At 47.2% G+C, this 71,751-nt stretch overlaps 1 protein-coding gene across 1 annotated transcript; it reads left to right on the forward strand.

Annotated features, from left to right (window-relative positions):
* The first annotated feature begins 12,830 nt into the window (after positions 1-12,830).
* On the forward strand, positions 12,831-37,700 carry TBX22 (T-box transcription factor 22). Its single transcript, XM_056859645.1, has 8 exons — positions 12,831-12,971; positions 14,411-14,558; positions 20,063-20,164; positions 25,548-25,722; positions 26,959-27,123; positions 30,165-30,229; positions 30,725-30,810; positions 37,084-37,700. The coding sequence occupies exons 1-8, from the start codon at positions 12,833-12,835 to the stop codon at positions 37,695-37,697; spliced, it is 1,494 nt and encodes a 497-aa protein (XP_056715623.1). The 5' UTR covers positions 12,831-12,832; the 3' UTR covers positions 37,698-37,700.
* Positions 37,701-71,751: the final 34,051 nt, after the last annotated feature.

Below are 71,751 nucleotides of genomic sequence, written 5' to 3' on the forward strand. Positions count from 1 at the left end.
TCCCAGTGCGAAAAACACAGCCGGGATGACTTACCCGGAGGGGGAAGCGCAGCTGCCTTGGAGGAACCCACGTTGCCCCCAGAATATAGTGATTTCGCAGATGTATTTGAGGGGACGGACTGTGACTTATTGCCTCCTCATCGCACTACGGATTGTGCCATCGAACTGATTAAGGACGTTAAACCGTCCAAGGCCCGAGTTTATTCCATGAGTCCCCAAGAGAAAGCAGTGCTGCGAGAATTTCTGGACAAGAACTTGAAGCGGGGTTTCATACGGCCGTCCAAGGCTGCATTTTCTTCTCCCTGCTTCTTTGTGAAGAAGAAAGGTACATCTGATCTCAGACTGTGTGTAGACTATAGGGGGCTTAACGCGATTACTGAAACTAATGCCTACCCCCTTCCCTTAATCCCGGACCTCCTGAGCGCGTTACAGGAGGGTTGTGTTTTCTCGAAAATTGACCTGGCGGAAGCCTACTACAGGGTCCGGATCAAGGAGGGGGATGAAGCTAAGACAGCCTTTTCTTGTTGTTATGGTTTGTTTGAATTTTTAGTCATGCCATTCGGTCTGTCGGGGGGGCCCTCGTGCTTCATGCAATTAATTAATGAGATTCTACACGATCTCCTATTTCAAGGTGTAATAGTCTTTCTCGACGATTTGCTGATTTACTCCAAGGATCCCGCAGAGCACAGAGAATTGGTGCGGGAGGTGTTGTGTCGTCTAAGAGACAATCATTTGTATGCTAAGTTATCAAAATGTGCATTCAACCAGGACCAATTGTCATTTTTGGGTTATGTGATATCTCCCCAAGGGTTAAGCATGGATCCGGAGAAGGTGCAGGCAGTGTTAGAATGGGAACCTCCCAGAACTTGCAAACAGGTTCAGCAGTTTTTGGGGTTTGCGAACTTTTATAGAAGTTTTATTCAGGATTTCGCTCAAATAGCTTTGCCTATTACTGATTTGCTTAAAACCAAGGGGAAGGGGCAAGAGGCCACCTTTGCACAATACCAGGTACCTTGGACCGCCAGGTGTCAGGCGGCTTTTGAAACTCTTAAGGAGCGCTTTACCTCTGAACCCATTCTGGCGCACCCAGATTGCTCCAGGCCATTCACCTTACAGGTAGATGCCTCGGACAAGGCGATGGGAGGCGCACTCCTTCAGAGGGATGATCAAGGGAGACTTAGACCCTGCGCATATTTTTCTAAGAAGTTCTCTGGCCCTGAACTCAACTGGCCGATTGGGGAAAAGGAGGCCATGGCAATTAAACATGCACTCACGGTTTGGCGACAGTTCCTGGAGGGAGCGGCCGAGCCCTTTGTGGTCTGTACAGATCACCGTAACCTCGAATCGATTTTGGATCAGCGGAAGCTGTCCGCCAAACAAGTGCGTTGGTCAACCTTTTTCTCTAAGTTTCATTTTACCATCAAACACATGCCTGGGAAAGAAAACTGCTTAGCAGACGGACTGTCTCGCATGCCGCAATATGAGTGTCAGGTTGAGCGGCCGGTGGGTTCTCTTTTCACACGGGAACACCTGGGTTTGACTCCAGAGGGGAATAGTGCAGGAGTTCTGACCAGAGCACAAAGCCGCGCGGCGGCACAAGACTCGAGTTCGAGTCCTCCTCGAGAAGTGGTCGCTCCCACCTCCTCATCCCCAGCAGTCCCCGGGGAACCTTCGACCACAACCGCTGGGGAGGGGGGGGGAATTTCCCAAATAGAGCGAAGGGACCAGGCTGAAGGGCCAGTACCCACCTCCTTGCCGGGGTCGGATGCTGCCATTCCCCGCCTCTGGGCAGTTCCAGAAAGCCTCCCGGAGGTAGTCAAGACAAGGTGGGGGGAGGCTCTTCAGCGGGAGCGGGAGGAAGAATCTATCCCATCCCAGGTGACGGACAAAAACGGTCTCTGTAAGAACAAACATTACGTGCCCAGGGAACTGAGGCGAGAAGTATTGGAACTGAGCCACAGTTCAACTATAGGGGGACATTTTGGGTTTGTTAAATCCTTGCACCTAATAAGAAGACAGTTTTGGTGGCCTGGGATGCACCAAGACATCGAGGTATTTATCAAATCCTGCCCTGTGTGCGCAACTAGTAAACGTTTGATGGGAAAACCCCCGGGATTACTAAAGCCCCTAGAAACTCCCGAGGCACCCTGGCAAGTGATTGGGATGGACTTCATAACAGACCTCCCGTCCAGTCAGGGGAAGACTGTCCTGTGGGTAATCACGGATCTTTTCTCTAAGCAAGTTCATCTCGTGCCGTGCGAAGGGATGCCATCTGCACACAAATTGGCTCGTTTATTCATACATACCATATTTAAACTACACGGATTTCCGAAGAAGATAATTTCGGACAGAGCCTCGATGTTTGTGTCTAAGTTCTGGAAAGCGTTCTTAGGAATTGTAGGTGTGCAGTTGGGTGTGTCATCTGCCTATCACCCCCAGACGGATGGGCAGACCGAAAGGGTCAATGCGGTGATAGAATGTTATTTGCGTTGTTTTGTTAATTATCACCAAGACAATTGGGTTGATCTGCTGCCACTGGCAGAGTATGCCTACAATAACTCGGTACACTCTGCAACCGGGATGAGCCCATTCAAAGCAGTTTATGGGATGGATTTTGGACCATTAGGGGCTGTACCTACCCCACCAGAAGGCGATCCCCCCGAGGTGTCTAAATGGGCTCACACAGTGAGGAACACTTGGCCCTGGCTTGTAAAAAACCTGGAACAGGCTAAAGACAGGTACAAAGTACAAGCAGACAAACACAGAGCACCTCAGTGGGAATTGAGGGTCGGAGGGAAGGTGTATCTTTCCACTAACAACCTCAGGTCTTTACGCCCGTGTAAAAAATTGGGTCAACGATTTGTGGGTCCGTTTCCTATCTCCCGAGTTATCAATGAGGTTACGGTGGAGTTGGAACTACCCAAATCCTTACAAGGGGTACACCCAGTGTTTCACGTGAGTCTGCTAAAACCCTTTCTACAAGCACCAGAATGGCACCCCGAACCCGAAGCGGCAACTCCCATCATGGTGCAGGGCGAACAGCACTTTGAAATCTCCAGGGTGCTCGATTCTCGGAGGCGCAGGGGCCGACTGGAATATCTTGTGCGTTGGAAACATTTAAATTCCAGTCACGATGAGTGGGTGTCCGCTGTTCACGTACAGGCTCCAACCCTTGTAGCGGCTTTCCATTGCCATTACCCTGACAAACCAGGAGATCTGGGGGGGGGGGGGCTTTGGGGAGGCGGAGTGTCAGTGAGGGCATGCAATCGGACCCTGGATAGCGGGGTGACTTTTGTTTCACCTCTCCTTCCCGTGGGAAAGAGAAAGGAAGGAAGAGGCAACAGCCAAAAGCTCGAGAGATCTCCATTTCAAAGTGACTTCCTGATTGTAATCCTGCTCTGATCTTAAGGTGTGAATTCTCTCTCTTGGTGTTGGGGAACCTCTGATGTTTTGCATTTCAAAGCTTTTACTTGTAAACATTCTAGCTTGTGTACTCTATAAGAATGCCCTCCAAATGATTTTGCGCCATTGTAACGTTGTGTTTCATGGATTACTGTACCCTTCCTTTCAAATAAATTCTACTTTAACTCTCTGCTAACGTCTGGAGTGAAGTTGATGATTCCTGAGAGGCAACGGAGTCCTAGAATCTGACATCTAGTGAACCGGGTTGGTTTCCCCACTTCTGTACATCAAGCCAGCTGGGTGACCTTGGGCTAGTCACAGTTCTCTCTCAACTACCTCACAAGGTGTCTGCTGTGGGGAGGGGAAGGGAAGGAGATTGTAAGCCAGTTTAATTCTCCTTGAAAAGATAAAGAAAGTCAGTATATAAAAACCAACTCTTCTTCTTTCTGCATGGAGCAGAATATTGGGCTCTGGATTAAGGCATGGGCCCCTTTTTTCTGTATTGGTGACTCTGCTGAATTCTTTTTCACAATCAGCATTATTAGAAATGATCAAAGCTTTGTTTTATGATCAAATTATTAAATTTGGACCTCTGGACAGGGAATCAATTGTTCTGAGGAGATGATCAGAGGGTATGCCCTAAAATCCTTTTCTAAAGACAGCAAGATCACAGAAGATCAACAGTCTATGAAAAATTCAGGCTTCTCAGAGCCATTGGAATACATTTTCTTTTTTTAGAAAAAAGGTTAATACATTGATATGACCTAAGCCTCAAATGTATTCCTGATTATATCATACTGATCATGTTTGCTTTATCATAGGAAATGTTTAAAAGGTTGGTTGATCCTTGGCCAAGTTTTCCGCCCCAAATGTGTTGCTGTGCAAAGGAAATAAAAGATTACTTGCAATCCCCTATTTTTTTAAAAAAAAACATAACATGTCATTTCTGCAAAGATAAGGGTTTCTACATAATGCCCTCAGCTGGCTTCAATCAGTTTTGATAAGAGAGTAAAGAAAATGAAATACATAGGTACACTCTAAAGACATATACACTGTTCATTTTTCTGTTGTAATGGTATATTATCACCAAAACTATGATCACACTGCCTACTTCTATATTGAAATGAAGGGGAAATTTCATATACAAGAAAACAAAACTGTCAGAACAAAAACCTTTTGGCTATAGATACTCTGTGTGCATACAACAAATGCATGGAATTAGATATCGGTTCAGCATTCTGCAAATCTTTGCTGGTATTAGTTGAATAGTAAATTGCTAGTCAGGATTCAAAAATACATAGGAAAACATCAGGGCAATTATACATTTTGTCACCATGTGAGAGACATGTGGGGTTTGGAAGCATGTCGAATGTCAGCATCCTGTGACTCTTGGCTTTTATCATTTTGGGGGGAAAAACAAGTTGCTAGTTTTCATGAATCTGAAAAGAAGTTTAAAATGCTCTGTGGCATCTCAGAAGCTGGAGGGATTTTAGCATTCAGGGAATGGGATTAAGATTTGTCACCCCTGACTCAGGCCTTTTATGCATGGCACCCTTACGCGGTCACCCCTATGACATCTTCGGGTCTTCGTTTGGATTACGCATGCTGTTTCTGACCGTCAGAGGTTGCTTCACTCTCCCCCTGCATTTCCCTGCGTTTTGCCCGCGTTTTCAAAGACCTATTTTATCTCGAATTTGAAAACGCGGGCAAAACATAGGGGAAATGCAGAGGGAGAGCGAGGCGACCCCTGACGGTTGGAAATGGCATGCATAATCCAAACAAGGACCCGAAGTCGTCGGAGAGGTGATGTCGAGGAAAACAGCTGTGCATAAAAGGCCTCAGAGAGGCTTAACCTCCTCCTTCTGCCCTGTATTCCTGAGAGAAATAGCTATGGTAAAGGGACAATTCAATAGCAACATATTTACTTGAAAGGAAGATGAACTTGAATGTAAGATGACCCCCCTCCTAAAAATATTATACTCTTTTTAAAAACTGGAAATAACTGCAACTTGGGTGTGAATGTACGATGGCCCTCTCTTGCATAGGGTAAATGGTGGTGGGGTGGTGCAAAGAGCCATCGAGTCACAGCCAATTTATGGCGACCTCATAAATATTTTTTTAATCTACTGTAATTTGTAGAAGTTGTTGGGCGGTAATGGATTTCTATAGGGAAGACAACATGAAGGAAAGTTAACCCCTCCAGCACCAAGATCTTGACCCAAAACACCTTTTTCACACACATACACAGAAAATGTTGGGTGATCCAATATATCCCATACAAGGTATAGTTTTTTGACCCTTCACCCTGGTGGAATTCAACACTTCTGGACTGAAGTCCCACCTTTAACCCTAGATAGCCAGCACTAGACCCAATGAGCCACGAGCAACATGACAGGAAGTCTCATGGTATCATGGTCATGTGACAGGAAGAAGAGGAGCCAGAGTCTCCATCCCACCTATGCTAAAAAATAATGCTCTCCTCTGCTGAGTGAGCTTCTGCTGCTCTTCTCGGTGCATGTGCAAAGAGAGGCAAGAGGTGCTACGCCCTCATTCTCTACAGAGGCACACTAGAGAGAGAGCCAGCATGGTGTAGTGGTTAAGAGCGGTGGTTTGGAGTGGTGGACTCTGATCTGGAGAACTGGGTCGGTTTCCCCATTCCTCCACATGAGTGGTGGAGGGTAATCTGGTGAACTGGGTTGGTTTCCCCACTCCTACACACGAAACCAGCTGGGTGGCCTTGGCGTAGTCACTCTCTCTCAGCCCCACCCACCTCACAGGGTGTCTGTTGTGGAGAGGGGAAGGAAAGGTGATTGTAAGCCGGTTTGAGTCTCCCTTAAGTGGTAGAGGAAGTCGGCATATAAAAACCAACTCTTCTTCTTCTTCTAGATCCTAGCAGGAAGAAAATCTCAGCCCTATAGGGGCTTGGGACCAAGGAGATGGGTTCTCTGAGGGCTCCAACCCTGATGCTGAAGACCATTGCATGAAATGGAGGACTGCGCATGTTTGTGCATGCACATGGATGGGCCATAGAATGAAGATGAATTCTTCTCTGTGCATAGGTTTAACTTCTGCAGACCCTCTGGGGGGAGCTGAAGCCTGAAGAATGATAGTTCAAGCAAAGCACACTCTGGCTTGTTTTCTCTCCTCTTTTGTCCTTGTTGCCCATTTACTTCTATGTTGGCAATAATGTTTGATTTTGACTTTGGGGGAGTTAGAAGAACTGGTCCAGGGAAATGCTTCTCCTTTTCAAAAGAATGGGTTTTGGTTGCCTAACAAGCTGATATTAAACTTTGACCACATTTGAATATGTTCAAACTTATTATTTTAATTAAAAGTTGGATTTTTACAACAGAGGACTTCTCAGAAGGAATTCCATTGCCTCTTGGAGCACTAGGAAAATGTGCCAATGATTTATTTCCTCCCCATTTCATACCTTTTTTGAGTTTTGCTTTGAAAATGTGACTTTGAGAGATACATTTTTGTTAAAAAAAATTTACATTTTTGTAAAAAAAAAAATTACATTTTTGTAAAAACAACAACAACCCTGTACTTATGTTTTAGGGCTGCAATGCAAAATCAACATCTAAGCCCTGGGTCATGTTCTTCTGTACAACTATTCGGAAGGAAAGGAATTAAAGACACAGGACAGGACAAACAATGTTCAGGTATCCATTCAGTAACCTTGTTTAACTTGATTAGATAGATAGATAGATAGATAGATAGATAGATAGATAGATAGATAGATAGATAGATAGATAGATAGATAGATAAGCATAAATATGCATTTTTGGCAAGCAGGTTCGCTAGGATCGTACACTCCAGAATTCGTCTGTTTTATCTCAACCTAGAGGCTGAGATCTCTGGTGAATTCTTCTATTTCCTAAATGTAGCGAGTCAGCGGGGTTCCTGCACTGCTGCGTTCCCGACAATAATCTTCAGGATCCAGACCTCCCGGTTCCACGAAGAGAGCGCCCTTCCCAAACCGACGGAGATCTTGGAGGTGGGAGATCCAACCAAAGCGCCTTGCTGCATTGGTGCGACATTTGCGGTCAGACTTGGCTCGCTTGAGCCTGGACTCGCGTTTCCCTTCGCTTGTATAGATCCCTGTCCCGATAAAGAAATCAGCCGAGAGATTTCGAGGTAGGTACCCAACGCAACCATCTGTCGCTGCCTCTCTCCACCCTCGGCCTGTTTTAGGCGTCACTTCGGTCTAAAGCGGAGAGGCTTCGAGAATGAGCCAAGTCCGTTTAAGGCTCTCTGTCCCCCCGGGGTGAACCCTGGCAATTCCACCCCATTGCAAAATCAGGGGTAGATCGTGCATGCGGAATATCCCCCAGATTGAGGACAGCCAGCGTTTAAACCGGAGTACTTAGCTTTTTACTCAGAAGAGGCTCTTGGGGAGAAGAATCCGTGGAAGTGCGTGGAAGGGCAGGTGCCTATCTCTCTCTCTCCCCCCCCACGCATTTGAGGAATTCCCTCCCAGTTTTCCAGATCCCCCAACCCCCTAATCTCCCATCATCCTCAATTATGAGCACCTGTTTTTTTAATTGGAAGCGAAATATTTCCAACCCGCCCCCAAATGCAGTGTCGCTTTCATTGATTTGAAATATTTTCAACGTGTTCCTATTTACACACCCACTCCGCCGCTATGTACCCTTAGACCTGTGGGGCCTGGAGGACTACTTTTCCTTGCGTTCCATAGAAGCATAACGTTGGAAGGGGCCATACGGGCCATCTAGTCCAACCCCCTGCTTAATGCAGGATCAGCCTAGAACAGAGGTTCCCAAACTGTGCTGCACGGAGCACTTGGTGCTCCGCGAAATATCTCCTAGTACTCCATGAGGACATTGGAAAGGAAAATACTGCTGTCATTCGGTTTAGCATATAGGTGCTAGGTGAAAATTAGTGCTCCGTGATGAATTTCACTCTGGAAAAGTTTGGGAACCTCTGGCCTAGAGCATCCCTGACAAGTGATTGTCCAGCCTCTGCTTAAAGACTGCCAGTGAGGGGGAGCTCAAAGACCCTGGATAGCAGCAGTCTATTTATATTCCTTGGAAATGTATGCAGATTTACAGGCCCATCCTTAAGTATACTTATGGCACAATCCTAAAGACGCTGGGATCAAGCCCCACTAGATCACATGGGACTTACTTCTGAGTAGACCTGTTTAGGATTGTTCCCTTAAGGACATCCGTTCCACTGAGTTCAATAGGGCTGACTTCCCTGGTAGGCAGGATTTCAGCCAAGCGACATCGAGTACGAATTCCAATGCTGGATCGACTAAAGTTTCTTGAATCATCTGTCGCGCTTCGCAACAAACATTGCCCAGACGGGGAAAGTTCTTGCAAAATCTTTTTTTCCACTTGGGTACCAAAGATTTCCCTTGTGCGGCTTTGGAGAGAGCCACGTTTGTACTGCAAGATTGTGGGAGGGGGGGAGGGCATCAGCCGTCATCCTCAAGCATCCTTTTCTCCCAATTCCCTGAAGCTTTTAATTCCAGGTGTGAAAGCTGGACATTGAAGAAAGCGGATAGGAAGAAAGTCGATTCTTTTGAAATGTGGTGCTGGAGGAGAGTGTTACCGATACCCTGGACTGCCAAAAATTTTTTTTTAAAAAAAATGGGTTATAGATCAAATCAATCCTGAACTGACCGTAGAAGCTAAAATGACTAAACTGAAGCTATCGTATTTTGGTCACATTTTGAAAAGGCAAGAGTCACTGGAAAAGACCGTCATGCTAGGAAAAGTTGAGGGCAGCAGGAAAAGAGGAAGACCCAACAAGAGATGGATGGACACAATAAAGGAAGCCACAGCCCTCAATTTGCAAGATCTGAGCAAGGCTGTCAAAGATAGGACATTTTGGAGGACTTTCACTCACAGGGTCGCCATGACTCGGAGGCGACTTGACGGCTGTATCAGTGACCATAGAAATGCCTGTTAATCCTGATGCATCAGTGAATAACAGTGATGCGGCTCTAACTGGGCACGAATCTGAGGTGTCAGTCTAGGAGATCTATGTAGGAAAGGTTTTCGATCTTTCAGACGACTCCCGCGGCGGTCACCTTGGAATGGATGTGTTTAGGAGACGCTGGCCATTGGTCTTCTGTGCATTGTTATTAGCCATTTATGCCATTTATGCACAGGAGGTTTTGCCTTGAATTTGCTGCTCAATAAATGCACATCCCCCCCCCATCAGAATTCTCAAAACTATGCATGGGAGGTTTTGCCTTGGATTTGCCTCTCTCTAGATGCACATTTCCTCCATCCAAAGTCTCAGAACTCAACGATAAGCCCCCATGCAGAGTTCTGAGAATTTGGACGGGGAAAATGTGCATTTCGAGAGCGCAAATCCAGGGCAAAGCTTTCCGTGCATAGGAAACTCGTGCAAGAATTAAATCTGCCACCTCTTCGCGGAGCCTACATTCCTCTCCCTGAAACAGCCCTTGAAGGGCTAGGAACGCCTCAGACGTTGGGTTGTGTGTGTGTGGGGGAATATTGTAATTCTTTCCTGCGCAGTCCCTGGCTTTTTCTGCTCTGAAAAATGCGGAGTGACTCGTTCGTGTGAAAAGAGTCGGCCGACCGCTGCCAGCGCTGCTCGGGGAGCGAATGGATTCTTTCAAATGACACCCCGTCTAATTCCCCACTCGAGATACGATCAAAAGATAGGAAAGAAAACTAACTGGTTCGGCAACCGGATTCCCTTGCTGTCCTTAAGCACGAGCGAACTGTGTATATATTGATTAAGCCAGGATAAATATACAACTCTTCCCCACTTGGAACCGACCTGAGAACTTCACTTCTTCATAGCGCAAACATACATGAAACAGACTTTGGAAGATGCGGGTCCCTGAATTTATATTTTAGCCAGATCTGGTTCCATAAAATAATTCAAAGAGGCTATTAGGATTATTACAGCGATTGAATATCTGTTATAAAAAACGCATTTATTTGGTGTGTGTTTTTTTAATTAAAAACTGCGTTTTGGGCAAGTCTCAACTGGAGTCCGAAGCGGACTTCATAGGAAGCAAATCCCATTGGACTCAGAGGGGCTTACTTCAAAGTAAACAGCCTGAAGAGGTCGCTTTTCTTCCACTGCTCTTTGGCCAAACACAACTGGGAGAGCTGGTGGCCGAGTATGCGAAGTACCCAGAGAAGGGTCAATAAAGTTGCCTTTATTGAGGGAACTACATTTTAGGATAGGAAAGCTGAGAGACAGAGCCTCCAGCTGCCTATCTAGCTAAGGAGGGAGAGAGGGGGTAGAGTGACTTAGGAGAAGAAGGAGGGAAAGTGTCCCCTAAGAATATCAGTCTAAGGACAGACAAGAGGGGTGTGAAAGGGGTGGAAAGGTCTCTAACCTTACAGCCCTAACTAGCTGACCACTTGCCCGCCCTCTGCTGGGTCTTCTTCTCATTTCCTTTGCATGCTACGCATTGCAACTCTTCCAACAAGAGCAGCCGGACTGGTCAAATGACGGCCTGCAAATTGGAGATGCCCCCCCCCCCTTCTCTCCCGATCTGCTCCAGGCTTCGGTTCCTGGGTGGTTCCTCAGCAGCCTGGCTGTCCTGGGCTTGGAGCAAGGAAAGGACGCCAGCGCCCGTCCTGGGTGCCGAGTGGCCAAGGGCAGTCCAGCAAGCGGGACCCCCCCCCCCAAGCCCTGCCCGGAAGCAGAAGCGGCAGAAAGGCCTTGCCCCGGTGGGACCCGTCCTAAGACCACCACCCCCTCCAGGGAGGCGGCGAAATGGAAAGGGTTGACTTGAAGCTACAACGGTCACTTCCTCGCTTCTTCAACGCTTGCAATCCAGAGCGTTTTGCTAATCTCCGGGCAGGAATCCTTTGCCATGGTTTTTTTTAACATAAAAATAAAATAAAAATCAAGGGTCCGTGATCGTCTCTGCCTCTGTTCTTGTTCTTTGCTTAACCCTTCTGTTGTTTCTCATTGCGGAAAAGTGGGGCGGAATCGTTTTCAACCCCTCTCAAGGAAATTCAAAGGTGGCTGGAGAGTGTATCGCTTTGGCGGGATCGTGCCCTTAAATGCCAAAGCCCTCGAAGGGAAGGAGCTGGTTCTCTTTTGCTTGTCGGGAAGGAAGGAAGGAAGGAAGACAGTGTGAATGCGGGCCCCTCTCTCAGTCTAACCCACCTTGTGAGGTGGTTGTTGTGGCCACAGACATGAAGGAGGGGCGTACAGGGTTGTAAGGTGCTCTGGATCCCCATCGAGGAGAAAAGCACAGCATAAACCTCTACACAAATAAATAAGCAATCAATCAATCAATCAATCAGGCAAAGCCCCGTGGAAGCTACATAACAATAAAAGGACGCGGGTATAAAATGTCTTACCACATCTCTTACCAAACTGGCCTTTTAAAATGTCCTCGAGGGACCCCGCGTTATGGGATAGGGCGCAGTGTAATTTGGCACCAATTAATTGCTGACAAATAAAATATCAAAATGTATTCCCCCTGGAAGAGATCCCGGTAGCTTTCAGTGGCACCTCTTCAAAATACCCCCCCCCCCCAAAAAAGAACCTAACCTATGCTCGGAGGTTAGTTCTAGGTCTCGCTATGGGATGTATTCCCAAGTAAATCAGCCCAGGCTTTCAGCTTTTTGGGAAGCAGGCCTGGCTGAGTCCAGGGGGGCTTCCTCGCAAGGAAGAGAGCATCGGACGGCAACCTTCAATGGCTGTCCGTGGAAATCCTTTCATTCGTCTGTCGGTCACCAAGATGACCCCGGGGGTCTACAAACTTCTCGCTCCCCCAGCCACAACACGCCCTGTTTTAGCTGGGAGAACAAAAAGGGTCTCAAGAGAAGATTCCAACCCCCCCCCCAACCAACTTTCCTGCTTCTAGCGCTTTTTTGCACGTTGCCCGACGAAATGCCCCCGAGCCTCCAATTGCTTCGAATTTCCTTGGCCCAGACAGCCGAGCCTCCGCGATTGCTCCGGTAAGGAGAGGCCACCCCCCATCTCCCCCCCTTTCTCTCCCCCTCCCCTCCAGTTTGCTCCCAAATGTCGCTCTTTCGCTTAAGCGTTTCCATCAGTTTCCAAAACAAACAGGGGGGGCTTAAGCCCCCCACCCCCCACCCCCCACCCCCTCCGAAGGGTTCCGGTGATGCATTTTCGGATCTCCCCCTCGCCCGTCCGACTGCGTCCTCGGAGTCGCCAAAGAGGGCCGTCCCGTTGGGCGCCCCCACCCTTCCCGCTGGTCACTCCCTGCGAGGTCTGCTGGAACCGGAGATCCGAGCCCGCCTAGGATGCCGCGCAAGGCGACCGAAGAGGGTCCCCGCGCCAGCCACGGAGCGCAGGGCTGAGCTGCCCAAGGGTGGATGAGGATTCGGAGAGGGGGTGGGGAGCTTGGGGGCAGAGGAGGGGGCTTCCCTCCGTGGCTTTCCCCCCGCTTTGCGGAGAGACCAGAGCGGACCTTGGGCGCCGGGCCGGCATGGCTCTCAGCTCCAGGGCCCACGCTTTCTCGGTGGAAGTCCTCGTGGGGAACTCTCCCAAGCGCAAGTTGCTGGATCCGGACGAGGAACGGGCGGAGAAGGGAGCGGAGGGGCGCCTGCGGAAAAGCCAGGGACCAGGTAAAGCCCCCCACCCCAATCTTCCCCTGCTGAACTGTCAGGATGCCCGCAGAACTGCCGCCGCCGACTTTAGAGGCGCACCGCGCTCTTCCGCGCAGCCCCGGCGGGTGGATTGGGAAGCTGCCCGGAGTTCCGCTGGGCCGCTTCGAGCGTCGATGCGCGCAGTCTACAGATAAACCCATGTATGCAGAGCTCGACCCGGTTGAATTCGATTGGGCAAATGAGCAAAGGCATTTATCCTCGGTCTAGATGGCCAAGAAAGGAAAATAAGGGGGAGACTGACAAGTTTGCAACTTACATTTGCAGTCGGGGCTCACTTCTTCAGCACCCAGAGTTAGCTCAGGCTGGAATACATTTAAGGCGCCGCTGGACTCCGGTTTTGTTTTGCTGCAACAGACCACCTGTGCTGGGATTATCCAGAAAAAAGATAATCTTTCTTTCTTTCTTTCTTTCTTTCTTTCTTTCTTTCTTTCTTTCTTTCTTTCTTTCTTTCTTTCTTTCTTTCTTTCTTTCTTTCTTTCTCCCTCCCCTTTCCCCTTCCCAGCAAAACAGAAGGTTTCATTTATTCGTTAAATAACAATGAGGGATCCCGACTTTCTCTTTTTCTGAAGAAGCGTCCTGTGTGATCCGGAAGCCTGCTTCTGACGTTTCCAATCAGAGTCGATCTAAATACAAAGGGAACGGCCTCCCCATTTCTTTGTTGAACAGTAGCGAGGGAGATAGTCTTTGTGCAGGAGAGCAGGCCTGGGACTTCGGTCCTCTTCTGCCAACAGAAGCCCCCCCCCCCGGGAATCGAAAGTGGGCCCGGCGTGGCCTAGGTTCTACTGCTGGCCCGCACCCCCAGGCTGGACGGGAGGGCAGGCAAAGGAGCCGGCCGCCGCTAAAATCACTCGCGGCATGTCTTCACCTGCAGCGAGGCCGAGCTAGAGCTTCTCAACCAGGCCTTCATTCGTTGCCCTCCTTTAAACCGTGGGAATTGAAGCGAGTTTATCCGCACGTATGAACCGGCCACATCTCAGAGAAACGAAACCCAGACGGGACACAAATGTGTTTGACGGGGAGCAGACTGTAGAATTCCCCCCCCCCCCGTTTCCTTTGCTATAGATCTCCTGACCCATTTATGCATGGGAGGTTTTGCCTTGGATTTGCCGCTCTCTAGATGCACATTTTCCCCATCTGAATTCTCAAAACTCTGCATGGGGGCTTATTGTTGAGTTTTGAGAACCTGGATGGGGAAAATGTGCACCTAAAGAGTGGCAAATCCAGGGCAAAACGTCCCATGCATAGATGGCATTATTGTTGACTTTTGAGAATCTAGATGGAGAAAACGTGCATCTAGAGAGCGGCAAATCCAAAGCAAAACCTCCTGTGCATATCAAGACTTGGTTCAGAAATTGTGTGAATGCTTCTCCCCTGTAATTTTTTTGTTTCCCTCGCAGAGAAGAAACCCAAAGGAGAAATGTCTGCGGGGGTTTCGGAGGAAACCAGAGAAGCCCCCGGCGAGATCCAGGTGGACTTGCAGGGGTCCGAACTCTGGAAGAGGTTTCACGAAATCGGCACGGAGATGATCATCACCAAAGCCGGCAGGTAGGGAGTTGTGCGAACTTCGATCGCCCGGGTTCATCGGTTTCTTGAGGTCACAAAGACTGAACCCAACCCGATGAACCAGGGCATACGGAGGCCCACTCGCTGCCCTGTATCCCCTTCATATCTTGATTTATTTTTTTTAGAAAACTCGTTTATGCACGGGAGGTTTTGCCTTGGATTTGCCGCTCTCTAGTCTAGATGCACATTTTCCCCATCCGAGTTCTCAAAACTCTGCATGGGGGCTTATTGCTGAGTTTCGAGAATTTAGATGGGGAAAATGTGCATCTAAAGAGTGGCAAATCCAAGGCAAAACCTCCCATGAATAAATGGCCCAAAATAAACCCCTATGCAGAGTTCTGAGAATTTGGATGGGGGAAATGTGCATCTAGAGAGCGGCAAAATCTCCCGTGCATAAATGGTCTTTGAGATGGGGAAAATGTGCATCTAGAGAGCGGCAAAACCTCCCGTGCATAAATGGTCTTTGAGATGGGGAAAATGTGCATCTAGAGAGCAGCAAATCCAAGGCAAACCTCCCCCTCCCACGCATAAGTGGCCTATAGTTTTACCCTCACTTTTCAACAAGCTAGTGATTCTGCCTTGGAATCTTTTGGTGCTTTCTCTAGGGGTGCAAAATATTTTATTTTTAATAATAATAAAAAGTTTGCTGTGTTTCTTAAAAAAAAAAAGAACATTTCTCCTAAATTCGCTGGTGCATTAACAGTAATCCCTACCTAAGATTTACCAATGTCTACATTATGATCAATGATTAGATCCTATTTATATGCGGCAAGATCCGGGCACAGTTAAGCATGTTCGGCGTTCCACTTGTTTCAATGCTGGGGCAGTCCCGTGCCTGTTTAACACTCCCATCGAAATAAATAGGCCTGGAAAGTGTTTGATATTGGCTGAACCATGGCCAGCGAGTGTGTGCGTGTCTGTCCATTTTTAATCGAGCCTACAGATATCGTTTAGGTATTGTGTGGGCATGTTCAGGGATTGAATTCTGAGCTGAGTTCCAAGATCTTTCTTGTGCGTGAGGTAGCATTTGAACTTGGTCCCCTGATTACCAGGGACCGACGGAGCTCTGCCTTCTGCCGGTAGAGTCAGAGCACGCGGGTCCATCTCCGGCGGGCTCGCCTGCAGGACACTGACCGGCAGCGGCTCTCCAACGTCTGGGGTCTTTTCTCAGCCTTGCGTCCAGAAGTCCGTTGGCCTTCCTTCTAGTTTGATTCGGATCACACGGAAACCCTTCCATAAGCAAACCAAATAATTTGCGAGGCAGAAAACCCAGGCAAAATGGCCGCCTCTGGGTTTGTGCCTCTGGAGCAGATGCTGACCCAAGTGTGTTGGTTTTATCGAGATATTTGTACCACATTTCCCTTTCCAACGGGGACCCAAAGTGACTAACCACATCACATGAAGCTGCCTGATACTGAATCTGACCCTTGGTCCATCAAAGTCAGTATTGTCTACTCTGACCGGCAACGGCTCTGCAGGGTCTCAAGCAGAGGTCTTTCACATCACCTACTTGCATAGTCCCTTTAACTGGAGACACCGAGGATTGAACCTGGGACCTTCTGCATGCCAAGCAGACGCTCATTCATTCACTCACTCCCCAATCCTCTGAAATCGCTGAGACTTGCTTCCCCGTAAAGAGGCAGGAGGCAGGACTTTCTCAGGGCGCTTTCACACACGCCATATAATGCACTTTCGATCCACTTTCAATGCACTTTGCAGCTGGACTTTACTGTGGGGAATGGCAAAATCCACTTGCAAACGAGATGATCGTTAAAGCGCACTGAGAATGGATTGAATTCAGAATTTGCAAAGGCAGTTCTGTGCCGAGTTATTCCGGTGTACACCCACTGATTTCACCGTGCTTAGGCTGGAGTCGCTCTACACAGGATGGCACTTAGGCTGCATCCTAAGAATAGTTTCCTGGGCGTCAGATCTGCTGAATTAAATGCAAAATGGTTGGATTTACATGCTTAGGATGGGCACTGTAGAAAGTTCATTCCTAGGCTCGCTTTATATATCCCCCCCCCCCCAGCTGCACTTATTGGACAGTAGTCAACCCTATAGGGATCAGTGGAACTTCCTTGGGACTAAACCTACACCGGATCATACATATGTTCCTTGAAATAGTCTAATCACTTCGATGGTGCTTCATATTCACAGCGACTGGAGAGACAGACTGCCAGGTTCGGGTCTGGTTTATACCTAACTCCTATTCAATGGGACTTACTGTTAAGTAACTATACTGTACAGGAATTAGAAAGAGGAAGAATTTGAGCCTGGTAAATCTAAGAATGCAGAGCCTTTTGCTTTCAAATTTCTTCATTTCAGGGAAATGTAAAAAAGAGAAAATGTCGTGCAAGTAGATATTTGGACAAAGATCAGCTTCACGTAAACCAAGGCCCAGGGAACTCCAAATCCTCCCAGAATGTGGCATAACGATTTGATAGGTTAACACCCTCTGTAGGGGGATACATTTTTTTAAAAAAAGCTTTATCTATAACTGAAGAAGAATTCTGTGTGATCCCAAAGCCCGCGGCTGTCCTCCCCAACCCCCACTGGACCAAGGAAGGTTTCTCTCTTCATTGGCTTTCCGTTGCTTCGCGGTGCGCAACCGGTTTTGCTAGTCCGCCGATCCTTTTACGCTCTGGCTAATATAATATTACAGTTAACGACAGAGCAGGGAATCGGCTTCGGGATTTGTGAGTTATGGTGACTGTTAGTTCTTCCGTGGTTGTGCTAGAGATTCCCACCAGTGGCAAAAGAACCAGGACGGCGTTAGATACGGCGATAAAAGTTTACAGTCTCCCTTTCAAGGGCCTTAAATGACAGGATTACCCATCGCTCTGAGATCCCACTGCGCCCCTCCTTCCGCTGCTTTTTCTTTTGAAAAAGACTTCACTCCCAAATACAAGAAGTTTCTCCTGTCTCCGAGAAGCTCGGTTAAGCCCAACGCTTAAATCGAATTCGCGCCTGCCGCTTAAAGCGCATTTGGACCCCTCTCCAGCTGTTGGTGTGCACATGTCTGACAAAAACAACACACACCTTAAGGTGGTTTCGAAATGCGTGTGTATCAGGTTTCTGAATCGACTGTCAGCTGAATCTCACTGGCCAAGCAAAACCTGCTAGCCTCCCTCCCCCATCCCAGCCCCAAGAAAAGGTTGCTTGTTCCCAAGTAAAGCGCTTTAGGGGTCAGAATCCAGCTGCCCCCACGCTCAGCTTCTTAGGAAACCGCTTGGCCCAAAGCAGATTGCTGCAAACCGATTTTCAGCCTCACTTTCCAGCGCTATTTCTACCATTTAACATTACTTTTAACACACTCCCGTATATATCTACTAGCTTTAGTACTAGTTTGAGTAGTAGTACTCCTCTTAGTAGCTGCTAAGACCACCAGGGAAAACTAGTTTTTTCTATCGATATGACTTGGAAGTTTTCCCTTCCAGTGGGACTGGGCGTTAAAGCTAAAGACAATTGCAAACACTCCCTTTTGGGGTAACCTAGCTGCTGAAAAGACTACCGTAGCGTTAATACTATCGCGGCTACTATTAGTAGTAAGAGAACACGCAGTGTTATGCTATTCACGTTTACTCGCAAGAAAGACCCGCTGATGTCCTTGGTGCTTTGTAGCCGCCTAAATGTGCATAGAATGTGGCTGCTAGGATCGTTCCTACCGACCAGCGATTGTACAGGGACATCACACCAAACACCGATTTATATTCAAACGCTGCTGGAAACCTCACCCGCCCCATTCTCACTAGTGGCCTTAAGACTCATTAAAACACAGGGGAGTTCAACCGGTAGTAAATGCCATGAGGACAGCTAAGTAGCAAGTCCTTGTTGATATCACTATGATGTGAATAAGAACATAAGAAAAGCCCTGCTGGACCAGACCAAGGCCCATCAAGTCCAGAGTCTGTTCACACAGTGGCCAAACAGGTCCCTCTAGGAACCCCCAAACAAGACGACTGCAGCAGCACCATCCTGCCTGTGTTCCACCGCACCCAAAATAATAGGCCTGCTCCTCTGATACTAGAGAGAATAGGTATGCAGCATGACTAGTATCAATTCTAACTAACAGCCATGAATACCCCTTTCCTCCATGAACATGTCCACTCCCCTCTTAAAGCCTTCTAAGTTGGCAGCCATCACCACATCCTGGGGCAGGGAGTTCCACAATTTAATTATGCTTCGAGGCTAGATTCAGAAGGCAATCGGGTTGGTCTGCAGTAGAACAGCTAGATTCAAGACCATTTGCACCTTAGAGATAACGCACTTTCACACATGCCGAAGAATGCACTTTCAATCCACTTTCAATGCACTTTAAGGATTGTTTGCAAGTGTATTTTGCCATTTCACACAGTAAAGTCCAGCTTCAAACTCAAAGTGCATTGAAAGTGGATTGAAAGTGCATTATTTAGCATGTATGAAAGTGCCCCAAGATTTTGGGGGTAGAAGCTTTGGGGAGTCAACACTTCCTTTGTCAGACACCATGCTTTGACTCTAGAAAGCCCATACCCCAAAAAATCTTGTTGGTGTCTAAGGTGCTCCTGGAGTCGGGGCTAGCAATCTTAGTCTTTTCATGGTCTGAACAGTAGGCAGGACCCTCCCGGAAAGTTGGGGGTCGCCTTAGGGAACCCCAGGGGAAGACAAGAATGGGAACCCAAGCCTGCTGTACACGGGGTAGAGTAGCATGCAGGACCATATTTGCCTGCTGCCCTCCCTTTTCAGACCTCCTGAACTTCAAATAAGCGCTCAGCGGAGAAAGGTTCGAGCCCAACCTGCTCCCTGAGGGGCTATTTTTCAACTGGCAGGCAGGGTTAAAACAAACTTCAGGGAAGATCAATCTACCTAGGACAGTTTTTATCCCACTCTTCCTCCCAAAATCTCAGGGGTACGTCTGCCTTCTCCGTTTTAACCTCCCAACAACTCTGGGCGTCTTTTCCAGGCTGACAAAGTGTGACTGATCCCAAAAGTACCAGTGAGCATCATAGCAGAGTGGGGAATTGCAGAATTTTGAATTTACCATACTCAGAAAGGACTTGTCTGTGCTCTTCTGGATCCATTAAGCTCATGTGCTCTTGGACTGCCGTTTCTATGAGGACCTTCGAGCACGATCTCTCTCTCTTTTAATACATAAATTCAGTGCCTCTGTGTCTGATATAATGCTTTTTAAATTAAGTGACAGGGATCCCAAGGTTAAATTGGCAGTGGAAAAAATTATCTCAGTCCTTCTATCCCTCAAACATTAGATTCAAAACTATGCTGCTCAAGATCAATGGATCAAAGAGCTTCTAAGGGATAAAGGAAAGGAGTGAGGAATTTGAACCAGGATCTCGCAGGTCCTAGTCGGAACCTCTAGCCGTTCTTCCGTTCTTAAGGGCCCTCTCTGGGCCGCAATGCATGCCTTAGACAAGACTGGGTCACCCATCCCGAAGACATCTTGTGCGGAGGAATCACGTCACCTTCTCCGGCTCTGCTTCTTCCCCTAGGAGAATGTTTCCCTCGGTCAGAGTCAAGGTGAGAGGGCTGGATCCGGTGAAACAATATTACATCGCTATCGACGTGGTGCCGGTCGACTCAAAAAGATACAGGTGAGAGAGCCCGTCTTCCTTCTCCGACGACCCTGTACACTCGTGCTCCTATACACACGTGCTATGCATCCCCGGCGGTCGGGCGCTCTGCTTTCAAGCGGATTGTCGACCCCAAGTCGTGGCAGGCAGATGTGGCCTGCCTTTGGTGTGTGTCTTGTGAGCCTTCTGGAAAGATTCCTGCATCTGCATCTCTCTGTCTCTTTGGCCCGAACATAAGGGCGCACCTTGCGAGGGCAGAAAAGTGGGATATAAATAATGATGCAATGATGCAATACTCTGGAGAAATACAAAACTAGATTGATTGACGAATGTTACTGGGGACCGAAACCTACGTCTGTTTACTCCCAAGAAGGATGCTTAGTGAAACTTGGAAAGATTTGAAAAATATCAATCACCGAGTTTTCTTTGCAGTCAGATCTGCAGTTTCACCGGCACTGGGAAGCCAGTGGAACCCTTCGGACGGGGTGAGGTTCTTGGTGAAGCTAAGAACCGCACCCATTCTGAATTCATTTTTTTGGAAGTAAGCCTTGTTAACATAAGAACATAAGAAAAGCCCTGCTGGATCAGACCCAGGCCCATCAAGTCCAGCAGTCTGTTCACACAGTGGCCAACTTGGTGCCTCTTGGAAGCCCCCAAGCAAGACCACTGCAGCAGCACCCTCCTGCCTGTGTTCCACTGCACCTAAGATAATAGGCATGCTCCTCTGATCCTGGAGAGAATAGGTATGCATCATGACTAGTATCTTTTTTAACTAGTAGCCATGAATACCCCTCTCCTCCATGAACATGTCCACTCCCCTCTTAAAGCCTTCCACGTTGGCAGCCATCACCTCATCCTGGGGCAGGGAGTTCCACAATTTAACTATGCGTCGTGTGAAGAAATACTTCCTTTCATCAGTTTTGAATCTCTCACCCTCCAGCTTCAGCAGATGACCCCACGTTCTAGTATTATGAGGGGGAGAAAAGCTTCTCCCTGTCCACTGTCTCCATACCATGCATAATTTTATAGACCTTCATCATGTCTCCCCTTAAAACTCCTTCTTTCCAAGCTAAACAACCCTAAGCATTTGAACCGCTCCTCATAGGGCAGTTGCTCTAGCCCCCTAATCATTTTGTTTGTTCTTTTCTGCACCTTCTCAAGTTCTGTAATATCCCTTTTTAGGTGTGGTGACCAGAACTGTACACAGTATTCCAAGTGTGGTCTCACCATAGATTTGTACAAGGGCAGTGTGATATCGGCAGTTTTATTCCCTATTCCTCGTCTAATTATGACCAGCATGGAATTTGCCTTTTTAACATCTTCATCGAGCGATCCACTACCTCCCCCCCCCCCCGCCCCATCCCTTTCTTGGTCTGTCACTGCCAGCACAGATCCCATCAGTTGTTTTCTCTACAACTTACTTCCAAGCAGGATGCCCCGGATCAGGACTCCTAAGCCCCGGGTCTGATTTGGCACTTCCCTGCACCCACTCCTCGGGGCCTGATCCAGCTACTGTTAAGCACTCTGTGATTCAATGCCAGCTATTTAAGGACGTGCTTAGTTCTTCCATTGAAATAAATGGGAATTAACCCGTGTTTGCCTTCGCTGGATCATGCCAGGGTTGTTGTTTTTTCTCCTCCCAGTCTGATGACAGGACAAAGTCCGCTGCTTCTGCAAACCACTGCCAGCATGGTGCAATGGTTAAGAGCGGTGGTTTGGAGCGGTGGACTCTGGAGACCCGGGTTTGATTCCCCACTCCTCCACGTGAGCGGCGGAGGCTAATCTGGTGAATTGGATTTGTTTCCCACACACATGAAGCCAGCTGGGCGACCTTGGTCTAGTCACACTCTCTCAGCCCCACCTACCTCACAGGGTGTCTGTTGTGGGGAGGAGAAGGGAAGGCGATTGTCAGCCTGTTTGAGTCTTCCTTAAGTGGTAGAGAAAGTTGGCATATAAAAACCAACTTCTTCGTCCCTCGGGAAGAGCATCAGGTGAAAACTCGAATCGTTATTTCCCTACGATAAAGGGGATGGGGTGGGGAGAGAGGAAACCCCGAGGGTGGAAACACACGCAGCTCTCAGTGTAGGCGCCCGCGCGAAAAAGGACCCATTCCCAAGGCGCAAACTACAGATTCCGGAGTGACGCCTCAATGTCAGGACACGGGTCTTGTAAGCAACACTTTACACAGAGGGAGGGAGAGAGAGAGAGAGAGGGAGGGAGGGAGGGGGGTGTCCGGCGGCTGAGGGAAGCGCAAATGTCTATTGAACACCATCCAGCCCCGGTTACACAGCCCCTCGATCCCGATGGCTCATTTTAAGAGCCGGGGAGGCGAGTTCCGACGTTCATCTGGAGCCTTGTCAATTGCAGACATGGAGAAGACGGGGAAGGAGTCGGGCTGGAGAAACCCTGGCGCGGGCTGGGTCAGGTCCCAAACGCGAGGACCTGAGCTGCTCGCACGCCAGTTGGACCCAGGGGACTGGTTTCCGAGTAAAGGGTTGGTCTGAACGTGTTAAGGGATCGCGCATATGCTCACGGGACTTTAATTTCTTTAAGGACTGAGCGAGAGATTGCAAATCTTGCAAAGAGTGCCTGAAACCCGAGCCGGTCTCTCTCTCCCCCCCCCCCCCCCGGTTGGCTTTCCCTCCCATAGTGGCAGCGGCAAGAGAATGTCACTTGCTTGCCTTTGCTTGCACGTGTGAATGCCGGTATTGCGGGCAGGAGGCAAGCTCGCTTGAACGGGCAGTAGGTTTGCTCTAGATTTCAGGCTGGTTTTAGAGACCGTTAAAGCTGCAATCCTGCGCTCCCTTAACTAAGAGTAAGAACAGAGGGAGGCTCTGGAATACTGTGTACAGTTCTGGTCACCACGCCTAAAAAGGGATATTGCAGAGCTTGAGGAGGTGCAGAAAAGAGCAACCAAAATGATCAGGGGGCAAGAGCAACTGCCCTATGAGGAGCGGTTAAAGTGCTTAGGGCTGTTTAGCTTGGAAAGAAGGCGGCTGAGGGGAGACATGATAGAGGTCTATAAAGTTATGCATGGTATGGAGAGAGTGGACAGGAAGACGCTTTTCTCCCTGTCTGGTAATACCAGAACGCGGGGTCATCTGCTGAATCTGGAGGGTGAGGGATTAAATAAAGGATAAAAGGAAGTATCTCTTCACACATGACTAGCATCCATTTTGACTAGTAGCCATGTAGTTAACGTGGTGTGGTGATGGCTGCCGACTTGGAAGGCTTGGAGTGGACATGTTCATGGAGGAGAGGGGTATTCATGGCTATTTGTAAAAATAGGTGCTAGTCATGATGCATACCTATTCTCTCCATGATCAGAGGAGCATGCTATTGATATTAGGTGCTGTAGAACACAGGCCGGACAATGCTGCTGCAGTCGTCTTGTTTGTGGGCTTCCTAGAGGCACCTGGTTGGCCACTGTGTGAACAGACTGCTGGACTTGATGGGCCTTGGTCTGATCCACCAAGGCCTTTCTTATGTTCTTATGACTTGTTTCCAAGTAAACTTGCCTGGGTCGCCAAGCAAGTCTCAGATGTGAAAAAGGGAAAGTTATGGGTTCCTATCAGGTGGTGAGGGGCAGAACAAGGGTAGGTTTCTGGTACTTTTAAAAACAGCTGCATCCAAGAGGACACTTGGGGAGGGGTAGTGTATAGGAGTGGTGGTGTATAGGAGGAAACTCAGCATTCAACACTAGGGTTGCCAGCCTCCAGGTGGTACCTGGAGATCTCCTGGAATTAGAATCAATCTCCAGACAACAGAGGTTGGTTCCCCTGGATAAAAATGGCTGCTTTGGACGGTGGACTCTAGGGCATGATATCCTCCTGAGGGCCTTCCTCTCCCCAAACCCTGCCCACCTCAGGCTCTGTCCCCACTTATCCAGGAATTTCCCAAGTGAGAGGTGGCAACCCAAGCTAACACTACCAATAGTGTTGTATAGTGGCTAGAGTATTATAGCAGGCCTGGGAGATGCAGGTTGAAATGTCTGTTCAGCATGGTTGCTGGGTGACCTCAGGTCAGCCATCCTCTCTCCACTTAGCCTACCTCACAGGGTGGTGGTGAGGATAAAATGGAGAAGAGGAAAACCATGTATGCCACTTTGGAGGAAAGGTGAGGTCCAAAAATCTTGAGACCTTCTGCAATGCGACACAGGAGCTCTCTTGCTCTGATATTCTCTTTGCATTTTGCTAATCATAATGATATCTATTTTTCAAAAAATCTATTAAGAGGGTTTTTGTGTGTGTCTGTGTGCCGTCAAGTCACAGCTGCCTTATGGCGACCCCATAGGATTCTCAAGGCAAGAGACTTTTGGAGGGGGTTTGCCATTACCTGCCTCCGCGACACGACCCTGATGTTCCTTGGAGGTTACCCATCAAAATACTAGCCAGGGATGCCTCTGCTTAGCTTCTGAGATCTGATGAGAGCAGGCTAGTCTGGAGCTATCCAGGTCAGGGCATTCAGAATTTTGGAGTGTCTTTGGAGAGAACTAGCATGGTGTAGTGGTGGTTCCGAGCGGTGGAGAACCGGGTTTGATTCCCCACTCCTCCACATGAATGGCAGATGCTAATCTGGTGAACCGGGTTGGCATCTCCACTCCTTCACATGAAACCAGCTGGGCGACCTTGGGCCTGTCACAGCACTCTGAGATCTCTCTCAGCCCCACCTACCTCACAAGGTGTCTGTTGTGGGGAGAGGAAGGTGATTGTAAGCTGGTTTGATTCTTCCTTAAGTGGTAGAGAAAGTTGGCATATAAAACCAACTCTTGAACACATGAAGCTGCCTTATACTGAATCAGACCCTTGGTACATCAAAGTCAGTATTGCCTACTCAGACCGGCAGCTGCTCTCCAGGGTCTCAGGCAGAGGTCTTCCCTGTCACCTACTTGCCTTGTCCCTTTAACTGGAGATGCCAGGGATTGAACCTGGGACCCTCTGCATTCCAAGCAGATACTCTACCACTGATCCACGGCCCCTCCCTCTTCTTCTTAAGACTGTCACATAGATAAACTTGCAGTGGGTAGCCGTGTTAGTCTGTCTGCAGTAGTAGAAAAGAGCAAGAGTCCAGTAGCACCTTAAAGACTAACAAAAATATTTTCTGGCAGGGTATGAGCTTTCGTGAGCCCCAGCTCACTTATCTGAAGAAGTGAGCTGTGGCTCACGAAAGTTCATACCCTGCCAGAAAATATTTTTGTTAGTCTTTAAGGTGCTACTGGACTCTTGCTCTTTTCTACTACTGCAGATAGATAAACTTGGTAATCTTTACTTCCATTGTAAGGCAAGTCAGCATTATTCTCATATCATGAATCATGGATGTGGGAAGAAGCTACCCGTGTTACAAATCAGATCTGCCGTCTTCACCTTGTAATCTGTTCCCCCCCCCCCCCCCGTTTGGTTGGCAGGTACGTCTATCACAGCTCCCAGTGGATGGTGGCTGGGAACACAGACCACTCTTGCATCACACCCCGGCTATACATTCACCCGGATTCCCCTTGTTCCGGAGAGACCTGGATGAGGCAGATCATCAGCTTCGATCGGGTGAAGCTGACCAACAATGAGATGGACGACAAAGGGCATGTAGGTGTGGATTTGGGGATGGTGCGTCTGGGATGGGAGAAGGAGGGCATATGTGTGATTCAGCTCAGAGCAAGGCATGGTTTCATTTGGAACACAGTGGGGCTTGGTTTGATCTCAGCCCCTGAATCATTCCAAGAGAATATGTGAAATCGGCAGATCGTGAGAGGGAGGGCAGGAGGGGTTGCATCGGTGTTTGGCTCTTGTGGCTCTTTCTTCCATGCCTAGAGTAATGCTGATTTGCCACTTTGGGGTCAGGAAGCAAATTTCCTCCAGGCCAGATTGGGCAGGGATACAGGAGGAGGGGTTGTTTTTTTTTTTTTTTGGCCATCTTCTGGGAGTGATGTGTGGGGAAAGTAGTTGTGAATTTCCTGCATTGTTCAGGGGGTTGGACTAGATGACCCTGGTGATCCCTTCCAACTCTATGATTCTATGGTCATTGACATCTCGGAACTGGGTGCGTGTGGGTGCCTTGGCTGGTGAGCTGGCAGTTCAGGAGTGGGGCATGTGTGGCTGCTTCAGCTGGCTTGCGGGCCACATGAGAGCTCTCAAGGGGCCAGATCTGGCCTCCGGGCATATGTTTGACACCATGAGGGAGGAGCACAGCATGGGTCTCCTTCTGGTTGTCACCTGACCTGGGAACTGGGGCAACGCCCAAAGAAATAGGGGAAAGCTGTAGGTTAGTGGCAGAGGAGGTGTATAGGGATGTCTCTGGTCCAACATCTGGCTCCTCCATAACATTTCTCAGGAAGCAGGTGGTTGGGAAAACCTTTGTGTGCCCAAGGCATTGAGGAGTCATGGCTAATCTAGAAAAACAAAAACAACAGAGCCAGATGGGCCAATGGTTTGGCTACACCATCAGTTGGTTCGCTTTACCAAAGGAAAGAATTATCTAATTTCCGGTTTATGAGCTTCTTTGGTGATAGAGCAGGGACTGGGGGACCAAAAGTTAGCCCCAGCAGCTTCTGCACCCAGAAGCATTTTCCGTTTGTCTTAGATGGGGAGTGGATGTGTGGGAGGGGGTCACTCACATGTGGCAAGGCACCCTGGCATCATTCAAACTTCATGTTTGGAATATCTCGGGATATCTCTGTCCGTCCGAGTTCTCAACTGCAAATCTGCTTACATTAGGGGGTAGTTAATTCCAGTGAATAAGCAGACTTGGAATCAGTCTTGCTAGTTAGTTGTTTTTCCATCCAGAGATGAGGGTTACCTTTTCCTTTTCCCTCTGCTTCGCAGATTATTCTGCAGTCCATGCACAAATACAAGCCCCGAGTTCACGTCATCGTCCAGGATTCCCGATTTGATTTGTCCCAGATCCAGTCCTTACCAGCCGCTGGTGTTCAGACTTTCTCTTTTAAAGAAACAGAGTTCACGACTGTCACGGCTTATCAAAACCAGCAGGTAACCTTTGCAGGCCTTCAGGGGACTCTGAACTATCTAGGTGGTTCTGTTCTTGGTTTCTGCAAGTGATTTGGTCCTGGGTGCTTTATATTTCTGTCTGTTGCATGTCTAAAACATTTTTTTTTAAAGAGCCAGGTACAGGCTGAGAGTGTAGCCTATAAACGGTTAGAATCAATGAATAAAAACTGCAAAACCAGGCACTGCATCCAGTAGAGGAGTCTGACGCTTGTGTCCATTTCTGCTTTATGGCTTTGCAGAAAGGATAATCTGTCAGATCTCTCTGGTGACTGCCATGGCCATCTCTTAAGGAGGCAGGAAATGACAGCCAAATTCAGGCTCGACAGCCAGATTTTAAGTCTGAAAGTTCGGCTTTGACGTCTGAAAACGTGGCTCAGCGTCCTGGCTTATCTGTGTGTAAATTGCTGTCAAGTCACAACTGACTTCTGGCAACCCAGTAGGCAAGAGACTGACAGAGGTGGTTTGCTGTTCCCTTCCTCTGCACAGCAACCCTGGCCTTCCTTGGTGGTCTCCCATCCCGATAGTAACCAAGGCTGACCCTGCTTAGCTTCTGAGATCTGATGAGATCAGGCTGGCCTGGATCCTCCAGGTCAGGGAATCTTGTTTATAACAAATGCTTCATTCAAGGTTTCACAAGTGCTTTGTAAAGTTATACCAGCTGGGTGTGTCATTAGTGCTCAACCAAAGTGCATGATGCACCCAAAACGTTTAACCACCAAGATAGCAGGATTAATTAAGTGAAACTGGCATAAAGATGAGTCCTTTCTGTTTTTCCTATTTCTTACGTGGTCATTGTCATCTTTAGGGTTGTCCCATTTTTATTAATCATTATTGCATGCTATTTATGCACAATTTATATGTCCTTCATGCCAAAACGGATGAAACATCCATTCATTTTAATGGGATAAATTCTGCCCAATGAAATGGAAATGGTTCCAAAACATAAAGGCTCACGGGTCCATTTCTTGCATGGGAGAAACAAAATTAAAATGGCAATATTTGAGCTGAATGAGACAGCCTTTGAAATCTGCAGTGCAACTCTGATCAGAGTTATACTCCAAGGCTGCAGTCCTGAAGGGGGGGGGGCAAAGCTCCTTAGGAGCTGGTATGACGCCACACTGTTGCAAGTGCCTATTTAATTTGTGATAAGGGGAACTTACGCCATCATGGGTGGCATCCACACCGTCACTGGGGCTTGGGGTTTGGGCGTAGGCACGGCCTCCTGGCAGCCTACGTCCAAACCTCCAGTGGTGCAAGTCCCCATGCCGGCATCCTGGGAGGTGTTCCGGGGGGGGGGGAGTCCTGGGGGAAGAGCTGCCTTCAGGCAGCTTCCCTTTCACCCCAGGAACACCCCTTCCCGCAGCGGCGTAGCTAGACACCTTTTTTGGTGGCGTAGCCCTGTTGATGTCTATGGGAGCATGTTCCCGTTTTTTAATCTTTAAAAGGAGTTAAATTTCTTTTCAGTGGCAGGGAAGCCTCTGAGGAGGTGGCATGAACAGATGTTGTAACCCCCCCACCCACAGGAATGGGATGCCCATTGAGGGGGAAAACTCTGCTCTCATTTGCCTGGTTGGTCTCTTCTCCAATTCAGACATTGATCCAACTCTGATAATACAAAAATGTAGGGGGTAGGTTTTGTTCTCTGAACTATTAACCAGCAAACCAGGCAGAATACTTGCATAAACGTTTATATTTTATTGAAAAAGTAAAGATTCTTTTTATTGAGCAAGACAGAAGATAAAGGCATAAAAGAATTAATCCTACAATTACTGTGGAAATAAATGCTAAAATTATCAGCATTCCTAGCATTCCTTAATCACATTATAGCAAATAATAGCTAAAAAACAAAAAACAAATCTGGTTTCATCTTTTGTCTCACTGCTTTTAGGGATGATCGAAAAAAGCCCAAGTTACCTAAGAATCTCACCCAGAGATCTCACTTATTCTCCTTCTGAGACTTCCAGCCAGAGAAATCTGATTTGCTTGTTACAAGAGTGCTTATTTATAGAAAAATATAAGTCTTACCTTTCTCTAAATTTGATTTGTCACAGTCATGGGATTATTTCTAGATATCTGATTGGTTACAACTAAATATGAGATAAACACCATAAGTGCAAATAAGCCAGTCATCAGGTGCATAAAGATAAGAAGGCCAAAAAGGAAGCTTTGGGACTTCCTTTTGATTGTGCATGCCTTTCCCGCCTGTCAGAGGTCGCCTCGCTCTCCCCATGCATTTTGCCTGCGTTTCTCAGATTCTGGCTAAAACAGCATCCAGTAATCATAGGCAAAATGCACGGGGAGAGTGAGGCGACCTCTGACAGGCAGAAAAGGCATGCATAATCAAAAGGAAGCCCCGAAGCAGTCCCTGCATAAAAGGTCAGAGTTTATGGACAGTTGAAAAAGTGTGTAATCTCTCCGTTAACTTGCAAACTCAGCAAGAAAGGAAGAGCGATCTCATAGCAACCGCTACATTTCCCTGAGAGTAGGGATAGCCGAAGGATTTTTGGTGCCCTTGCTGAAAAATGAGTTTGGAGCATCCTCCCCCTTATCCCACCACATTCAATATAGAGAAAAAGTAAAACGAACTTCGAATTCAAAATAAATAATGTAAAAATAAACATAGAAACTCACTTTGAGCTAATCTGGTACCCCTGAAAGCTTGGCACCCTAGGTGATTGCCTACATAGTAGGACTGGGCCTGCCTGGGAGAACCTGTATGCTAATAAGCGTTTATGCAAAGTGGTTTGTTTGTCTATTTAAATTACCCTGAGATGATCAATTAAGTGACTGAGCAGAAATGAATATTCTGAAATTCTGCTAAATGCTGGATTTGAATGATTACTTCAGACTGCAATTGAGTGGTCTGGTCATGTGGTGTAGACATTTATCCTGGTTAGAAGCATTTGAATAATGAATATGTGTGGCTAATATTCCATCGACCTAGTTTTGAGTGTTTTGGCCTTGTGTGGCTCATAGTATAATGCCTGGGGGTTTTTTTTGTCTTTGTTTAAAAACATTCCTAGATTACAAAACTGAAGATAGATCGGAATCCCTTTGCTAAAGGATTTAGAGACCCTGGAAGGAACAGGTATATAAGCTTTATCATTTATTTATCACATATAAAAATGTTGTTTGTATGAAAAATATACATTTTTTTCCGGTGAGATTCCAAAACAACAATATTAATAAAGTGGTATACAAAAGGAAAATGCAACAGGGAGTTAAATTGCAATAAAACACCAGCAGCAATAAAGCAGTTTCAGCAAGGGCCTTATATTGTATCAGACTCTTGGTCCATCAAAGTCAGTATTGTCTACTCAGACTGGCAGCGGCTCCCCAGAGTCTCAGGCAGGGGTCTTTCACATCACCTACCTGCCTAGTCCTTTTAACTGGAGATGCTGGGGATGGAACCTGGAACCTTCTGCATGCCAAGCATATGCTCTATCACTGAGCCACGGCTCCTTCACCAGTTCATGAAAATGTTGCCTCTTTGCTAATAGGAGTTATAACATTTAACATCTGAACCAGTTTTCAAAAAATGCTTTTCCACGCACTGATATAACTGCCAACATTCACATTCTAGAGGAGTATTGGATGGACTGCTGGAATCATATCCGTGGAGACCGTCACTTACTCTGGACTTTAAATCTTTTGGGGGAGAAACTCAAGGTGAGTATTGACTCCTCAGTGCATTTGAAGATGGACATTATACAGTATTCTTGCGCTTACAGCAGCTTCAACTTGGCGAGTGCTTTGGAATCGATACACTGGAGAGATGACCTAGGGTCAATTTTCAGGAAAAGGTCCTCCTGAATTCTAGCCTGCAGTGGGCACAAATTTGTTTTTTCACCAGCTGGGCGAGAGCCAGCGTGGTGTAGTGGTTAAGAGCAGTGATTTGGAGCGGTGGACTCTAATCTGGAGAACCGGGTTGGTTTCCCCACTCCTCCACATGAAGCCAGCTGGGTGACCTTGGGCTAGTCACAGCTCTCTTAGAACTCTCTCAGTCCTGCCTATCTCACAGGGTGTCCGTTGTGGGGAAGGGAAGGTGATTGTAAGTAGGGCTGTCAAAAAAAAAAAAAATTCGGTACAGTTCGGATTCGGCCGAATTTGGCCCTTGTGGGTTCGGTACGTGCCGAAGTCCGAACTCCCCCACTTCGGATCCGTTCAATTCGGCGGGAATTCAAAGTTCGGGAAAAAAATTCGGCCGAATAAAGCCATTAAAAACACAACCGCACCTTTCCGCGGCTCTGGGGGGGGGGCATTTTTGGGCTTAGAGGTCCCAAACTTTCAGCAGAGCTTCAAAGGACGTATATTGAAAGACTCCCCAAGTTTTGTAAAGATTGGGTCAGGGGGGGCTGAGATATGGGCCCTGAAAGGGGTCCCCCCCACCCTTAATGTGGATCTCTCCGCAGAGCTTGCCGCCCACGCACAAAGCTCCCGGCCCGACAAACAGCTGATGAGAGCAAGGGCGGGGCAGGTGCTAAGAACTTTGCAAAGCAACACAACTGCAGAGCAACCCCTTTGCAAATATGCAAAGGGCGGGGCAGGTGTGAAGAATTTTGCAAAACAATACAACTGCAAAGCAACACAAGCACGCAATGCAAAACCTTTGCAACAGTGCATAGCAACACCTGACACCTGGGAGTTTGCATACCATGGAAAGGGACAGAGGCAGCTAGCTATGCATAATGAGCAGGAGGGGGTGGAATGTCTCCTTTTGCATTGGACTTGGGACCAGGCAGATGCATTCTTTAAGTCACCATTTGAAAACCAGTTTTGAGCAAGCATCAATAACCTAACTGATCTTATGAATGAGGAAAAACCTGAAGAATAAAAATGAAGCCCCCCCTCAAACCAGGGAGAGAGAGACTGGAGGGGGAACACACAGGCAGAACCGGCAAAAGCCCCCTTTGGCTTCCCCCCCCCACCCACAGAAACTGCTCCCTCCCCACACACACACACAGACTCTGCTTCCCCCCCCCCACACACACAGAAAAGAAAAAATATAGATTAAAGCCCCCAAAGGGGTCTTACTGTGGCTGTCTTCTGTTCCAGCAGGAGGGGCTGGGAGGCTGGGTAATCCAATATGATTCCATTTGTATCCAATATAAGATCCATATGTATGCATCTCTCGAGGGTGATCCATTCATCCCAATAGGGGAAAGCCCATATCTCGGGGGGCCCTGACCCAATGTTTACAAAACTTGGGTAGTCTCTTAAAAAGACTTGACTGAAGCTCCGCCGAAAGTCTGGGATCGGCACACCCAAAAATGCGCCCCCTGCAGCCATGGAAAGAGAAAAGGGGGGGAGCCAATATTTCAGCCCCCACTGAACCCATCTTTACAAAACTTGGGTGGTCTCTTAAGAGGGATTCTCTGAAGCTATGACAAAAGTTTGGGGGCTGAACCCCCAAAAAAGCGCCCCCTGCAGCCACGAAAATGGAAAAGGGGGGAGAGGAAAAAGGGGTGGAGCCCATATCTCGGGGGGCCCTGACCCAATGTTTACAAAACTTGGGGGGTATCTTAAGAAGCCTAGTCTGATGCTCCGCTGAAAGTTTGGGGTCGGCACACCCAAAAATGCGCCCTCTGCAGCCATGGAAAGAAAAAAGGGGGGAGCCCATATCTCGGGACCCCCTGACCCAATGTTTACAAAACTTGGGTGGTCTCTTAAAAAAACCTGTCTGAATATCCCCTGAAAGTTTGGGGTCGGTACCCCAAAAAATGCGCCCCCTGCAGCCACGGAAAGGAGCGAATGTGCACAAGCACCCCCTCACACACACATGAGGATTTCCCTCTCTCTCTCTCTTTCCCCGGCGGCCGCACATCAGCTGATTCCTCCAGCACTCAATCCTGACTGATTGGCCAGAAGAAGACCCAGCTTGGCCACCGATTGGCCGGGGGAGGAGAATGCTGCTTACTGACGGTTATGCTGCTTACTGACGGCCGAATTGGCCGAATTTATTCGCCGAACTCCCGAACTCGCTGAATTCGGCCCCCCCGGTTGCCCGCCAGTTTTGAGTTCGGATCCGTCCGAACTAAAAACCGCCGAATCAAGGGAAATTCGGCTGATTTTCAGTTCGGGCCGAACCGAATTGACAGCCCTAATTGTAAGCCGGTTTGATTCTTTCTTAAGTGGTAGAGAAAGCTGACACATAAAAACCAACTCTCCGTCTCCTTCTCCTCTTCCTCTCCTTTGCACTAGACATTGACTGAGTGCCATCAGTTGGTTGTTATTACGGGAAGGAAAACCACCATAATTTTACCCCTGAGTTGGAACACTATAATAGCTGCTGCTGACTTTGGATACAAAACGGCAAAGAGAGGGAAGCTGCTTTATTATTATTATTTTAAACATTTCTTTTTCATCAGTCAGGAGGGAGCTGTTGCCGACCTTTGCATGTTCCCGGCCTTGCTGATTAATCAAAGGAGAAATTCATTCTGCTTTGAAAGCTCTTGCTCATTAATCTATCAATTAAATTGCTCAAAGCTGGCAGGCTGGGTATAGACCAAGGTTTATATTTTGAGGGCGTCGGTCACACATGCCTGATTGAAAGAGGGTTTTTTCCCACTTTAAACTCTTTCCAAGGAGGGTAGAAACAGCGTAACCAATATATATATATATTTTAACACTGTAAACAGGCACTCAAGGGAGGTGAAAAGAATTATTCCTACCACACAAGATCGACGCTGCTCCAGAATGCAATTCTTGTTTCAGTCTTTATGGATAGATCGACTCGGAATATGCTGTCTGCCATGTTGCAAAACCATTGCACGCACCATGGCTCAATTAACCGAATCATTTTCATATCATTTGGGGCCAAACGTGGCAATTTTACCTTTCCTGACTCTTTTAAATACCAAGCAGATAGTTAGCTGGGCTAACTATTTTTTAAGCCACGGGAATCTTATGGCCGGAGATCGACAGTGCTCTCCTATGTATAGTTGCACCAGTCAAAATCTACTGAAATGAGCGGGCTTAGATCAGAATAACTTTTGTTTTGGATTGCACTGTCAGATAAACGACAGGCACAGACAATTGGGGCGGGGCGTATAAATGAAAGAAAGAGAGAGAGGATGTATCCCATATGCTTAATGGGATGATAAGCGTGTTCCCAAGAATTTCTCCTGCTCTTTGTCTGGTACTCCAGTGCCAAACCAGATGTGAAAAACAGATGTTCTACTGGAAAAAAAGACACATTGGAAAAAATACCCATGGGTTTATGTGAATGGTGCGGTTCTTGCAGATCCCTTTGGCCACACACGTGAGAGCTGACAATCAATGCCGGCTCACCATAGAACTGCATTTAGGATACAGGGATAAGAGCATCTAGCCCAGGGGTGTTGAACTCAATTGTTACAAGGGCTGGATATGACATAGAAGAAGTAGAGTTTGTTTTTATAGTCTGACTTTCTCTACCACTGACAAGAGAATCAAACCGGCTTACAATCTCTTTCCCTTCCCCTCCCCACGAAAGACACCCTGTGAGGTAGATGGGCCTGAGAGAGCTCTAAAAGAACTGTGACTAGCCCAAGGTCACCCAGCTGGCTCCATGTGTTGGAGTGGGGAAACCAACCCGGTTCTCCAGATGAGCATCCACTGCTCATGTGGAGGAGTGGGGAAACCAACCCGGTTCTTCAGATTAGGGTCCATCACTCCAAACCACCATTCTTAACCACTGCACCATGCTGGCTCTCAAATGTCACTTGGTTGGGCCGGGCCGGGCCATGCCTCGCCAGCCCAGTTTGAGAGTGGGGGAGGGGTGGCTGCCTCAGCTGGTTTGCGGGCCAGATAAGAGCTCTCAAAGGGCTAGATCCGGCCCTTGGGTCTTATGTTTGACACCCCTGATCTAGCCCCTCAAAGAGATTCTGCTGCACTGGGACTTTTGTTTATTTTCAATGCCACTTTAAGGGGGGAATGTTGCCCAATGAACACATGAAGCTGCCTTCTATTGAACAGACCCTTGGTCCATCAAAGTCAATATTGTCTACTCAGACCAGCAGCAGCTCTCCAGGGTCTCAGGCAGAGGTCTTTCACATCACCTACTTGCCTCGTCCCTTTAACAGGAGATGCCAAGGATTGTACCTGGGACCTTCTGCAAAGGGGGAGCGCATTCATTGAAATTCGATACACAGAAGTGGTGGCAGGTGCTGTGCATTTATGAAAATAAGTCTGCACCTTGCCCTGGCAGGATAATCCTATTGGTCCGCTGCAGCAGGAAAAAAACTCTTGTGACACCTTAGAGACTAACAGATGGGTTGAGGCAGAAGCTTCTATGGCCAGAGTCTGCTTCATCAGATGCATTAAGTGAATATTCAGCCAATTAAGAACGTGTACACACATATTCAAGGATAGGTATGTATGCAGGGCCGGGGGAGGGTTCATGAACAGTGGAATTAAAGGGCCATGACATACAAAAAGAACAAGTCTGTGGCTATTTTGATGCAGAACTCAACAGTAGATAAGGCGCCGATGAAGCCTGCAAAACCTAGGTGATGAAGAGGAAAGGCAGAGATCCATTTGACAGTGCTATAACAGATTGGAGAATTGTTTCGCAGGCATTTAAGATTCAGTTGGAGCCAAATCAATTTTCCTTTGATGAGGATCTTGCTGGGAGACCTTCCAACAGCCCTAATGAATTGCTGAGATGGGTGGAGAAATTCTCTTGCAATCCCCCCCCTCAAATTAACTTCAATTGCAACGTATGTGTTGAATTTCTTTTTAAAAACACTCCCAGTTACATATAAGGTGTAAGCATGGAATGTTGCAATCTGCTGGTTAATATTAACATTCTTCAGCAACACTCCAAGTTTTTTTTAACTATCCCTCCCAAAAAATAAAAAGACCTTCCAGAGCAACGATGGAATTTTTTTTTTTAATTCAGCTTCATTTGACCAGACTTTGCAATGTGGCAACCCAGTTCTCCTATGGACATGGGAAATTCACACAAGAGGATGAAGAAGAAGATGAGATTTTGAGGTCTATTATTTTGCTGCATTTGCGACCCACAGCCAATCAGAGTGTCACCATTTTCTGGGCCCATTCCTATTGTAGTACTAAACCAGATCTTCGGCTGAAGCAAACACAGCATGGACAGTGCAGTCCATGTTAGCAGCTGTTGTGCAAGACCCTGTACAAAGATTCATGGAGCAAAGGTCCATTGATAGCTATTATCTGGGAAGGGTAAATGGAACCTCCATGTACAGAGGCAGTATACCTTTGAATGCGATGCTGGGGGCCAATAACAGGGGAAGACTGACTTCCATGTTCTACTTGTAGACCTTGTGGGTAATCCGGATTGGGAAATATATGGAGATTTTAGGGGTGGAGCCTGAGGAGGGCAGGGTTTGGGGAGGGGAGAAACCTCAGCAGTGTGTAGTACCATAGAGCCTTCATCTGGAGCTGCCGTTACCTCCAGGGGAAATGATCACTGTTGTCCTGATATCAGTTGTAATTCTGGGAGATCTCCAGGCCCTACCTGGAGGGTGGCAACCCTTGGTGACGTGGTGTATCTGTTTTGGTGGGAGGGGCACAACTAGGGTTGCCAACCTCCAGGTACTGGCTAATCTCCTATTAAGGAAAAATATCCCAACACGCAGCCTGCGAGGCTATTGTGTGTGTTTTTTGACACACTTTTCATTTGTTTTGGTGGTCTATTTTCAATACATTTGACAGTAAGAGAAACACAATTGTTGTTTTTTGATATTGATGTTTATTATTTTGAGCCACGTGCTGCCTCTTTGTACAGTACCTGGAGGCTGGCAACCCTATCCATAAGTCAACTGTACATTGTGCGAATCAGTGTTCACTATGATGTGTAGATCAGTTTCATGGAATGATTCCAACTGAGACAGACAGAAAAAAGCAGCAAAAAAAAAAAAAGGAAGAGAAAAAAAATCCCATGCTCTTTTATTTGCTAATATCCTTTTGCTTGCTTCCCTCCAGGTGGAAGTCCTGGCTCTTCCCCTGTGACCCCCACCGCTGGCGCCCCCTCTCCTCTCAGCTCCCTGCTGTCCCCAGCCTGCTCTCCTCCTGCCTTCCACTTGTCTACAAGCAACCTTGGAATGTCCTGTCCGGACTCTTACCTCCACCATCTCGGCCTCCCCGTCTGCTACAAGCTCTGCCCGACGGGCCTTTTGAGGCAGCCGTCGCTGCTGTTCCCCGGCTACGACAAGCTGGGCCACGCGGCGACCCCTCCCCTGTTGCCCCATTTCATGGTGGACATGCCCTCGCTGTCTTCCCTGAGCATCCGGAACGTCAAAAGCGGCAAAGCAGAAGACTCGAACGGACACGGCCTGCACGGGCCCGCTTCTGCCAGTCACATGTTCTACGGTTTGCACGCATCTGGAAACGTTTTCCCCTCGACTCCCATTACCCGGGAAGCGCTGAATTGTGCTCTGCACCCGTCGTATGGCTTCTACGGCTACAACTTGGCAGTCCCGTCCAGGCTGATGAACGCGGCCGGCCATTTCAAAGTGAACCACGGCCTCCCGTCCCCTCTGCGAGAGGGCAGGTGTGGCCACCCTCATTGGCCCCCCGCGATTAACCACTGCCTCTGAGGGGGTTCCTCTTCGGGACATCTCGGCAGCAGGTGTCCGATCCCCTCTGGCGCCAGCTTTTTCTAACTCTTATCCAAAGAATGATGGATGGTTGGCCATCAAGCACTTCGTGAGTGACCCAACTGAGGTATCCATGGGTCATTGGGACAAGATAAAGATGGCAACGAAGAGGGTTGACAAGTGGGCTTGCTAGCCTCCAGGTACCAGCTGGAGATCTCCCACTATTACAACCCATCCCCAGGTGATAGAAATCAGTTCCCCTGGATACAATGGCCGCTTTGGCAACTGGACTCTATGGCATTGAAGTCCCTCCCCTCTCCAAAGCCCGCCCTCCTCAGGCTCTGCACCAAAAACCTCCCGCTGGTGGCAAAGAGAGACCGGGCAACCCTATTGCCAAGTCCCCCCTGGCCACCAGCAGGAGATGGGGGGGTAGGGCTGCCAGATCCAGGTTGGGGAACTCCTGGAGATTTGAGGGTGGAGCCTGGGGAGGACAAGGACCTCACAGAGTACAGTGCCATAGAGATGATAGAGCCCACCTTCCAAAGCATCTGTTTTCTCCAGGGGAACTGACCTCTGCAGTCTGGAGATGAGCAGTAATTCTGGGAGATCCCCAGATGGTCCTGCCCGGAGGCTGGCCTTACTAGCAACGAACCACCTCCAAGCAGAGACGGTACTTTGTGTTACAGCTGATGGAGGTAGATGGGGACGTTAAAACAGTCCGTGCTCAAGCTGAGCCCAGTGGCCCCTCAAGTGCTGGCAGCATGGGAGGGCTGCTGAACTTGGGGCCCAGCCACAGTGACAATGGGTGGAGGTTCACCCAGCAGGGGAGCCTACACCCTTTCTTGTTTAGCATCACCGTAGCCTGGCTCCAGGCTGAGTGGATCCCTTTTGGCTCGGCTGGTTCTTGGCTGCCAGTGCTCCACCAGGAACTTTCCCAGTAAGTTAAAGGGCCGGTCCATCCTTGACAACTGCTAATTTCTTTTGACTTTTTAAGGGTCTTAGCAAAATGTCTACCTGTCCTCTTTAATATTTGCACTTTGCAGCAAAATTTTAGCAATGCAAGGTTACCGCCATGTAAAGGGATCCGATTGTTATCTTCATGAGACTCTGTATTTTTTTCTCTTTACTCCAAAACCTATTTTGAGAATATCTTTGCATAGCCACATTGATTTCCTCAATCTTTTGAAGGACTGATGCTTCAACCTTTGCCTCTTCTCGCCCCTGCCTCTAACCATTGTCCACTGAGTAAAGCACTTAAGTATATTTTCCCAATTCTTTTTTCCCTGTTGATAGTTACCATGGCCTCGTAGACCTAGTTCTCATTGAGATGGTACATGTACATCTGGACTGTTCCACTTCAAATGGGGCTCATCTGATTGAATGCTCATCTATACTAACAAAAAAAATTCCATGCATATGGAAAATTAGTGTGTCAGGGAGAAGGCTAGAGCCACTTCCCCCCTGAACTGCTAGCTTTCTAGCTGCGAGGGAAGATTTTGCTTGGAGGACACACAATCTTGTGAGTCTCCCATCAGCAGTGTAGCAGCCCAAGCACAGGTTTCCACTCAGTGTGATCATGTAGCATTGTGTGATCATGAGATTCCCAGGAGATTTCCCCATTCACAGACACTGACCAGATTCAGACCAGCTTCTGTCACCAAAGTTACCATAAAATGAGTCTTTAGCCCACCCCACTGCCAGCCATAGATTTTTCAATTTGTGCCAAACTTTCCTCCTGTCTTTCCTTCTCACTGGCTGAGTACTGCAACAGGTTAGATGAAGAATTTGTGTCTTGTCCCGCCCATAAAATAAACTGGGCATTCACCTTGGCTGTTAGCATTTTAAAGGGGGGTTGTGTGTTTTAAGGGGGGCATTTTGTTTCTCTTTTAAAATACTCCTAACAAAGCAGGGAGCCTAGTTTCAAATACAACACTGAGTGGAGGTTGAAGGGTTAAATCCCTTCTCCCTTCCCTGCACGGCCTTGAGGCTAATTGAGATCGGGCAAACCAGAAATATGTATTTTATATATAGAAGGAAAGAGATGTGTGTCTCATTTCGTCTCATTTGATAATCACATATGCTGGCAACTGGCATGAGTCTGTTAGAAGATGGGCTGCACCACATTAGGGAATTTATATATAAAAGAATTAAAAGGCTTGCAAAAATGAATAGACAGAATTAAGGTGAGGGGATTCCTGTTCCCTCCCCCTCAAAATTCACATTGATCCTCCGAGGAGCTCAGACTGTGTTGTACTTTCACACTTCTGTGTGATAGGTTACTTTGCAAGCACCGTCGGTATGCGTGTGTGCATGCACACGCATGCATGCCAAACTCAAATGATTTGGAGACCCACGTTGCTGATGCAGCCCCATGACAAAATGTCAGCGCCACTTGCATTTGCCACTGAAAGGATAAAGATTGCGATCCCATCAAGGCCAGCTTGGGGGTCGTCTTCCAACATGCCTGCCGGAAAAGTGTCCTGTCCCTTTAATACAACCTCCATGGGATGTTATTAGCTCCATTCTATGAAAAGTTTGAGCTGCCCAATTCCACAAGTGAAGCCTCTACTAAAGGGACAGGACCATCCCCCCCACCCAGGGCTGTTGGCAGCCCTTCCTTGGCGAAAGCATTACTGAACACAGTGGGGTTTACTTCTGAGTAGGACTGCCTGGGACAGGGCAGCTTTGGTGTCTGATCTGTTCTTCAATGTTTGTAACAAGAGCATAACAAAAGAAAATACCTGTGCAATAGAGTATAATGGATGCTATGTGAGCCACACCTCTTACGTGCACATGTTGGTTTTCCAAAATCCTGCCCCTTGCCAAACCAACTCTCTTCATCTTGCCATAGGGTTGCCAGCTCCGGGTTGGGAAATACCTGGAAATTTTTGGGGTGGAGCCTGAGGAGGGCAGGGTTTGGGAAGAGGAAGGACTTCAATGCCATAGAGTCCAATTGCCAAAGTGGCCATTTTCTCCAGGTGAACTGATCTCTATCGGCTGGAGAGCAGTTGTAATAGCAGGAGATATCCAGCTAGTACCTGGAGGTTACTTAAACAAAAACAAAAACTATGCTGTATTAACACAGTTGTATGACAAATTCAGCACGTGGGCTCCAAGATATAATTCACAATTCATTAATGTTCATTTTACTAACATATACAAAAGAAACTGTTTCATTGTGTTAAGTTACACAATATATATGCAATACCGAGTTCAATTCTTCTTATAAGCAGTGTTCCAAAATTCAAAAAGAAGGAAGACCAACGTACTGACGAAGTATAGAAACACACACCAACCTAGGGCGGAGTCTGAGTTGGATTTCATATTAGTTGGACTGCATATTGCCAATTAATACTTTTTCTGCATGCTGTGGTATCCCCCCACCGGGAGTTATCCGGGAGCTTCCATCTCCTGAGAGGTGCGTCTTTCGCCGCAGCAGAACCTTGAGAACCCGGAAGGCTCCCCGGGTCGTTCTTCTTTCCTGCTTTTCTTTCGACGCACAGCCAGTTTGTGATCTCATACGCTGTGGAAAGGTGGTCGCCTTGTGACTTTTGATTTGTTTTGAACTTTGACATTGTTCTATTTCATTTTAGTTGGAACACTGCTTACAAGAAGAATTGAACTCAGTATTGCATATATACTGTGTGACTTAACACAATGAAACGGTTTCTTTTGTATATGTTAGTAAAATGAATATTAATGAATTGTGAATTATATCTTGTATCATTACTAATTAATTAGTACCTGGAGGTTGGCAACTAGCGTTGCCAGGTCCCTCGTTGCCACTGGTGGGAGGTTTTTGGGGTGGAGCCTGAGGAGGGTGGGGTTTGGGGAGGGGAGGTACTTCAATGCCATAGTGTCCAATTGCCAAAGAGGCCATTTTCTCCAGGGGAACTGATCTCTGTCAGTTGGAAATCAGTTGTAATAGCAGGAGATCTCTAGCTAGTATCTGGAGGTTGGCAACCATATCCTGCCATCTTGCCAGAACCTTAGAGTAGGGTGGGTTGATAGAGGCATGTGTTGCTGTAATGCACTGGAGAGGGTGATGAGATTGGACTGGGGAAATGTGGGGTTCCAATCCTCTGTGCACGACTTTGGCCCGTCACTTAGGCTCCATTCAGATATCAGAAACAGACTCCACCTGTGGATACAACATGGTAATCAGCATTCGTGTAATAGTGGTAGTTAGGTTAATTATAATTAAGTGGCGATTTATTTTCTGTGTGGAATAATGAAGCAGGTTTCTTTCAAGGGGATAGATGAAAGATGAAACCCTGACACACTCTGAGGCTTAGTGGGGGCAGTAGGCCAAGCCAAGTGGCATCCTTGCTGCTTCTTTTTGTCTCTGAGTGTGCAGCCTAACACAGGAACATGCATTCAGACATTGCGTATTGCTGCTGGAGGAGAAAGTTGGAGAGATGTGACTTTTATGAGCCGGTAGATTTATTTTATTTGAATTTTGTTTTTGTACAAGAGTTTCTGAAAAGGAGCAATCTGTCTAAGCAGTAGGGTTGCCAGCTCTGGGCTGGGAAATGCCTGGAGATTTTTGGGGTGGAGCCTGAGGAGCGTGGGGTTTGGAGAGGGAAGGGAATTCAGTGCCATAGAGTCCAGTTACCAAAGCGGCCATTTTCTCCAGGTGAACTGATCTCTATTGACTGGAGATCAGTTGTAATAGCAGGAGATCTCCAGCCACCACCTGGAGGTTGGCAACTCTACCAAGCAATGAGCATTTGGAATTGTAGCAGCAGTATCCTGAAAGGTCCGCAGCAAAACGTGATCAGATTCTGGTTCAATAGGAGACTTGGGATTCTGCCATGAAGTTAAAAATAACTACTCACAATGCCGTGCCAGCCAGAATACACCCATCTCCTTCCCTCACAGACTCAATTTCATCTCCCCATCACATGATGACAGATTGCAGATTCTGCCAAACCAGGGTTTTCGAACGAGGGCCCATGACTGGATTGCTACCCACAGTTTCTACTGACTGTGTTTTGTTATGATGTCTGGATTCACAAACCACAGTTTGGCACGAAAGACTGGCGCTTGCAGCCTCCAGGTCAGAGAGGTACCAATAGAGGGAGGATGTCTTCTGAGCAGGGAGGTGGGATAAACCAGCAATATGTCTGTGGTTCATGACCAAACCAGAATTAACCAGCATCAGCCATTGTACAAATGGTTTAAATATACCAAAGCTTACTGTGATATCTGAATGCACCCAAGCACTGGTCATTTAGTGATATACTAAAAAAAATGATGCCAAATTGGTATCTGTTGGTATCTTCTGAATGATCGTGGAATACGTTGGATTTGGAGGGATTTAGAGGGAACGGGGGGGGGGCAGGGGGCTTGGTGCTGATATATGCAGAAGTAGTCATTGGCGAGTCAGTTCCTTATCCTATTAAGTTTTCAGTGTCCTACAGCGCATTCCTGAGGTGCGCCGGTGGCCAGGACCAAAGGCCTTTGGAGGCCGGCGAAAGCCTGCGCTGGTGCAAGGGCCCACAGCGCCGGTGTCTGGGAGGCACATGCCAGCATTTGTGGCTCCAGCGCTGGCAGTGCCGGGACCGAACGCTGACGTAGCCTTTCCCAGGAGGCATTACTGGGGTGTCACGGTGCCAGCCGGCTGGGGGGGGGCACCGTTATGGCTCGGGAACGCCCCCTTTTATTTTGGCTGAGATACGCCACCGGTGGCGTATCTCCTGTGCAACCCTATGAGGGTTGTACGGATTTTTTGCGCCGGGCGGAGGTTGCAGTGGTGCCGAAACCCCGCCGCTGCGTTGCCTCCTAAGCCCGGCGCAGGCATTCCACTCAGAGTCAGGAATGCACAGCTAGTCCTCAAGATGGTCCAGTCATTTGTGTTGTGTATGAAAAGGGTGCTACAGGATACGTGGAGTTTTTGTGAGACTGAACTCAGACCACTCCTGTTTGAGCCTCTTTTACAAAAATTGACATCACTGTGGGCCACCACCATCTTTTTTAATTTACTGTTAAAGACGTGGTCTTCAACCTTTCCAGACCCAAAGCACATTTTTACCTTCAGGCAGCACGGTGGAACTCTCTGAACACATGACAGGCAGCCACATAACATCACAGTCAGAAAGAGCCAGTCTCTCTAAACCTGCCGGTGTTAAAAAGGAATTGCTCTCCACTGCTGAACAACCTTGCCTCACTCTTCTGCTGTTCCTCCTCTCAGCATATGCAAGAAGACCACACTTGGAATACTGTGTACAGTTCTGGTCACCACACCTAAAAAAGGATATTGCAGAGCTTGAGAAGGTGCAGAAAAGAGCAACCAAAATGATTAAGGGGCTAGAGCAACTGTCCTATGGGGAGCAGTTAGGACGCTTAGGGCTGTTTAGCTTGGAAAGAAGGCGGCTGAGGGGAGACATGATAGAGGTCTATAAAATTATGCATGGTTTGGAGAGAGTGGACAGGGAGAAGTTTTTCTCCCTCTCCCATAATACTAGAACACGGGGTCATCTGCTAAAGCTGGAGAGCGAGAGATTCAAAACAGATAAAAGGAAATATTTCTTCACACAACGCATAGTTAAATTGTGGAACTCCCTGCCCCAGGATGTGGTGATGGCTGCCAGCTTGGAGGGCTTTAAGAGGGGAGTGGACATATCCATGGAGGAGAGGGGTATTCATGGCTATTAGTTAGAATGGATACTGGTCATGCTGCATACCTATTCTCTCTAGTATCAGAGGAGCATGCCTATTATTTTGGGTGCGGTGGAACACAGGCAGGATGGTACTGCTGCAGTCGTCTTGTTTGTGGCTTCCTAAAGGCACCTGGTTGTCCACTGTGTGAACTGACTGCTGGACTTGATGGGCCCTGGTCTGATCCAGCAGGGCCTTTCTTATGTTCTTATGTTCTTAAGACAAAGACGAAGAAGAGTTGTTTTTTATAGTTATATGCCAACTTTCTCTACTTTTACAGGAGAATCAATCCGGTTTACAATCTCCTTCCCTTCCTCTCCCCACAACAGACACCTTGGTCATTTATGCCGGGGAAATTTGCACTTGGTTTGCTGCACAGTTTTGTGCTCCGAATTCTCAAACATCATATGCATGAGGGATTCCCCCCACCCCATTCCAGGAGTACCTTGTGATTAATTTGGCATCCCCAATGAGTCATGGAGCTTCTGAGTCCCTCCCCCTGAAAATGCTGCCTGTTGCAGTTTACTTGGAGGGGGTGGGTCAGCTCTTAAAGGGGCTGCTGTGCTTTTGCTGGGTATTCCTCCCCACCTTTCTTTAACAGCTCCCTGCCGGGAGCTGCCTTCCAACCTTTGCAGCCTCTCTTCAGTGTCTTCCTGCACATTTCATGACGGTTTAACTCCCTCTTTTGTGATTTGCTTTGAGGAAGGGGTTGGATGGGAGAGAGAGGGAAGGAGGGAGAAGCCAAAATGGGTGTGGGGAAAGAAACCCGAAGTTAAGAGATATGCATGGAAATGGGGCGAGATATGCATGGAAATGGGGCGAATTTGCGTCGCTCTTGTCTTGAAGCAGTATTTAAATTCGTTCTAAAACAGGATCCTAGAACTGCGGGGAAGAATGAGGCCACAGCAAAGTCACATCTGAAGGTCAGTAATATCATGAATAATGCAAAGGAAGCCTCAAAACAGTTCAGCAGGGACTGCAAAGTAAATACCCCTGCAAAAATGGCCCTTGTGAGATAGGTGAGGCTTAGAGAGTTCAGAGAGAACTGTGACTGTGGCTTCAGGTGTAGTAGTGGGGAAACCAACCTGGCTCTCCAGATTAGAGTCCACTGGTCTTAACCACTACACCACACAGGCTCCAAAGAGAGGCAGGAGGGGTGGCATTCTTGCTCTTGACATACACATGCCAGCATTGGGACCTTTCAAAAAGCCTCCTCCTCCCCACATAGCAGCTATAAGTGGGTGTATAGTGCCTTCAAGTTGCAGCCAACCTCTGGTGACCCCAGCAAGGGGTCAAGGCAAGTGAGAAGCAGAGGTGGTTTACCATTGCCTTCCTTCCAAGTACTGACCCTGCTTAGCTTCTGAGATCTGATGAGATCAGGCTATACCATGCCACCTTCCCTCCCTAGCAGCTGTATAGGGGATTAAAGATCACTGTATTAACGAACAAGTAATCCTGAGCATGAGCTCCTCCAGAGCATTAAAAAAATTCCTTGCAGGGTCAGATCAAAGTTCACCAAATCCTGCTGAGGTGGTAAGCCAATGTCAGGAGGCACTATTTGACCCTCCATGCAAAGACCTGTGTGCCTCCACACAGAAAACTAGACTTTGGCTAGAAGGCTAGAAGTTCTGACCCTTTGTTGAACATCCTAGTTTTCTTCCAACAGGGACTTTATTTGTATGGAGCACTGTGCTGTAAGAATGGCACAAATGAAGATACTTCTGAATCTTACAAGATTTATGTATCAGAAAGTATATGGAAGGCCCAGGGCTTAACTTTCAATTGGTGTGATTAAATAACAAAATGCTTTCCGTATTTCAGCTTATCTTGGAAGCCTAGTTTGTCCTGTGTCCTTGACCTGGAAGCAGTAAAAAGCTACTCACAAATATGTCCATTACTGAACCACAAAGTGGTTGATGCAAAAGTCAAACGGCTATTAAATGCAGTGAGAAAGACTCATCAGAGAAGCTTCTGTCCAGAGTTCCCAACAGGCCAGTTTTCGAACAGCATACCCTGTTTTTATCCCTTCTGGCTAGTTGCCAGGTGAGGGTTTTTCTCCTGGGGTTACAACTGATTTCCAGGTGACAGGAATCAGTTCACCAGGAGAAAATGGCCACTTGGGAAGTAGACTGTATGGCATTATGCCCCATTAAAGTCTCTCCCCTCTCCAGTCCCCACCCTTCTCAGGCTCCTTCCCCACACTCTCCAGGTATTTCCCAACCGGTGCTGGCAACCCAACCCAGGCTCTACCCCCAAATCTCTAGGATTTTCCCAACCCAGAGTTGGCAACTGGATCAGGCAATTACCCTGTAAGTTCAATGGCCAATCCACCCCGGAGGGCTATCATATTTAGGTGAGATTCCTCAGCTGACCTCTACAGATCGAACTTAAAGGAACATCAGGATTTGATTCTGACCAGTGGATAGTCCCAGGGCAGAGTCACCGACCTTGTCAACATTTCACAGATGAATCATAGAATCATAGAGCTGGAAGGGACCACCAGGGTCACCTAGTCCAACCCCCTGCACAATGCAGGAAAATCACAGCTATCTCCCCCTCACATCCCCAGTGGCCCCTACTGCATGCCCAGAAGATGCCAACAAAAACCCTCCAGGATGAATGTAGGGACAGTCTTGCATACTAATCACCATGGTGGCAGTGGCGGGGATGTTAAAATTACCCCGGAGCAGTCTCAGAGGCCCATATAGTGCTGGTAGCACACACAAACAACATGAAGGTGCCTAATTGTGAGTCAGACCATTGGTCCAGCAAGGTCAGCATTGTCTACACAGGCTGGCAGCAGTTCTCCAGGCCCTCAGGTTGGGGTCCTTCACACCTGCTGCCTGGCCATTTTTAACTGGAGATGCCAGGGATTGAACCTGGGACCTTCCGCATGCAAAGCAGAGGCTGTTCCACTGGGCCACGGTCCCTCCCCACAGCAGTGCAAAAGCCACTTGGCCTAGACCTCATCAGCAGGGATGAGGGACATCGACCTGTCTGTTGCCCTCTCCCACACCACTGCTCAACTTGCACCTGTCTGGTAGCAGCGTGGACAGATGCAACAGGTGAACCTGTGCCCGTTATTGTTGCCACTGGCCAGATTTAAGGTGAGTGGTCCCCGCACTGCCAACAGCACTGGGGCTTGGTTCAGCTTGTGCCTGGTTGGCGGCAGGCAGCCCCCCAGGGCAGTGGCCAACCGGGAACTTTCCCACCCAGTTAAAGAGTCAGTCCATCCCTTTAAGCACAACCAGATTCTCACACTGTTCACTGCATGCACCCCACCCTGGATAACAAATAGCGAAAGGTGCTTTTGAACTTGCTGAATGCAACATCTTCTGCAACTGCCTGCCCTTTTTGGGCACCTGAAGCAGAGGCATTTGTAAATCATTGGTAGCTAGGGATGCCAGCCTCCAGGTGGGAGCTGGGGATCCCCTGGAATTACAGCTCATCTCCAGACTACACGGATCAGTTTCCCCAGAGAAAATGGCTCCTTTGGAGGGTCGACTGTATGGCATTGTACACACTGAGGTCCCTCCCCTCCCCAGGCTCCTCCCCCAAATCTCCAGGGAGTTTCCCAACCTGGATCTGGCAACCCTACCTCCCATGCCCCGCCAGTGGCCAGGGAGGACCTGGCAACCCTTTCTTTTTCAACTTCAGCTCCAGAATCTCAAACTAGAACGGGGAGCGTGTGTGCCGTGATTCACTGGCAGAGCATCCGCTTGGCATGCAGAAGGTCCCAGGTTCAATGACCAGTTAAAGAATGAGGTACCAGATGATGTGATAGAATTCCTCCTGAGACCCTGGAGAATGGCTGGCAGTCATAGTAAACAATCATAGAGTTTGAAGGGACCACCAGGGTCCTCTAATCCAACCTCCTGCACAATGCAGGAAATTTACAACTGCCTCCCCCCACACACACCCAGTGACCCCTACTCCATGCCCAGAAGATGGCCTCCAAGTTCCCTGGCCAATCTGGCCTGGAGGGTTACTCTGGGTATATAGGAAAGGGCCAGAAGAGCCAAACACTGATGCAACCCTTCCTGACCTCCCTCTCATGATCTACCTAAGTTCACAGAATCAGCATTGCTGTCAGATGACCATCTAAAGGTAAAGGTCCCCTGTGCAAGCACTGGGTCATTCCTGACCCATAGGGTGACATCACATCCTGACGTTTACTAGGCAGACTGTGTTTACTGGGTGGTTTTGCCATTGCCTTCCCCAGTCATCTACACTTTACCCCCAGCAAGCTGGGTACTCATTTGACCGACCTTGGAAGGATGGAAGGCGGAGTCAACCTTGAGCCGACTACCTGAAACCGACTTCCGTCGGGATCGAACTCAGGTCGTGAGCAGAGCTTTTGACTGCAGTACTGCAGCTTACCACTCTGCGCCACGGGGCTCCTGATGGCCATCTAGTCTCTGCTTAAAAACCTCCAGGGAAGGAGAGCTTACCACCTCCCGAGGAAGCCTGTTCCACTGAGGAACCGCTCTAACTGTCAGAAAGTTCTTTCTCATGTTTAGCCGGAAACTCTTTTGATTTAATTTTAACCTGTTGGTTCTGGTCCGACCTTCTGGGACAACAGAAAACAACTCGGCACCAGCCCCTATATGACAGCCCTTCGAATACTTGAAGATGGTTATCATATCACCTGCAAACCACTGCAAGGCAGCATCATGCATGTAACTGTACTTATTACAGAATAACTAGAACTCAAAACATATTTGGCAACCTTTGCTGTCTGGATGGACAGTTGCTGGGGGGAGGGGAAGTGCAGTTAGTGTGCACACAAAAAATGTGAAGCCGCACCCAAAATCTTCCAGGGGGTAGCTGGAGATCTCCCACTGTTACAAATGATCTCCAAGCGACAGAAATCAGTTCACCTGGAGAAAATGGCCACTTTGAAAGTTGGACTCTATGGCATTCTACCCCATGGAAGACCCTCCCCTCCCCAAATCTCTCCCTCCTCAGGCTCCACCCCTAAAATCTCCAGGTGTTTCCCAACCTGGTGCTGGCAACCTTAGCCAGCGGGATGACCCACACAGTCTACCAGTAGAACATGGAAGTCAGGCTTCCCCTGCTATTGGTCCCAGCATCTGCCTCTGGTATACTGCCTCTGAAAATGGAGGTTCCATTTACTCTTTCTGGCTAATAGCCTCTCCTCCATGAATCTGTGTAATCCTCTTTTAAAGCTAACTTATACTTGAGGCCATCACTACATCCTGTGGCAGTGAGCCTTTGGGTTGGTGGTTACCCTCTCTCTGGATCAATTATCTCAAATGTTTCTTGCAAGGTTTTGTTTATGGTTGATGCTATTAGGAGCCAGGAGTAGGCTTAGAAATAGATGAGTTCCCCCCCACCCCCGAAAAACAGACTGAGCAGGTTCTCGATCACAGCAAAATGAGTTAATCTCTAGAGACCCACAGGAGGAAAGCTAAAACCTGTAGAATGACTAATCTAGTACATGATGAACCCAGTAACATTTTTAAAAAAAGATAATCTCTCTGAAACCTTTCTCCAAAATGTAATACAGATCATTTATGGGCCAGGGACACAAATCTGAAAATGAGGCTTGCCTGTCCCTGGTAAATAATTTGGAACATGTGGCTTTCTCTCTTGTCCTGTTCAGAGCTCTTCATTTTGCACCTATTGCTCAATTCTGTACAGTCTCCATTGGCTGGGTATGAATGTGTTGTTGTGCTGCTCTGTAATGTATTTTTTAAATAAGGTTTTGTTTAAATTGTAAGCGCCCTTGAGTTCTGCAAGGAAGAAAGGCAGCTAATAAATGTTGAAAGAAAGAAAGAAAGAAAGAAAGAAAGAAAGAAAGAAAGAAAGAAAGAAAGAAAGAAAGAAAGAAAGAAAGAAAGAAAGAAAGAAAGAAAGAAAGAAAGAAAGAAAGAAAAATTGCTAGGGCTGCCAACAAGTGTGGTGGGGGGAAATGTCCTTTACTTTTAATAGAGGCATGGAGGTAAATAATCTCACCTGGAAAATAGCATCCCATAAAGCCTTTATTAAAAAGACAGGACATTGTTTTTTCTCCCGGCAGTAGGCAACTCTGTTTAACAGCCTCAAGGTCTGCAAACATTTTTTGTAAATGAAAAACTGAGATTCTCAAGGTTTTACCAGTTTCTGCACAATGTGCCATAGCTTGAGACAGTGTGATATAGTGGTTAGCGTGCTGGCTATGAAATGGGAAGCCCTGAGTTCAAGCCCTCACAAACTCTGAAAGTTGCTAGGCAACCCTGGGACAGTCATTCTCTCTCAGCCCAGCCTACCTCGCAGGGTTGTTATGAGTGGAAAAATGGGATCACGCTGCCTTAAGCTCCTTGGGATCAGAGTGCGATTGATGACTTTATAGGCTGGGTGAGCAGCAGAAGGATTGCTGGGGAGGAGGGGGCTCTGCCTATCCCTGCTGCAACCACCCCCATCCCGGTTTCTTCCAGAACCCTTCCAGTTTCTTAACAACCTACTCTATAATAAATGTTTCAACCTTGCACTAGAGAGGTTGATTTAAAGGCTTTTCCACCAATGTCTGCTTACATTTACGGAACTGTGGGAATGGATTTGACAGCATCTGAAGGCCTGTGATTTTGCAACCCCTTTGAAATGGGCTACGGTTTGAAACTCCAGCAGCCGACATCCAGGGACACATTTCGGAGCCAAGTTCGGTTTCCCAGCTGGTTTCCCCAGAATTTAAGTAATGTTTACGGTAGACGTTTAAAAGGAAACCGAACGCATGGCTTGAAACGGTGGTGGCTTCGCTGCTTTGATATCTGTTCCTTCAGATATATATATATATATATATATATTTAATCTCCCCCAGTTTGGTCTGCAATTAGATGATAATTTGTATCGGAATTCTATAAACAAACCCGGAGTGGATGGCAATACGAAACAGGCAAAAAGGTACACACACAATTTGAAACCTGTCCCCCCTCCAAACTATTTACATCTGTGTTCAGCCATTTCAGACATGCTGTTTCAATAAAGGGGGGAGGGGAGCTGGTATCATTTCCTCCCAGAGTTTCAAATGTTCATGTTTACAAATTTGTACGGCACCCTAATATGTAAACAGATATTATTGGGAACAGATGCATTATTGATCTGGGTTTTGGGGGGGAGGGGGGCTGTTTTACGGATATGCCTGTGTGTGTAAAGCGCCCTCAAGTTGCAGCCGACCTCTGGCGATCCCAGCAAGGGGCTTTCAAGGCATGTGAGAAGCAGAGGTGGTCTGGCATTGCCTTCCAGCGTAGGGTAGCAGTGAAGAGCGGCGGACTCTAATCTGGTGGAATGGATTTGTTTCCCCGTTCCTCCACATGTAGCCTGCTGGGTGAACTTGGGCCAGTTACAGTTCTCGCTGAACTCTCTCAGCATTAGCTACCTCACAAGGTGTCTGTTGTGGGGAGGGGAAGGGAAGGTGATTGTAAGCAGGTTTGAGACTCCTTGGTTTAAAGATAGAGAAAAGCACGGTATAAAAACCAACTCTTCTTCCTCCTCCTCTGCAGAGTCTTCCTTGGAGGTCTCCCTTCCAAGTACTGACCCTGCTTAGCTTCCAAGATCTGATGAGATCAGGCTATACCATAGCTAAGCTGCCTTTTCTCCAATTTTACAGATGGAGATGTATGTGAAAATATACATATATAGGCAGACATGTACTAATGAATAAAGGCTGAGTCCCTAAGCTGCCTGTCTGTTCACAGTAGATGGGGAAGACAGTTTTTACCAGTTCTCCTCTCTTTCTGCAGAACTTTGACCCCCTTATCATATCCCTAGAGTTGACTGACCCACGGGGGAATAATGTCAGGGGGCATAGATGACTGTGGTAGAACTAGAAGAGGAGAGGCAGGAATGTTACTATTTATTCACTGTATCTCTGCTAGCGCCGCATGGGATCTATACCCTAGTTTATCTTTTCTAATCATCATAGATACATTCCCGGCTGCCACTCAAAATCATCCCTTCATCGGTCTATGGATAGGGTTCCCAGGTCCTTCTTCACCACCGGTGGGAGGTTTTTGGGGCAGAGCCTGAGGAGGGCAGGGTTTGGGGAGGGGAGGGACTTCAATGCCATAGAGTCCAATTGCCAAAGCGGCCATTTTCTCCAGGTGAGCTGATCTCTATCAGCTGGAGATCAGTTGTAACAGGAGAAGATCTCCAGCTAGTACCTGGAGGTTGGCAACCCTATCAATGGATTAATCAAATTTTGAAGGAGTGCATCCACAAACACTCCACTTTGCTGTGAATCAGTGGTCAAAAATAGGGTTTCCAACTCCTGTCTGGGAACTACCTAGAGTTCTCAGTAGGGTATAGTGCCATAGTGCCTCCAAAGCAACCATTTTCTCCAGGGGACGTGATCTCTGCACTTTGGAGATCAGTTGTAATTCCAGGAGATCTCCAGGCCCCATCTGGAGGTTGGCAACCATAAAGCATGCATGCAGAACGTCCCACATTTGATCCTTGGCTTATCTAATGATAGGGTTGCCGGATCCCTCTTTGCCACCAGCAGGAGGTTTTTGGGGCGGAGCCTGAGGAAGGCGGGGTTTGGGGAGGGGGGACTTCAGTGCCATAGAGTCCAATGGCCAAAGCAGCCATTTTCTCCAGGGGAACTGATCTCTATCGGCTGGAGATCAGTTGCAATAGCGGGAGATCTCCCAGCAGTACCTGGAGATAGGCAACCCTATCTAGTGAAAGGATTTCCAATAACAGGTGGGGAGGAATGGTTTCAGTCTGCCCAGAGCTGCTGCCAGACAGATAAGACTGAGAGACAATTGCTGCTTTGGCCATTGGACTCTATGGCATTGAAGTCCCGCCCCTCCCCAAACCCCGCTTTCCTCTGGCTCCACCCCCAAAACCTCCTGCCGGTGGCAACCCTAGCTGGTGGCAGGGGCAGTTCCATTGGCGCATGGGTGCCGCGGAGCTGCACGCCGCTCCCCCGATGCCACAGTCTCTCCAGGACCTAAATCCCGGAAGAGAAATGCGGTGCCGGAGTATGTGTGTGTGGGGTGTCCCTGGGGGGCGGAGCTGACGTTAGTAAGCTTCCTAAGCCACTCCAGCCTGGGAACACCCCCTTCAGCAACAGGGCTGCTGCACCAGGTTTTTCTATGGGGGAACATAGTAAACTATGTTTACTATGGGGGGAAATGCCCCATTTCCCATTTTTAAAGTTTTAAAAGGCCTTGTATAGCCTTTTTGGAGGCTCCGCGGCATCACCACAGCTACGCTGTCCCCGGCCACCCCAAGGCTCAGGAATGGGCTGTTATAACTCAAAGATTGAAAAGACTGATAATACTTATTGTGTCTACTGTTAATGATTGATAATACTTATTGTGTTTACTGTTCTGTACTCTCAAATAAGATGGCGTTAACTCAAGTTGAATTCACTGTAGAGTAATAATAGAATGTTGAACTTGGCTCATAGTAGAAACATAATTATTTACTCAGACTATCTGAGAAACCATCTGTATACAGACACGAATATACACGGTGTGGCGATTTGTATCATTTAATTACTTATCTTACCATATATTGCATACTCTTGTACTTCCTATTGAATTTTTAAAACCTTTCTCCGCATAATGATATGCTTCTTATTACAGTATATGTTTACTCTGTTATCTCCAAAGGAGGCCTTGGCGTGAGTCCTTCTATATCCTTTGTATTAAGCTCCGTTCTTTTTGTGATTTGTCTCATGTTTTCTTCTAATTAACATCATATAATTACAAAATTAATTTTTTTAAAAAAATGAAAAGATTGGGGTGAGAAGGGCGCTTCCATGTGCCCCACTTGCTGTGAATTCCCATTCATTCCACTGAACCCCAAGGCACAATTGTATTGACCTAACATGGAGTAAAACAATGATCAGAAATCAGTCAAGGCTGCGTTATTGCATCAAATAATGTTTTCCCATTAGATTCCCTGGGGTATGAGCTCCAGTTGATCTTTCCCCTTGTTGGGCCAAGGAAACATATAAATATTTCACATGGAAGTGCTTAGTCTGAAGTAAGTTGAGCTCTGTTGGTACACTAGATTTTAGACCTCTATATATTATGGAGAACGATATTGACTGGTAGAGTTTTACAGATGTTGGGGATTATTACCTCATAGCTTCTAGGCTTCCGGCTCATGTATCCTGCAGCTGATTCCTCACAATACACCTTATGTTTTACAGCTATTTCACAATCCATTCCTCTAGCCTGCTTTTTTCCAGCAGAGCAGCCTCCAGTCGGCTGCCATAAGTCAGGCAAAATGGTCCTAAGCAAAATCCTCCCTTTCAAATTATCCTTTGCAGTTGCAGGGTCCAAAATGCTTGGGTTTGGTGAAGGATACTAATTGCATTGCATTTTTTTTAAAAAAAAGATTTTCACGTTTTCAAACATTAGAGACGATTGCATTAAATGCAAATGTAAACTATTTGAAAAACAGACCTCAGATGGCATATATTTTAAACTAAACAGGAAGCCATTTTTTTAAATCACAGAGTAAAAGGAAGGAAGGCACCCCAGCAAGAGTATAATACCCCATTTGAAGTTAATAACTATATATCTGTTTATGCATAACTTATTGTTTAACCTGATTAGTCTTATTTTTTGCAAATGTAATGGATATGTTCAATTGTCCCTTTTTATCAGGGACAGGCCTTCCTTTAGGTCCGTGTCCCAGACACAATGCTCTCTGTTGTCCTATCACGTTCCTTTTTGTTTGTGCTTTTATGAGATGCCTTTTCAAAATGTGGTTAGTGTGCTTTTCCAACCTCACTACATCTTACAAAGTCCTTGCGCTGAATCCAGGTTTATTTTGCAGTCTTGAATTGTCAGTTGCCCATTGGGAGCTCCATTTCCAGACTTGTGGGGACCCAGCTAATATTAGGGCCATAGTGTATGGGGAGAGGATGCTTATGCCCCCCCCCCATGCCATTTTCCTGGCTAGAAACAGCCCTGGTGCTATTTTCCTAGCTGGGGAAACCTCTGTGTACCCCACCAGCAGACATGGTAGTCTCATTGGGGCAAATAGAACTCCCAGGACCTTTTCAGGTCGAGGAAAAGGCTTGAGGAGAAGGCATAAGCAACCTCTCTCCACACGCTGTGGTCCTGATCCATATCAGGCCCTTACACACCTGGGAATTAAGTTTCCAGAAGGAATTCACAACTTACATCTGATTAAAAGTCCCTCCAGTTATCCAGACATGACCCATGGACTTTGTAACATTTAGTTAGGCCTTAAGATGCTATCGTTCTTCAGGGTTCAACCCCCACCCCACCCCCGGGTCTTTAGAAGTTGCATTTCTGAGTAAGGTGGTTGTGGATAAGCGCCAGATTAAGACATGCTGAGGCCCTTAGCTATGCCAAGTTTAAGAGATCCTACAACATTACCAGCCCCCGCCCCCATAATTAGGGTTGCCAACCTCCAGGTACTGAGAAAATTAAGCAGCAATAATGCCAAAAAATAATAAATATATTTAAACAATATCAAGTGAACACATGCAAATACAAAATTGTGAATACAAAAATAATTTGATACGTTTAATTATTATTATTTAGCAATGCATTGTCTCCTTAAAAAACATAAGCCTTATGTTAATAATACATTTTTTAGTGACTGCTGAGGAAGACCTGGGTTGAAACAGGGGGCTTATCTGGATCCCTGTAGTTGTATTCCATGGTTCAGCTCTAGAGTCGGGGCCACCCGGCATTGGTGGCTTGATTGCATATGAGTTTGAACACTGATTTCTCGCCCATACAAGAAACCTGCTGTCTGAAGCTGCCTACTTTTGTGACTCGACGGCCTTGATGGTCCAATGGAGAGGCTATTTGCCTATATATATATACTGAACTTTAATGCATAGAGCTAGACTCGTTTGCGATTTACGTGCAACAATTTGGATTTATTGGACCTTTGTATATATTTCTGACATTTGACATAAACACTGATGTCATAGGTTTATCTTCCTGTATGTGAAACATCTTATAAGCATTGTCTTCCTACGAAAAATAATTTCCTTGTAAATAATTGTATTGAATGTGTATTTTTACATGTGATTGTAATTTTTGTATTCACAATTTTGTATTTGACGTGTTGACTTGGTATTGTTTAAATATATTTATTAATTTTGGCATTATTGCTGCTTAATTTTCTCAACACACGCTGCAGCAAGCTAACGTTGTTGTTTTTGCAAAACCTCCAGGTACTAGATGGAGATCTCAGGTTATTGCAACTGATCTCCAGCCTATAGAGATCAGTTCCCCTGGAGAAAATGGCCACTTTGGCAATTGGACTCTAAGGCATTGAAGCCCCTCCCCAAACCCTGTCCTCCTCAGGCTCCACCCCAAAAACCTCCCGCTGGTGGTGAAGTGGGACCTGGCAACCCTACCCATAATTCAAAACTCTTTTTGGGGGTATTTCGAGGACCCTCATAATCTGAGTCCAGGGAAACCTGCTCCCTCCTCTGTCCCCTGCTGCTGCTCCATATGACAGCAGGGAAAAAAGAGGGGGCCAATTTGGCATTATGCCATGTGACGCCACTTCTGGTGTGAAGCTGTATGTGACATCATCATGTTGGAGTGATGCTCTAGGATTCTCCGAAAACTCTGTAGTTTAACCATAAAGTTTTGAGTGAATGCTAGAGTGTTGCCCCAACTCGATGATGTCACATCCAGTTTCACACCAGAAGTGATATTGTGCATTGGTGCAATGCTGGATTATTTGTCCCCCACCAAGGTGCCAGCTAGGATCAGCAACCCTATCTGAGGTCCTAAGTTGTAGTTTACTTAGATTTTCATGAATGCTGTAGTGAGACTGCTGTATGGCCTTGTCAATAGGAACAAGATTGGCCTCAGTGGTTCTTAATGGCTGTGGATGTTTCTTCAACGGGGGCTAATTTTAAGGAGAGAAGAGTCTGTAGTTGTTTATACATGGGTACTTTCACTCACGTTTGCCTCTAGTCTGATTCGGTTGTTCCTTGGAGTTATGCATGAGTTTTCTGTCCATTAGAGATGACCTTGCCCCCAGACCTGGCAAATCTCGGGTCTTCCCGGTCCTGTAATAACCCGATTCTTCGATCTCCCCTGAGATCAGCCTGGATGAAATCTCCATGCCTAAGCCAACGCACGCGACAGAGGAGTTGGGGGTGGTGGTGACGTTTCTCTCACAGAAAGCACTACAGCCAATTAAAAAGCAGCGTGTTAAGGGCGGGGACTCAAATGCTTCCTGATTTGAGCTTGGTGACTGCTGGTGCATGGATTCACAACAGGAAAGTGTGGGTCAAATGATCTTCGAGCCCCAGGTAAAACTCTGATGCATAAACGACCTGTGTCTGTAGAAACAGCAGTTTGAGTTTGGAACAAAAGAAGGGGAGGCAGAGACAGAGAGAAATGTACACAGTCACGAGTTGGCTGAAGCGCCTTGATGGTACAGGAAACCTTTCACTGGGCATCTGATGTGGGCTAGCAGATCTATTGCCTTGTAGGAATGCCCCTTTACTTCTTTATAAATCAAACCCTAGGAGCCCCGTGGCGCAGAGTGGTAAGCTGCAGTATTGCAGTCAAAAGCTCTGCTCACGACCTGAGTTTGATCCCGACGGGAGTTGGTTTCAGGTAGCCGGCTCAAGGTTGACTCAGCCTTCCATCCTTCCGAGGTTGGTGAAATGAGTACCCAGCTTGCTGGGGGTAAAGGGAAGATGACTGGGGAAGGCACTGGCAAACCACCCCGCAAACAAAGTCTGCCTTGGAAATGTCGGGATGTGACGTCACCCCATGGGTCAGGAATGACCCGGTGCTTGCACAGGGGACTACCTTTACCTTTACCTACAAAAATGCCAGAAGTCGCCAGGGCTTGCTCTTCCAAAGGGAACTAACCCGGTAAATGCTATCTCTGGAACTTGTCTCTGCTCAGGAAAGCAAGAAATATATAACAACAGGAACAAGTGTACACGAATACTAAGGCACTTAACGTACAGTCTGCTATTTTAACATGCTGTATCTGTTGAAGAATACAAATTTTAGAATATGGGCTTATGAGAGAGCCACCTGTTGAAGCTAAGCCATCTAGGTAAGCTCAGTGTCTGGATATGATACTGGTGGTGGTGGTGGACAGTGCCTTCAATTTGCCAACATTTTTAATTGATTTGTGATATTTAAGGCAAAGGAATTTTCGGTACTGCAAGACCTATGTGGAACTGGGCTTGTAGCCAATTTTTACTCTCATTTTTTGATCAGGCTTTTCTGAGCCATAAAAGCAGATTCTTTAAACCAGGGGTCGGCAAACTCATTAGTCAAAAGAGCCAAATATCAACAGTACGATTGAGATTTCTTTTGAGAGCCAAATTTCTTAAACTTAAACTATATAGGAGGGGAAATGTTTATTAACTTAATAAACTTTAATTAAAGTTTTAAGTCTTAATTAAACTATAGGTACACTGAATAAAACTTAATATCATACTTAATAGTGATCTTATTTATTGATAAAAATTAAATTGTAAGTCCCTGCCATTTCCCCCTCCCCGTCCGGAGTTCTCGTCTGGAGGCTTGGTCTAGCGCCATAAAAGCCTGTTGGTAGACCTGGCCTCTGGCTGAGTCCCATTGGGAGGCCAGGTCCATCCATTGGCTTTCTTGGCAGTAGACCTGGCCTCCAGAGGCCCATAGAAGCCAATTGGTAGACCTGGCCTCTGAAGGGGGACTTTTTCCCCTCCTTGGAGCCCAGGTCTACCACCAAGAAAGCCAGTGGGTAGACATGGCTCCCAATGGGACTCAGCCGGAGGCCAGGTCTACCAAAGGAAGCCCGCCCCGCCCAACAGCTGATAGGCGGGGGGGGGAGGAACCGCCGAGCCGCCGGCCCAGCAATCGTGCAGCTAGAGGGAAGGGGAGGCTTTAGCCTCCCAACCATTGAGGGCAAGGGAAAGGGGGACCTGGCCATTCTCCACAGCGGGAAGGGGGAGAGACAGCGCGCCCGCTCTCTCTCTCTCTCAGGCGCGCGGCTCCGCAGCCCGGCTGCCGGCGCGAGCAGGCACGAGAGCAGGGGCTCCGAACCAAGTTCGGAGAGCCGCACTCAATGGGCCAAAGAGCCGCATGTGGCTCGGGAGCCGCAGTTTGCAGACCCCTGCACTAAACTATGCAGCTGTCTTTGGCCATTTATGCATGGCTGTTTCCTTGCAATCACCCCGCCGACTACTTTGGGGGTTTGCTTTGATTATGCATGCATTTTCCAACCATCAGAGGTCGCCTCACTCTCCCTGTGCATTTCCACGTGTTTTGCCCATGTTTTCTGGATGCTGGCTAAACATGAAACCAGAAAACATGGGCAAAATGTGCAGAAACACTGGGGGAGAGCAAGGTGCCCTCTGATGGTCGGAAAATGCATGCATAATCAAAGCAAAACCATGAAGAAGTCGGCGGGTTGACCGCATATCTGCTGGAGATCAGTTGTAATAGCAGGAGATCTCCAGCTAGTACCTGGAGGTTGGCAACCCTAGCAGTCCCTGGGCCAGGCTGTACCCATTAGAGCCCTTTGAGAGTTAATAATTCTGTCCCTATCTGCTCTGAGCTAAAATAGTGGAGGTGAAGACAGATGGAGGAAGTGTCTGCATTTTGCCCACAGGCTATAGGTTATAAATGCCTATATCAATGGAATCAGCTTCCCAGCTAAGCTCTGTTGTTTCTTCCTAATGTTTTGATTCAGATCTCATCTTTGAGCAGGCGGGGGATCTCCGCAACAGTTTCCTCATGGTGGAGCCTAGCAGCTGTGAACACTTAGCAACTAATCATCTCAATTTGGCTCACCTGTGTGAGTGATCTTTGACAGATCCATCTGCTTTCAGTCAAGGCTGGGAATAAAACAGGGTTGAGATCCAAAATACTCCCTATGCTAAGCTTGGTGAAAATGGGACTTTCCCCCTCCTCCTAGAAAATCTAGAATGTTTTAGGAGTTCAAGCCAATTTTGGCTCTTCTAACTATAAACATTTTAAAAGCCTTGAGCAAAGAATTTCAAAGAAGGTCAATAAAAGACATGCTTATCTCTTTATTTCGATTCCTTTCTCACCTCTCCCATCATCCCTCTGACCCAAAATAGATGACGACAGCAGTTATGTATAAGGCAGCTGAATTTTTATTTTATTTCATTTATATCCTGCTTTTCTCCCAGCGGGGACACAAACTGGCTTATATTGCTCTATTTTTCCTCCATTTTATTCTCACAACAACTCTGTAAGGTAGGTTCTGGTGAGTGTGACTGGCCCAAGGTCACTCGCTAAGCACCTGTAGCAGAGTGGGGATTCAAACCTGGGTCTCCCAGATCCAAGTCCAGCAACCTAACCACAGCACTACGCTGGCGGAAGCTACAATTTGGCCAGTTAGTTAGAATAAATATGGCAGAGGGCTAGGATGGTACAGGTGTTAGACAGTCAGACGATGTTCTGGGAGATCCAGGTTCGAATCCCACCCTGTCATGGATGTTGGCTGGGGGAACTTGGGCCAGTTATTCTCTCTCTCCATGAACCTAACCTACCTTACAGGGTTATTGTTGTGAGGATAAGATGGAGAAGGGAAGAATATTTGCTGAAACTTCGTGTTCTTCTTGGGGAGAAATGCAGGGTATAAATAAATAACCTGCAAAGAAGTACAACAGCACAGAATGGACAAAAACCACCGACCCTGTCAACTTGGAAAGCTTTAAGAGGGGTGTGGACATGTTAATGGAGGAGAGGGCTATTCATGGATGGCTACTAGTCAAAAGGGATACTAGTCATGATGCATACCTGTTCTCTGCTGTATCAGAGGAGCATGCCTATTACATTAGGCGCTGTGGAACACAGGCAGCACAATGCTGCTGCATTCATTTTGTTTGTGGGCTTCCTAGAGGCACCTGGTTGTCCACTGTGTGAACAGACTGCTGGACTCGATGGGCCTTGGTCTGATCCCGCATGGCCTTTCTTATGTTCTTATGAACTCACCAATGGTGAAAAGCATAAAACATCTATTTAGAAAACATGTCCAATTACAGTAGAGAAATATACAGCAAAACACAAGCGAATCCAATAACTACCTGCAACATAATAACATAACTGAAAATCAGCCACAGATCAAAAATCTGAAAGTCTGATGAATAACATATATTATGGCTGCTAGCAGTATGCTTCACATTGTTTTCTTCAGATAAATAATTTTTATTCTTTTCTTCAAATATGGAGTATCTTTCTTTCTTTCTGTATGAAGCTGCCAATAAAATGAAGAGCAGAAGACAACCTGTTTTGCTCTAAAACAGTGTTTTGCTCACCCAACACAAGGTCAAAGCAGTCCAGGCTAAGATTTTGAGGGGAAATTAATGGCATAACAAGAGCCCACACATAGAAGGATTTTACAGACATTTATAACGCCCATGCATGGATGCTTAGGAAATTTTTGAGACAGACAAAATCCAAACAGTGTTAAAGATGGGGCAGATATGTCCACTGGGCAGAGCGGAGGGGCCCCAATCTTGCGGCTCCTCTGCAGTTGGGAAGCAGGTAAGATCTGGTATAGTCCAGCCAGGGACCCAATCAGTATAGTCCAGCTGATAAAGCTCAGCCTTTTATGCATAGGCTGTTTTCATGGTGATCAAGCCCCACACTACTTTGGGGCTTTGTTTTCATTATGCATGACTTTTCCATCCTTTAGAAGTCACTTTGCTCTCTCCCCACATTTCCCCTGCATTTTGTTTCCCCAGATACAGCATCCAGAAAATGTGGGGAAAACATAGGGAGAGAGTAGGGGTGCCAGTTCGAGGTTGGGAAATACCTGGAGATTTGGGGGGCAGAGCTTGAGGAGGGTGGGGTTTGTAGAGGGGAGGGACTTCAATGCCATAAAGGCCATTTTCTCCAGGTGAACTGATCTCTATCCAGGGTTGCCAACCTCCAGGTACTAGCTGGAGATCTTCTGCTATTACAGCTGATCTCCAGCTGATAGAGATCAGTTCACCTGGAAAAAATGGCCGCTTTGGCCATTGGACTCTATGACATTGAAGTCTCTCCCCTCCCCAAACCCCGCCCTCCTCAGGCTCCACCCCAAAAACCTCCTGCCGGTGGTGAAGAGGGACTTGGCAACCCTAGGAGATCTCCAGCCACCACCTGGAGGTTAGAAATAGCCGCTTCTGAGATCTAGATTAGAACCTTTTGAGGTCCCGAGACATTTGCCGATTATGGTGTTATATTATTGAATATTCAGCGCTTTGGTGGCTGATGAAGCCCATAGCAAAACGTGTCAAAACGATCTAGACAACACGTACCGGTGACTTGCGTGTCTTCGCACCCAGACATCTTTTTTTCGTGACTATGTTGGAACGGACTTAGTATCTATGTGCTTACATGATTGACATTGTTCCTTACTGCCATCATTTCTTTACACATTGTTGCCAGGTTCGAAGCACAGGGGTTTACACTTCGGTGTTTCCCTGCCCGTTTCTCTGTTGTGGGTGTCTCTTTGTTGTGTTGGTTTGTGTATTATTCTTGTAACTCTTGTGACAACTTTGCCATTACAATTTTGCATTTCTTTGCAAATTTTGCATTTGGGTGCTGTTTTTTATATTTCTAGTTTCCTACAGTACCTCGCCTTTTTCATTTTGATTTTACCACCTGGAGGTTGGCAACCCTAGGAGAGGGTGAAGTGACTTCTAAAGGTTGGAAAAGATGTGCATAATGAAAATGAAGCCCTGAAGTAGTCAGGGTGTGTGTGTGATGGAAACAACCCATGCATAAAAGGCCATAGTCCAGTCAGAAACCCTATTTTCCAGCCCCCAATACTCTCAAACAACATATAGCCTCATCTCTCCGTCAGCCCTGTGTGGAAAAGAGCTCTCACACTTGGAATGAGAATGAGGGGATGTGCTAATAGCCCAGAGTTTCCAGAGCATCAGCTGATGCACTGACATCCCGTCCGGGTTTTTGGCTGGATGTGACATCATCATGCGGCATCGTTTCCATCCCCCGCAGTTCTCCCGCCATTCCAGAGGCAAAGATAGGTGGGAGAGCACAGCCAGTGGGAAAATGCCTTCCAGAATGTACATGGGCATTCACTGTGAACAGGGCTACTATTATGTATTCCAGTAAGAACTACATATACCCGTGGGCCTCTGTGTGTTTTCCGACGCATTCTTCTAAAACATAGTGGCAGTCTGGGATGTATTAAGTTGCTTTTTAAATGGTTTTTGATTATTTGCTCTAGTGATTGCACACTGGCACAATATATTTTATTGCCTGCAATATAGGAAGCATGGTGCTTTTGATCAGCGTGGAGTAGATTCCAATTCTTATTTATGGCTGTTCTAGACAACACTTCAAAAAATCAGAGTTTGGGGCGTTTGTTGTTCTCAAATCCGCTTTCCTTTGGAATAATTATTTGCAGGGAGGGAGAAGAATTCTCCTTCTATGTGAGGTTTAGATTTGATAATTGCAGTTCTCAGATAAATTGCACATTATCAATTATTTTAGTTAAATGCACAGATTCACTATAGTGACAATCTTTACAAAAAAGAGTTCTTTTTGCTGAAATGCTTATATGGTAAGTGTTTTTTAATATGTGATGTTTTAAAAACATGATGTTTTCATTAACAGATTTTTTTTTTAGTTGAGTACATTTATCGCTATTCAAAAAAGCAGCTTAGAAATGCCTTAAAAATATTTTAAAAGAAGCAGCAGATTCAGGACAGACAAGTTCTTTTTCACATAGTGTACAATTTGCTTTATGGTATTTGCTGCTGCTAAAGAGCAGATCACTTTAAATGAGTAGATCAGTTCATGGCTTATGAAAGGCTTTTAGTTCAGACAGCTAAATTGAACCTCCATGTTTAGAGCCAGTATACCTCTGAAAAGTTGTTACTGGGGGAGAAAAAAATAGAGCAGGGTTAGGGTTGCCAACTCTAGGTTAGGATATTCCTGGAAAATTGGGGTGGACCCTTGAGAAGGCAGCGTTTGGGGAGGGTCCTCAGTAGGGTTAACAACCTCCAGGTAATAGCAGAAGATCTCCTGCTATTACAACTGATCTCCAGCCGATACAGATCAGTTCACCTGGAGAAAATGGCCGCTTTGGCAATTGGACTCTATGGCATTGAACTCTATGCCAGGTCCTGCCGATGGCAAAAAGGGACCTGGCAACCCTAATCCTCAGAGACATAGAGCCCTATCCTCGAAATCAGCCATTTTCTCCAGTGTGGTGTAGCAGTTAAGAGCGATGGACTCTAATCTGGAGAACCGGGTTGGTTTCCCCACTCCTACACATGAAGCCAGCTGGGTGACCTTGGGCTAGTCATAACTCTCTTCAAGCTTTCTCAGCCTCACCTACCTCACCTACTGGGGAGAGGAAGGGAAGGAGATTGTAAGACGGTTTGATTCTCCTTTTAAAAAGGTAGAGAAAATCGGCATATAAAAACAAACTCTTCTTCTTCTTCCAGAGGAACTGATCTCCAGATGACAGAGATCAGTTGTGATTCTGGGAAATCTCCAGGTCCCACCTGGAGGCTGGCAACCCTGGGCAGGCTTATTGTTTTCCTGCCTTGGTGTTGGGTTTCTGCAGGCATCTGGTCGCTGCTGGCGGAAAATGGATACTGGATTAGGCAGACCTTTGATCTGACCCAGGACGATTCTGCTTACATTCTTATGTTCTTAAAATACAATAAATTAAAACAATATAACGAGAGGTAGCATACCATGGGAGTTAGGAGACTGGGCCACGAATCAGGAGGGCCTCGGTTTGAATCTTGCTCCTGCCATGGCTAGAAACCCTCCTGTCTCATCCCACCCCCCACCCCTGATCTCTGCATTTGCAGTAAGGGGTTAGTAAAATTGATCCACATGACTGAATTGCTGTAAGGATTACAACTAAAATAATAGATGTGCAATGCTTTAAACTCTCAAAACTGCCATAAAACTCTACATATTATTGTTTTATTGCATTTCTACTAAGAATAGTGCTTACTGCTTCTATTCTTCCTGTTACTACTGCTCTGATTGCTTTTCGTATTATCTCTGTGTTTGTTTGTTTGTTTATTTATTTGGCTCATTTGTAAACTGCTTTTCTGCCCACCATGAGCACCTCAGTTGGTTAACAATCAAAGTGACTTCTGGCACCCCTGCCAGTCTGGAGCCACTGCCTCTGGTCCGGTGGGGTCGGAGGCAGCCGCCAAAGGTAGGTGCGTTCCCTGCACATGTGCAGAGAACACTTTATTTAGTTTTGTGCCTCCTATCTGTGGATTTAGGTATCTGCAGTGGGGGCACACTTAACAAGTGGGGGCACACTTGTTATGTACAAGACAGCTGAATTTTTATTTCATTTCATTTATACCCTGCTTTTCTCCTCAGTGGGCACCCAAAGTGGCTTACATGGTTCTCCTCTCCTCCATTTTATCCTCTCAACCACCTTGTGAGGTAGATTAGGCTGGGTGTTACCCATCACGCTTCCGTGGCAGAGTGGGGATTCGAACCTGGATCTCCCACATCCTAGTCCAACAAATACAGTGCCACACTGGCTATATATACAAGGACACCTCCCCCTCGCAAACATACACACACACCCCAAACAAACCATTGCAGCATAGAACATAAAATATGACACAAAACCTAAACATTTGTATAGGAGACTGACACTGTTCAAAATTCAGAACAATAATTTAGGGATGGGAAGGGGAATGAGAAGGAAGAGAAGAAGAGAGCAAGGGCGGAATGCAGGCAAGAGTGAAAGAGGAACAGGAGGAAGAAGGGAGAAAAGTTGGGAGAGGCAGGAAGAAGAGGGGAGGACAAGAGGAAGAGAAAGGGGGAAGGAAAAGAGGGAGGAAAGGCCAAAAGGGAAGGAAGGGAGACAGAAGGGCAGGAGAGGAGTAGGAGTATGCGGGTTTAGGGTTGCCAGGTCCCTCTTGGCCACTGGTGAGAGGTTTTTGGGGTGGAGCCTGAGGAGGGCGGGGTTTAGGGAGGGGAGGGACTTCAATGCCATAGAGTCCAATTGTCAAAGCGGCCATTTTCTCCAGATGAACCGATTTCTATTGGCTGGAGATCAGTTGTCATAACAGGAGATCTCCAGCTAATACCTGGAGGGTGGCAACCATAGATAGGGTAGGAAGGAGAAGGGAAGGGGAGATTCTCCAAACAAAATCAGTGAAATTGACCCCTTTTCAAAAATAGCATCTTCACATGACAAAATGTGAATCTTGTTTGGAGATTAATAATAAAGAGAAGAAAATATGCACTGGATACTGATTGTTGGCAATGGTTTTATTTATTGTAATTCTAGAACCTCCTCCGAAAAGGAATGGCTTTAGGACATCTTAGGAAATTGTTGGAATGTAGCCAGTGTTGGAAATCCAAGGAGCAAGAAGAGCTCGTTGTAGCATTAAATTGCTCAATCCCAAAACTCCCAGGCCTTAACATGTGAACGAGAGGAGCTTCATTTTAACCTCTCATGCAATTGCAATTAGCCACCCCTCCCCACCAAACCCCCTCAGTTTAAAAAGACTCATGGATACATAAGAGTATATTTTGCATTGTCAGTCTTAAGTGCAAATCCAATGATGATTTACTATTCCTCTGAGTCTCTGGCCTCAGTACCGTCTGCATAGTAGAGTTGTCAGGTCCCTTTTTTGCCACTGGTGGGAGGTTTTTGAGGTGGAGCCTAAGGAGGGCAGGGTTTGGGGAGGGGAGGGACCCCCTGAGGAAGCATATGTGAAACGCGGAGGGGCAATTTAATTATCAAATACTTTCCCCTTGCACCAATTGAAGAAGAGTGGGTTTTTATATGCTGACTTTCTCTACCACTTAAGGAAGAATCAAACCGGCTTACAATCCCCTTCCCTTCCCCTCCCCACAAGACACCCTGTGAGGTAGGTGGGGCTGAGAGAGTGTGACAGGCCCAAGGTCACCCAGCTGGCTTCATGTGGAGGAGTGGAGAAACAAATCCAGTTCACCAGATTAGCCTCCACCGCTCATGTGGAGGAGTGGGGAATCAAACCCGCTTCTCCAGATCAGAGTCCACCGCTCCAAACCACAGCTCTTAACCACTACACCATGCTGGCTCTCATTGCTGTTTTTTTGTCTTCGTTTGGTTTGATGCTGCTGCCCTCTTTTCTTTTGTTCAGTTGAAATTAAGCCAGCGCCTGGCCCCCAAAGGTGGTTGTTAATAAATGGTGCACCTTTATGACATTTCCAAACCGATGAGCTGGGAGGACGTAGCTGACTTGAATGTCCCCCAAAAGAAAAGAGATCTCAGTGTAAGATGCTGGAATTTGCTCAGGAAGAGGCGGAGGGTCTTCTTAACCAAACAAAGTATAACTTTATTCACAACGGACAAAGAAAGGAACACGAGGCTGAACAGAATCCTTCACAGCTGTTCACTGAGCCAGCTAAGCAAAACCTGGTCTGGAGCTGCTCTAGATTCTGGTACCCTGGAACTGTAATAAAACATGAACTGAATTTCAGAATATGATGCCCAACAGTTCTGTCAATAAAAAGGATCAAACTTTTCATTGTCGAACGTGGAGTCTCCAAGCGGACTCTGCTTTTCCCAGGCTCTTTGGAGGCACTGGGGCAGTGCCCCGATCACACTGTCCCCGGGCGCCGCTGGGCTCAGGAATGGACTGTTAGGGTTGCCAGCTCATGGTTGAGAAATTCCTGGAGATTTGGTGGTAGAGTCAGGGGAAGGCAGGATTTGGGGATGGAAGGGACCTTGTATGTGTGTGTGTAAAGGCAAGTGATGAAGCAGAGGTGGTTTGCTAATGCCTTCCTCTGCAAAGTCTTCCTTGGTGATCCCCCATCCAAGAACCCACCCTGCTTAGCTTCTGATATCTGGAATCTTATAGCCTTAGCGTGGTTATAATGCCATAGAGTCTACCCTCAAAAGCAGCCATTCTTTCCAGGGGAACTGATCTCTGTCATCTGGAGATCAGTTGTAATTCTGGCTGCACCTGGAGGTTGGCAGCCCTACCAAGAATATTGTCCTGCATCACTGGCCAGCATACTTTGACGGTTAAGTATAAAAATGACACTTTTTAAAATACTTCTGTTGTAAACAGATATCTCAGCAGATGCTGAAATTGGCGACTGTCAGGAGGCAGGGGGTCAGTTGCTTTCAGAGGAAAGCTGGGGGGCTTACCCCCCTCATGGAGGGAGACCCAGCTGAAGCTAGATGTTCCTGGCGCCTATCTTTGCTGCAGCATTGATGTGTGAGTTGCGCAACAGTGGCTGTCGTGCTGGCTGGGCCTGGGCAAAATGAATGGCAATGCTACAGCCAGGCGCTGTCTAGGGTTGCCAGGTCCCCAGTCACCTGCTGCGGAAGGTTTCTGTGTAGATCTTGTGCGCGGGCGCGCCTCGCAAGGGCCGCAGCGACCCTTTACTGCAGAGTTTGAATGGTCTAAGGCTCTTCGTGAAGTGTCGTGTCTGCGCGCATGCGCACCATTGCCCGCCGGCCCTCAGCTGGTCAGCAGGCAGAGGGGCACATTACTGGGGGTTTGCCCGCCACCAGCAGGCACCTGGCAACCCCAGCACTGTCACCTGGCTGGGCAGGCAAGATAGGCGCCCCCGCACAAGTCACCCGGTCAGACAGGTGAGGTGAACGCAACTGCGTGAGATGCCTGGCCAGGAAGACAACCTGGGTGCTGTGCCACTCACTCAGTGCACACAGCTCCTCCACATGTAGACACAGTTCTGACAAGCCACATGGAGCCAGTGCGCTCATGCCTGCTCTCCATCTCCCAATATGCAGAGGGGTCATGTGCTCGGGACTAGCTGCATCATGTGGTTGGTTGGTGGACTGCGCATAAGTGAAATCACTAGTCGTGAAACCGTGAATGCCAAAGGTCTACTGTACAGCCAGTTTACCTTTCTGCGTAACCTGGAAGAATCTTATTTTGGAGTACATGTTGAGCCTTCTGGATTGAGGGAGAGGTATGTAAATATTTCCCCATCAGAGTGTCATTACAGTCAGGAAGCCTTGGCCTACACGTGTGCATGAAATGTCAGCTCTCTAGCTGGAGGTAGATCAACTATTAGGCATTTTCGCGTTTTCACAGAAAAGTGTGCAAGTGTTTCATTTACAAATAATGATTATTAGATGTATGCCAAACTTCAGAGCTCTAGACATTGAGAAACAGTGTACTGGAAAATTGTCAAAGCCATAGCAAAAAGAGGAACATCACATTCATGCAGGAGCTGAAGTGTCTCTTTGTTTTAATGGTGGGGATGGTCCGTAAATGTGTAGACCCCGCAGCTGCACTAGAGCTCCTAAGGGGTGCATTCAGATCTCCTGATGAGCAGCAGCAAGATGTGAGTTCACGCACAAACTCCTGGACTGGCTGGAGGATGCTTTCCAGTTGGCGGTGAACGTTAACAGTAGCCCCCAGGACAAGTCTGAAAACCCAATGGTTCAGCTTTTTTATGGGACATTTTTAACTGAAGGGATTCATGAAGGCAAGACCTTTTCCAAAATCGAGATTCAAAACTGATAAAAGGAAATATTTCTGTACACAACGCATACCGTAGTTAAATTGTGGAACTCCCTGACCCAGGATGTGGTGATGGCTGCCAACTCGGAAGGCTTTAAGAGGGGAGTGGACATGTTCATGGAAGAGGGGGGTATTCATGGCTACTAGTAAAAATGGATACTAGTCATGATGCATACCTATTATCTCCAGGATCAGAGGAGCATGCTGAATTTATTAGGTGCTGTGGGACACAGGCAGGACGGTGCTGCTGCAGTCATCTTGTTTGCGGGCTTCCTAGAGGCACCTGGTTGGCCACTGTGTGAACAAACTGCTGGACTTGATGGGCCTCGGTCTGATCCAGCAGGGCTTTTCTTATGTTTTTAGAATTTCAATTCCCCTTGAATGAGTGAGTCTAAGGCCCAATCATCTTCATAGATATGCATACATGCACGCACATATGTAATCATATATAGGCAACAAACTGCTTTTTATCAGTAAGCTATATTTAATTGCATGAATATTCTATAAAAGTCTATAGTCAACTCTCTCCTCTGTCTCTTTTTTAGCAGGATTGGAAAGGAAAACAATGCTCCCTTGCGCCAGTGGCTTGACAGCCCAATTCTGGAAGGTTACATTTAGCACATGCCCACAGCTGTAGCCAATCAGTGGGCTGTCTTTCGCATTCTCCTCTGATATGAAGTTAAAATGAACTGGAAATGTTTATGCCATAAATGGCGTGCAGCATATTAAACAGATAATGCAAGGCTCGGGCTTTCCTTGAGAAACACCGGGCGTCTTGTCCAGCCAAGGCGAACCGTTTGGTAACTTTATCCGATGCTTTCCCCCGTCGCTGGAACGGTTGCCCTATTAAAATACACCGCACAATACATCTTTGATAAAGCAACTCCGTTTTCCATCTCCTTCTTCCCAGGTAGCCTTGCAAAGTAAAATGTGCATTACATGTGGCAATTGTAGCTAATCTGTTGCGGTTGTTCTGTTTGCGTGGGCGGATTCTTCTTTGCCATGTAGCCTTGTTTGGATCAATCTCTTTTGGTTTCTATTTGCTCCTTTCTTTTAAAAATCCCTAGAGTGTGTTTATAAGCAGCGTATTAATTCTTTGGTCATGCCGTTGGTATTTTCAACTGGGCTGGAACCGGGGGGGGGGGGGGGGAGGCCCTGTTAATCATCTGAACTCAACATTCCATTTGCTTGTTTGCACCCGTCAATCAATTGGCCTAAATCAAATTATTTAAGGTTGTTAATTCCTCCAGTGTTCGAGTGCCCTCTTTCCAACATGTGCACCTGACATGTATTTTCCTTGAAACTGGATACCTCTCCCGCAACAGACACATGCCAATCAATCCCGCTTGGGGAGGAAATACCACAATGGCACGGAGAGGAGACGCGCTGGCTTGGGCTTGCAAATTGCTCTTCAAGATGTTCTCAAGCCTCTAGGGATGAAAAGGCCATATGGGGAAACAAAAAACCCTCCATGAATGGCAGGAGCGAATGTTTGTTCATTTGATTGGAAGCACTGTTTGGAAAGGAAGGTACGGACACATGCAACGTGTTTGCTTTAGGCTGTGCAAGTCTGCAACGGCACACTTCCTTTGCAATCTGGTGCGTTTGGTTCCTTGGCGCATGAAACTTGTGCATATTCTCCTATTTACAGTGCAGGCAATACATGGTGGAGGGACCATGGCCCAGTGTCAGAGCATCTGCTTGGCATGCAGAAGGTCCCAGATTCAATCCCTGGCATCTACAGTTTAAAGGGAGTAGGCAGGTAGGTAATGTGAAAGACCCCTGCTTGAGACCCTGGAGATCCACTGCCAATCTGAGTAGGCAACACTGACTTTGATGAACCAAGGGTCTGATTCAGTGTAAGGCAGCTTCATGTGTTCATGTGATTGCTGAAGAAGTCGGAATGTGGCACATGGATTTGCCTGGATTTATTTATTTAATTTATGTGGACCT

Source organism: Euleptes europaea, chromosome 13, assembly GCF_029931775.1.
Source record: "Euleptes europaea isolate rEulEur1 chromosome 13, rEulEur1.hap1, whole genome shotgun sequence".
NCBI lineage: Eukaryota > Metazoa > Chordata > Lepidosauria > Squamata > Sphaerodactylidae > Euleptes > Euleptes europaea.

What these genes read in the sequence shown, in the direction of transcription:
- TBX22 (XM_056859645.1), top strand. Translation starts at nt 12,833, where the DNA reads ATGGCTCTCAGCTCCAGGGCCCACGCTTTCTCGGTGGAAGTCCTCGTG. An exon ending in GCGGAAAAGCCAGGGACCAG is followed by an intron (nt 12,972 to 14,410) that starts GTAAAGCCCCCC and finishes TTTCCCTCGCAG; the next exon opens with AGAAGAAACCCAAAGGAGAA. An exon ending in ATCATCACCAAAGCCGGCAG is followed by an intron (nt 14,559 to 20,062) that starts GTAGGGAGTTGT and finishes TTCTTCCCCTAG; the next exon opens with GAGAATGTTTCCCTCGGTCA.